Raw genomic sequence first — 72,089 nt, 5'->3', positions numbered from 1 at the left:
CCCGACACTCCAAGCTCGTACAACGCAATACAAAGTCAGCAGATGAAGAGAGGCAAGAGCCTTGCTTAACACAACATTTTGGTACAAACATCCCCCGCCACCCCAATGCCCCAACACCCCAGGCCCCACCCAACTCCCCCCCCCACCCACCCCACCCACTGTCCAGTGCGCCATGAGCAGACAGTCCCACTCTCAAAGCCACAGGTAAGTGCGGAGGAAGGTCTTGTCTCTCTCACTGATCGGGCACTAGCGGGCTCGTAAGCCTCAGGAGGCGAAGGTACCTCGGACAGGTGAGCTCCCTGAACTCTGTGAGCAGCAGAGAGTGGAAAGGTTGCCACAATTCGTCAAATTGCATTACATCCCCAGCCGCCACCAAAGACAACTTCTCCATACCCAGCACATGCCAAAGACGGTGGAGCCAGCCTATCAACGTGGGTACCGTGTCCGTACGCCAATATATCAAGATGTTCTGCACTGCAGATCCAAGTGCAATAGCGATCTGCCTGCCCCGTCTGGACTTGAGGGGATACATGAGGTCATTTGGGAGTCCTAGCAAGGTATATGCCGGGAAGCGAGGGAGCTCTATGCCGAAATGGGAATCAATTTCCTCCAGCACTTCCTTCCAATAGCCAGTTAATAAAGGACAGTCCCAGAGAATGTGCGTGAGCGTGCCCCGTTGTCCGCACCCTCGCCAGCAAGTGTCCGGCTTACTATGGTCAAACTCATGAATCCGCTCAGGCGTATAATACCAGTAGGTGGACACCTTAGTAAAGGTGTCAGTGAGGCCCATATGATACGCTGAGTGGCGCGCCCTATAGGATATGCGTTCCCAGTCTTTGGGGCTCAAGGCCCTCCCAAGCTCCCGTTCCCATCGTAACCTCCCAGGATTGTGGAAGTGTGTCGGAGGCAATTGCAAAAACTTATACAGGTCAGAGATGAGTTTCGAGTCTGATGTACGGGACAACAGCCATCTCTCACACGGCGAGAGCCGCCTGTCCGCCATATCCCTGACCTGTGGCTGAAGGGCCCAATGCCGGACCTGCATATAGCGGTGTCTCTCCGTTTCGGGAAGGGAGAATTCCAACCGGAATTGTGTGAACGGGATGACACCCTCGGGGCCATACAGGTGACATAAGGCTCTGCACCCTGCCCGTCGCCAATGTGTGAAGGCTCCCTTCTCCATCCCAGGGGTGAAGGCGGGATTGTCCACCAGCGGCGAAAGCGGCGACGGAAAAGTGGTAAGTTCATATCTAAGATAGGTCGCATCCCAGACCCTCAGAGGTACTCTAGTGACGAAAGAGGCGTAAAGATTCTTAGGCCGGTGGGACCGGTGCAGGAACGGTATCTCCTGCAGAGGCCGCCCTGCCACCGCCTGGTCCTGGAAAAGCCAGTGCTTATCCGACTCCCACCTGCACCATTCAACCAAATATCTCAATTGCGTCGCCTGAAAGTATTTACGGAAATCAGGAATACCTAGACCTCCAGCTTCAGGAGACAAGAGGGAGAGGGCCCTGCGCAACCTAGGCTTTTTCCCTTGCCAGACAAAACGGGCCACGTCCGACTGCAGTTGCTGTATCCACCCCTTAGGCGGCGGCAGCGGCAGAGCCCGAAATAAGTAGAGCACTTGTGGCAAAATCGTCATCTTAACGGCGGCGATCCTACCCAACCAGGCCAGAGTGCCGCGGTTCCAGCGGCCCAGCTCACTCTTGATCTTGGCCCCCAAAGCCGAGTAATTGGCTAAGACCATGGCCGGCAGCGTGGGGGCAATTTGAATCCCCAAGTACGGTATCGCTTCCGAGGACCAGAGCAACGGGAACCTGTTCTGCAAATACACCTTGGTAGCAGGCGCCAGGGAGATATCCAAAGCCACCGATTTCCCCATATTTACTTTAAAGCCCGAGACCGCGCCGAACGCTGCCAATTCCTCCATACAGGCCGGAAGTGATGTCCGGGGGGCAGCCAACGTGAAGATGACATCGTCCGCGTAGAGACTGACCGCATGGGTAAATCCTCCCATCCGTATCCCCTCCACCGCCGGTCGCGTCCGCACTCTTTGTGCAAACAGCTCCATGTAAAGAGCAAAGAGCAAGGGCGAAAGTGGACAGCCCTGCCTGGTGCCTCTCTTGATGGGAAAGGCTGCGGAGGTGTAGCCATTCACCCGGACCACTGCCGAGGGTCCCTTATAGCAATTGAGGACCATAGTGCGAAACCGTTCCCCAATACCCGCCTTCATCAGCACTTGCTCCAAGAAGGGCCAATGCACGCGATCAAACGCCTTTCCGCGTCAACCGTGAGCATCATCCTCTCACCCGGGATCCTGGAAGCCTTTTCCAGCAGGTGGACCACCCGCTTTGTATTATCCACCGTCTGCCGCCCCGGAACAAAACCCGCCTGGTCCGGATCAACAAGGCCAGGTAGATGGAGCGCCAGGCGGCTCGCCAAAATCCCAGTATAGAGTTTCAAATCTACATTTAGGAGAGAGATTGGGCGATAAGAGCCACAGTGTTTAGGATCTTTCCCCGCTTTAGGTATGACCGTGACGGAGGCCCTCAGGAGGTCGGGCGGGATGGCGCCCGGTTCCGAAAACGAGTTGAAAAGGCGGGTGAGGATAGGAGCTAGTGACCCACAGAACGTCTTATAAAAGAGGGCCGAGTAGCCATCCGGGCCCGGTGCTTTACCATGCTTGAGTCTGGCAATAGCTGTCACCACCTCCTCTACAGTGATGGCCCTATCCAGCCGGTCCACCTGCAGGGGGTCCAAAGAGGGCAGAGTAACCGAGTCCAGGTAGGAGGACATGGCCGGTACATCCGGCGGGTCACCCGCATAGAGGTTTCCATAGAACCCTCGGAACGCGGCCGAGATGCAGGCATCGTCCGTCACCGCACCGCCCCTGGGGTCAGAAAGCTCTTTCACCAACAGGCTTTGTCGAGTGGCCCGGAGCCTGTTGGCCAACAATTTGCCACAGCGATCCCCCCGTATAAAATGCGTGGCGCAACCGTAAGGCCGCATATTCCGCCCGATCCATGTCTAAGGCGGCAAGCAGTTTCCTCGCTGCCTTAAGCTGTCGCCAAATCCTCGGCGCCCCAGTTCTGCGGTGGATCAACTCCAATTCCCAGACCCTATCGGTAAGCTCATCCCTCTTGATCTGGCGCTCTCTATTTTCGGCCGCGGAGATCGACAGAAATTCCCCCCGGAGGACTGCCTTCAAAGCCGCCCACTGGGTGGCCCTGGTGGTATCGGAGTTATAATTGTGTGCCAAATATTCACGAAGGACCCGTGTAATACGGTCCGTTACCGTTTTCCTGTGGAGCAAAGTATCTCGGAGGCGCCAGACCCTCGCCGGGGCGACAGACGGCGGCAGGCAAAAAGTAGCCTCAACAGGAGCATGATCCGACAAGGAAATAACCCCCATGTCCACGGCAGACGCTAGGGCCTGCACCGGGGAGGTGACCAAGAGATGGTCAAGCCTCGCATAGGTCTTGTGTGCATGGGAGTAGTAGGAGTAATCCCTGTCCACAGGGTGTTTATGACGCCAGAGGTCCTGGAGGTCCACCTCCGCAAGTCTAGCCTTACAACCAGCCGAGAGCTCCCCAACTTGCGGGGAGCGCTGCGCCGACCGGTCGATAACTGAATCAAAGACCATGTTAAGGTCTCCCCCGAGAATAATATGTCTATCCAACGAGGCCGAGATCTCCTCCACCGCAGACTGCAGGAACCGCTCCTGCCTATCATTGGGACTATAGAGGGAGCCGATCGTGATTGTAATGCCTCCCACCCGAAACCTATGCGCCAACATCCTCCCCTTGATTTCTGCAAATTTATGGACGTGCTCCCCCCTAAAATGTCGAGCCACTAGGATCGCCACCCCAGCAGTCTTGTTGGGGCCGGGGGAGAAGAACTGCATCGGAAACTTACAAGAGCGTAGCCGGTGTGTGTCCTGCGGTAGCAGGTGGGTTTCCTGAAGGAGGCATATGTCCTCGCGAGTGTGTTCCAACAGGGAGAGCACCGCGCGCCGCTTCACAGGGTTGTTCAGACCCCGGACATTCAGGGTCACAATCTTAAAGGTATGAGGAGGCATAGTGGGAAATATGTGTTAAGTCGCGAGCGCCCGTCGAGGTGGCCCACGCGGGCGGACCCACTCCCCCCAGCTCAAACCTCGAAGCATTCTCCCAAAGGCAATATACCAGGCCTCCCCCCCTAGCGCAGCGCCACCTCTTACCAGCCCTCAGCCTCAAAGTGTCCCAGTCACCCACCACCCCTCTGCCAACTCCCCAATCCTCCACCCCATGCATCTCTCCCTCAACACAGAGCAAGACATGGTGGAGATACACAGACCAGACAACAAATCCTAGCACAGCGCACTGGACAATTCTTTCCCCCACACCCAACTCCCACAACCCCTCCTGGAACCCCAACACCCCAAACCCCCCCTCCCTCCAAACCCAAAACACCGTCCTCGTCCCCCGGAACAGGGAGGCAAGGAAACCATTGTCCAAGACCGGCCCAAAAGGCAAGTCTGTGGAAAAGTCCCAAAAGTGGACGTCCAGCCACCACACCACCTCTGCTCCCCCCCCACCCACCAGGCCCCCGAACCTGTAGAAGAAGCGAAGTCGATCTCCCCCCGGAGAAATCCTAGGCAGTCAAAGCGGCCAGTCCTGATGCTGTGTCCCTAGCGACCTCACGCACCGCATTATCCCTTTCCGCCCGGCTAGTAGGCGAGTCTGGCCGCACCGAAGAAGCCGGAGACCCCCGACCCGGGATCGACTGCCAGCCATCCCTGGTGATCCGGCGGCGACGTGGAGCGGGGGCATCGTCGTCAGTCGCTGTGATGCCCAATATGGAGCAGGTGTCGTGAAGAGAACGCAGCTGATGCAATATTCCGTTCCAGCGGAAAATAATCCGGAAAGGGTGGCCCCAGGAGTATTGGGTGTCGTGCTCCCGCAGGAAATCAGTCACAATTTTAAAGGATTTGCGTTTCTGTAGGGTGACCACCGAGAGGTCCTGAAAGAGGGCCACCCTATGGCCCCTGAATTCCATAGCCTGCTTAGTGCGAGCCACCCGTAGAATCCGTTCCTTCAGAGGGTAGTCCGGCAGGTAGGCCAGAAGATCGGGGGGAGGCGCCGGGGCCCTTCGCCGCTGGCCCACTCTATGTGTCCTATCAATCCGGAGAGGAAAGTCCGTCGGCTCCCCCAGTACCTCCCGGAATAAATCCTGCAGGTAAGTGGCTGCATCTTCTCCCTCTTCTCCGAGCGGAACGCCCCGGACTCTGATGTTGTTTCTCCGGGAACGGTTCTCGAGGTCCTCCACGTGGGACTGTAGATCAATTTGCTGGTCCCGGAGCCTGATCCCTTCCCGCTGGAGCTGTGCAATTTCCTCGTCCCGGGCATGTCCCGCCTCTTCCACAGAAGAGACCCTTTCCCCCAGGCCCTCAACCGCTCGCCGGACCTCGCGCATCTCCCCTGCCACCTCCTGCTTGAGAGTCTGGAAGTCCTCGCGTAGGGAGCTGAAGAGAGACTCCAGGAACGATCTGGTGACCGGCGGCTCCCCTCCACTCGCCCCCTGCGAACTGCTAGCCGGTCCCGGGGAGGGCTGTCCGTGGTCCTGCCTTGCGCTGCCCGGGTGCAACAGTTCCGGTAGGGTGTGTTCACCCTTCTTGCTCCCCTTAGTGCCAGCCATCCTGGGCGCCAAATGAAAAAGTTCAAACCGCACCCAACAGCGGCAGTGATCCTTACACCACCCAGCCACCCGTCAGGCCCGGCCTCCGCCCGCTCCTGCAATACAGTCCAACACTCAGTCCCCACCTCCTCGGGCTCCCCGGGCGTCGCTCCTGCCGAGGTGTCGTCCACGAGCCGTAGCACTCCTCCACACAATGTTCACCCCGGGCGGCTTCCAACCCATGCACCAGACGGGGGCCAACGGGACACCAGAGTCAGATGTTGCAACGAGTTCTGAGGCCGACAGGGCCCGAGGCGCACCTCCAAGCCCGCACCACCTCCCAGGCAGCTTCCGTGGGGGGTACGTCCCGGTGCCCCGAGCCAGTCCAGGCAGGGCCCTCGAGGACCACGGCTCCGCTCCTAACCCGCCCACGGCCAAAGATCCGCCGGTCCACCCAGCGGGGCACCGACCGCTCGCCGCCTCGTCAGCCGTCGCACATCAGCACACTCAGCGGCTCCACTCCAGGCCTCACCGCCGGCCTCCGCGCGGCGCCCCAGGCTCGCGTAGGTACGGCGGCGGATCCAGCAGCACTTCCGGTCGGCCGCAGCCTCCGATGTCGTGGCGCGTCAGCCCCAAGCCGCCGGCTAGACCATCCGGTGCACAACTCGACCTCTCAGCTAGGTCCGCGAATTCCCCACTGCACCCGCCGTCGCAGGCTAGTGCCGATGGGGGGAGATCAGCGGTACAGAAGGCGCTCAGGGGCCCGGGCCGGAGGAGCTCGCAGAGGTCGCGTCCACCTACTCCGCCATCTTGGCCACGCCCCAGGAATTAGCATTTAAAACACCTTGCAAATTCACTTAAAAGACCATAGGTTTCACACATGTTATAGTTAGGTGGATATTTCACTCGTAAAAAACCAATAAAATTACCCCGTTATAGTTAGTTCAGATAACTATAACTCATGCGACCGCCACTCTATCACAAGGATGATGTCATCAGTCATGAGTGATGCCACTGACCATGTCATGAGTGATGTAATATGTGACGTCATGAGCAGTGGATTGCGGGCGCGCGAGTTATAGTTATCTGAACTAACTATAATGGGGGAATTTCATTGGTTTTTTACGAGTGAAATATCCACCTAACTATAACATGTGTGAAGCCTATGGTTTTTTAAGTGAATATATATATATATATATATATATATATATATATATATATATATATATATATATATATATATATATATATTACCTACTGGCGGTCGCCAGTAGGTAGTTATAGTTAGGACTGTGTTTCCATAGGAAATCTCAAAATTCTATTTTCAATAACTTTGACGCCGGTTGACGAATCTTCGCGAAATTTTCAAAACTAATGGGGCGCTCCTACCCTGAAAGTTTCGGGGTGATTCGTCAAGCGGGGGCCGAGAAAAAAGGGGGGTCACAAAACGCGTTTTCCCCATGCATTTTTCCATAGGGACTTTAGTCGCAGCTACAGCCCGAACGGCTGAACAGAATTATGTGAAATTTGGCAGAGAGGTAGCCATAAGGTCCATGAAGTGCCTTTTGCAGGTTTGGTGTAAATCTGCTCAGTATTTCCTGAGAAATTATCATTTAAATCAAAATATATATCTGTACGCGCGTACCGTGCGCGCACTGAGCAAGTCCTGTGCGCGCACCTTGCCGATCGCGAGCGCACTTCTGATTGGTTGTTAGATGTCAGTAAACAATCGAATCGGTGGAAATCAGGAAGCGGCGGCCGCCATTTTGTCTCTCGCATAAAGAGGGGGTGATAAACAAAGGGGGAGAACTTGAAAAGGGGGCAGAGTGGGGAGATATTGACCCACTAGGCATTGTAAGGGGGTCACAGTAGGACCTTGTAGGGAAAAAAAAAAGATTTCTATTTTTGAAAAAAATATCGCCGAGTGCACGCACCCAGCGCGCACCCGGAAAAAATCTTTTTTTAAAAAATAATAAAAAATCGCATTTAAGTGTTTAGATATAAGGTGGCTCTAAAAAGAGCCCTTGTGTTTATTGTGTGTTTTTTGGTACCTACAAGTAAGTACCGATGCAGAGTCTAAAGTTCAAGAGGAAGACTCTGTTGCCTTCATCAGTGAAGTGTACACCATCTCCTCTATAAATGTCTTGCATGTTGTAACGCAAGTTGTTGTGGTATATAGAACCCATACCATAGTCTCTGAGGAAAGCAGAAATAGATTTGTTGACGTGCTTCCTTTTGCCTTTGGCATATGTTAGAATATACGAAGGCAGTTTGTGGAAAAAGTGACATCAATTGCACAAAGGTGTCCTTAATTAGCATTTCCAGACCTACCCCAGTTAAAGTGCCTAGGTCATTTCCACCACAGTGCACAATAATAAGGCTAGGTTGTGGGAGATGTAGAAAGGTTTTCACCAAAGGCATTAATTGGTGCCACTTTAACCCTCTCTGACCAATCCATTTAATGTCTACATTTGGCAAAGCAAGGTCTCTCACCATACCTCTTTTTTCTGCAAATTTTTCACTCCAGAAGACATAGCTTTGACCTACAATCCACACTATGAACATCTTCAAAGGAGATCTGGATGCACTCAGGAGGTGTCTTTCAGTAGAAAGGCAAAAAGAAATGAAAGACAGTTGAAAAATGGGGGCACACATACTTTTTTTTATAAAAAGAACTCATTGGCTGTTTTAAACCATTCTACACTAAAAACTAGGCTGTATGTTTAAATTTTAAAAAGCATGTATTGTATTGGTTCAGAAAAATGTGTGAACAAAGAACATTAGTTTGGATTTGCTGTTAGGTTTGAAAAGTCAAGCACTCTTGCTCTTTGGAAATGAAACATTGTCTGCTGAACTTCTGACCTCTCTGCTCACACCTGTGTTCCATGACCTGTTGCAATGGTAGCAGGCAGAAGTCAAGTTGGGGGAAGGGTACATTTGGAAAGGGGTTGAAGTTTTCAACCAATAGAAATGTGTGATTTCATTTGAAAAAATGTGGGAAGCACTGAGATTTGAAATTAACATGTATATGTGTGAAAAAAGAGAGGGAAACTGTGCCATTAACTGGTTTTGCTGAGAGGAGAGAGGTTTTTAGCTCAGAGATTCTGGTCTGATAAACTGCTGTGTGACTGCCACATTTCTTTCACAACTAACTAATTTTAAAGGTGAGTTATGAGTTTGAGAGGGGGTGTTTGTGGTTAAATTAGATATAAAAAAAAGAATTGTGATTATTTGTTTAAAGTTGTGATTTACATTTTCTGTTTTGGGAGATATTTAACTGTTTTGAATATGTAAAATATTATGGAGTATGTTTCACCATAAGTTAATGTGTACTGGTAACAATGAGGAATACTGTTTTGTGCCTACCATCAAACCATGAGTCTGTGTGCAGAGAAGAATTGTTGACAGTGTTGCTGTTGAAAAGTAAGACTTGCAGTTGAAAGAAAAGGACAGCTTCTTTTTAATTGTGATGGTTAGCATTTAGCAGAAATCACTTTGAAAGAAAAGAGAGGAAAATGGCAGCACATTTGAAAAAAGCATTAGTTCTGTTAGAATTGATAACCCAGGAAAGGGGCAGCCTGTGTTTTGTGCCTACCAACACAGCATGAGTGTGTGTATATAGGAATTGTTGTCTGAGATTTAATTTGTGAAGTTGTTGTTCAGTAAGAAATGCAGTCCCAGGAAAGGGGCAGCCTGTGTTATGTGCTTAAAATGATGGCATGAGTCTGTGTGCGCACAGGAATTGTGGGCAGAGATTTAATTTGTGAAGATGTTGTTCAGTAAGAAATGCAGTCCCAGGAAAGGGGCAGCCTGTGTTATGTGCCTAAAATGATGGCATGACTCTGTGTGCACACAGGAAATGTGGGCAGAGATTTAATATATGAAGTTGTTGTTCAGTAAGAAATGCAGTCCCAGGAAAGGGGCAGCTTGTGTTATGTGTGTAAAATGATGGCATGAGTCTGTGTGCGCACAGGAATTGTGGGCAGAGATTTAATTTGTGAAGATGTTGTTCAGTAAGAAATGCAGTCCAAGGAAAGGGGCAGCCTGTTGTGTTTACACAAATTATCCCTTAGCACACATGCACTGTAACATACATCCCTGCAGTCTTCATGCAGTTCTGGAAGTCTCTTTGCTCATCTGTCTTGCACCAGACAATACACAGTCTTCAGAAACACACTCTTGGCACACACGCAGCAGCTTCTCCAACACTCTCATGTGTAGTACTCAGCTCTGTGTGCTGTTTCAGATAGCAATGTGTAATGCAAACACATTCAACGTCACCAAGGCCTCATTTAAATTGATCTAGTCTAATCACTCACCCTGTAACACATGGTCATGGTCTTAAGGAGCTGTTAGGACATGTGCTGTTTTCTGCTTCTGTAAATGATATGGGAAATGTGTCAGGCAGTAACAGTAATTTGGTACTATTCAGGGACACTGTTTTTTTCCAAAAAACATAGCATGAGTCTGTGTGCGCACAGGAATTGTGGGCAGAGATTTAATTTGTGAAGATGTTGTTCAGTAAGAAATGCAGTCCCAGGAAAGGGGCAGCCTGTGTTATGTGCCTAAAATGGTGGCATGACTCTGTGTGCACACAGGAATTGTGGGCAGAGATTTAATTTGTGAAGATGTTGTTCAGTAAGAAATGCAGTCCCAGGAAAGGGGCAGCCTGTGTTATGTGCGTAAAATGATGGCATGAGTCTGTGTGCACACAGGAATTGTGGGCACAGATTTAATTTATGAATTTGTTGTTCAGTAAGAAATGCAGTCCCAGGAAAGGGGCAGCCTGTGTTATGTGCTTAAAATGATGGCATGAGTCTGTGTGCGCACAGGAATTGTGGGCAGAGATTAAATTTGTGAAGATGTTGTTCAGTAAGAAATGCAATCCCAGGAAAGGGGCAGCCTGTGTTATGTGCCTAAAATGATGGCATGACTCTGTGTGCACACAGGAAATGTGGGCAGAGATTTAATTTATGAATTTGTTGTTCAGTAAGAAATGCAGTCCCAGGAAAGGGGCAGCCTGTGTTATGTGTGTAAAATGATGGCATGAGTCTGTGTGCGCACAGGAATTGTGGGCAGAGATTAAATTTGTGAAGATGTTGTTCAGTAAGAAATGCAGTCCAAGGAAAGGGGCAGCCTGTTGTGTTTACACAAATTATGCCTTAGCAAACATGCACTGTTACATATATCCCTGCAGTCTTCATGCAGTTCTGGAAGTCTCTTTGCTCATCTGTCTTGCACCAGACAATACACAGTCTTCAGAAACACACTCTTGGCACACACGCAGCAGCTTCTCCAACACTCTCATGTGTAGTACTCAGCTCTGTGTGCTGTTTCAGATAGCACTGTGTAATGCAAACACATTCAACGTCACCAAGGCCTCATTTAAATTGATCTAGTCTAATCACTCACCCTGTAACACATGGTCATGGTCTTAAGGAGCTGTTAGGACATGTGCTGTTTTTTGCTTCTGTAAATGATAAGGGAAATGTGGCAGGCTGTAACAGTAATTTGGTACTATTCAGGGACACTGTTTTGTTCCAAAAAACATAGCATGAGTCTGTGTGCGCACAGGAATTGTGGGCGGAGATTTAGTTTGTGAAGTTGTTGTTCAGTAAGAAATGCAGTCCCAGGAAAGGGGCAGCCTGTTGTGTTTACACAAATTATCCCTTAGCACACATGCACTGTTACGTACATCCCTGCAGTCTTCATGCAGTTGTGGAAATCTCCTTGCTCATGTCTCTTGCAGCTGACAATACATAGTCTGCAGAAACACACTCTTGGGACACACGCAGCAGCTTCTCCAACACTCCCATGCGCACTACTCAGGACTGTGTGTAATGCAAACACATTCAACGTCACCAAGGCCTCATTTTCTGTGCTTTGAATTTGCAAATCAAATTCTGTTTTTTACTTAGAAGCACACCATGAGGCTGTGTGCGCACAGGAATTGAGGCCACAGATATAATTTTTGTTGCAGTTGTTCTGTTAAAAAATGCACTTGCAGGAAAGGGGCAGCTTGTTTTTTTTCAACTGTGGTAGTTAGCACTGTGCACAAATTAGTAAATCACAAATGAGAGACAAATGGAAAAACATTTGAAATAAATGAAAAGTAAAAAAAAATATTTTAATGAATTATAATTACAAAAAGGAATTTTGTTTAGTTCCTTGCAGGTATTGCTGAGCAACAGTGAAAAAAAAATGCCTTTAAGGACAAGAAAGAGGAAAGAAAAGCAACAACAAGTAAATCTGGACAAAACTGGGAAAAAAAAATAGCAGGAGAAGCTGGTGATGGTAAAAAGAAAAAGTCTACTGGTAAGCAGAGCAGAGATTTCTTAAAAAAGATTTTCAAAAAACAAAAAAATGACAAAAATAACTGTAAAACAAACAGAGTTTTATGTACAAAGCAACAACACAGTCAACAGCAAAAAAAAAAGCTAATGTACAATCAGAAGTATGTCAAACTGATTTAACACGAAAATTAGATTTTAAAAAACATTCGTCGAAAAATGTTTCATAGAAGAGTGATGTTAAATTTGCTAAAGGATGTGAAAAAATATAAGAAAAAAACAAAATTTATTAAGAAAAAAAAATTTATAGAAAATATTGTAAGTAAGGCTTTGGAAATAAAAAGAAAACTTTTTATTCTAATTTTGAATAGGATGCGTAGATTAGATAAATTAGTGAATGCAATGAAGTCACAAAGCAAAAGGAAAAGAGAAGTGAAAAAAAGTAACTTTTGTAAAGTGTTCTTGGGAGAATGGAAACACAGTTCAAGTACTGAACCATTTTTTAATGAAGAGAGTTATCTTCAAAGTAATAGTTTGTTGCATGCAGTTGACACCAAAGGTAGAGCATATGAAGTTAAGGATGGTTGTGTGATGCAAAAAGAGAAAATGGTCCCAAGAAATGAGGAAGAAGTAATGGCTGCTGAGGCTATGGGGAGACGTCCAAAAGCCCCAGTGTACACTTGGAACTGTAGTAGTATTTGTACTGTGCGTCAGGAATCTATTGATAAATTACGTGACTTTCTAAGAGAATATAGTAAAAAGAGTGTAAAACAGAAGATGAAGGTGCTACAAACACTAGATCCATGCAGAGTGAGAGAAAATACTGGTTTGCAGGGACATTCTCTGGCTTGTCTATCTAGAAAAGTGTGTAAAAGTGTTTTTCATCATTTTAGGATGCTGGCTGTTCATCATACTGAAATGAGAAAGTTTGTGAGAACATTGTATTTTGCTAAAAGTCCAGCAGTAAAGTTGAATGAGTTGAATAATGCTCTGTTCCGTGGATCTGTATCAGATGTAGTGAAGGTTACTGATGAGATTCAGTTTTGTTACTTTGGTCCAGAACAAGAAAGTGCAGAAAAGGACACAGTAAATGAGGAAAATGAGGAACAGAATGTAGAACTCATTATTACTAAAACTTTTGAGGATGAAATGACAAAATTTACTATCACCTCTAATGAAAGACCAAATATTACTTGTATTTGTTGCCGCAGAAGTCATTATAAAATTCAAACAAGGAATGTTGATCTGTATAAAAAAAGTGAAAATGAAGATAATTATAAGTGGAAGGATTTTGCAACATATATATTTCTTGAAAATTGTTTTGAATTGGGTGAAGATCAGCGTATTTGTAAATACTGTTATAATAAGTTAGAAGAAAATAGAATGCCGACCAGAGCTGTACATAATAATTTAGAATTGGATGCTATTCCTGCTGAACTTTCTGAATTAAATACATATGAGTCTATACTCATTCAATGTGTTCATCCGTTCCAGACCATAGTACGTATGGAGCCCAAAACTAGTAAATTACCTCCTTCTGATTTACTGAGAGGTTTAAAAGGAAGAGTGGTGTATTTGCCCTTGGATTTGAAAAACAATATGGAAACTATTGATGCAGATATTTTGGAAACTGAACCATTAGTAATTCTGGTTAATGGTGTACCTACAAAGAATAAGAAGATTTGGCAGGAGCTGGTGGATGTACGAAAAGTACAAAGAGCAAATTTGTATTTGAAAAAAAATAATAAATGGTATGAATTAATTTATATAGAAGAAGAAGAAGAAGATTTACAAGAAGACACAGAAACACCAACTGGTCAAATTGAAAAAGTGGACAAGTCAAAGGAAGAAGAAATTTATTAACATTTTAGCATACATCCTCTTCATTCAAAAGAAGTTATGGGAGACACTATTGATCTGTTTCAGATGAATAAAGCAAAAGGAACTCCCGTGAGTGTATGGGAGGAGAGCTTGGAAGCTCGATGTTTTCCCCAGCTGTTTCCTACAGGAAAAGGAGGACGATACGATGAACGTCCAGAACAGATTCCAGCTTCTGAGTATCGGACTACAAGACTATATGCAGAAGATCCAAGATTTCGTCAAAGTATTCCTTATTTGTTCCATCTTTTATTTGAAAGCGACTTGTCTGCATTATCTTATGCAGTAAATCACATTTTAAAAAGTGGAGTACATTTACAAAATGTGTCTGCTAAGGATTTTATGGAGAAAGTGCAGCACCGAGATGATCATTTGGAAACACAACTGATCAATCTGATGGCTTGTCAGCGTGGGACAAATGAATATTGGTACCGACGACATGGTGCATTAAAATGCATGTTACGGAATTTAGGAACTCCTACATGGTTTCTAACCCTAAGCTATGCCGAGTACGCTTGGGATGATTTACTGGATTTTCTACGAGAGGCAAATTCAAATATTAAAAACATTGAATACAAGACAGCTGGAGAACTGTGCTCATTGGATCCAGTTAATGTTTGCAGATATTTCAATCATAGATTTGAGGCTATGATGTCCTTCATCTGCAATAAAAAAAATCCACCTCTTGGAGAAGTAGTGGATTTCTTTTGGAGAAAAGAGTACCAGGCAAGAGGTGCTCCTCATATTCATATGCTGTTGTGGATCAAGGATGCCCCAAAGTTTGGAACAGATACTGATGAAGCAGTGTTATCTTTCATTGAAGAATATGCAACATGTGCTATACCTAAAAGCACAGAAGAGAAAAAGTTAAAAGAACAAGTTTTACGTTTCCAAAGTCATCGGTGTGGAAAATACTGTCGACGGAAGTACAAGACGAAAGATAAATTCTACACAAAGTGTCGATTTGGATTTCCTAGACCTGTTCTTTCAAAAGGAAGAGTCAACAGTTTTATGTCAGCTGTGCGACATACTATAACCAGAAAATCTCCCAAAAATACCTACAACCTAAAAAGAAATGAAGAGTCAAAATTTATAAATGACTTCAACCCAGTCATTTTATCCATGTGGAATGCTAACATGGATATTCAGTATGTGGCAGATAATTCTATTGCTGTTGCTCGGTATGTGACATCTTACATCACTAAATCTGAGAAAACAGAATTGAAGGAAATGTGGGAAGAGATTTATCACGAGAAGACTGTCAGTAAGAAGCTGTACAGTTTCAGTTTAAAGATGTTATTGCATCGAGAAATTGGATCCTACGAATGCTCAGATAGGTTATCATCTGCAATTCTTTACTCGAAATCCAGAAGAATAATTTGGGTAAGCTTAGGCCTTGCAGGAGTGAGAAATCGGGTACTGAAATCTGTTGGAGAAATTGAATATTTGGCCGAGAATGACCCAGAAAGTACAGATATTTTGAAATCAAACATGTTGGACACATATTACCCAAAGAGAAGTCATCATCTTGAGAACATGTGTCTCTATGAAGTGCTGCAGAACTACATTTTTTCACGGAAAGCCACAGAAGACATCAACAATGGAAAATATAAAGTCATTGGTGAGGAAGGATGTTTGGTGAAGCAAACAAAAGGAAGTTTGATAAATCACAGGAAGCTGAGTTGCGACACTCCTGACAAAAAGGAATTTTACTATTTGGCTCTTTTACAGCTGTTTAAACCATGGCGTTCAGAGGACGAACTACTGGGAGAATTTCAAAGCTATGAAGATTCTTTTAATGCTAGCAAAGACAGTATAGAATGCAGTACTTTCACAACTTATGTCCAAATGTTAAATGAAGAAAATGAACAGGAAGCAAAAATTGCAGCTGAAGTAGCTAGAGACAGTTCTCAAGACAGCCAAAGTTCAGGAACACTTAGTCAAGATCCCCTAGGACAACCAATCATAGAAAATGAAGCTGCAGTAGCCATGACTGATGTAGAAACGGCTATGAATCAAGCACAGGAAGATTCAATCGACTTACTAAATCTGGAACAACAACTGAATGAAGAACAAAAAGAAATTTATGAAGAAGTCATCAAAAAAATCGATCATGGATTACTACATGAAAAGAAAGAGTGCTCATGCACATCATTTGAACCAATCAGGATGTATGTGAGTGGACAAGCTGGAACTGGTAAAAGTTTCTTAATAAAAGTCATCAGAAGCTACCTACAGCAAAAAACAGCTTCAAATTTGTCTTGTGTGGTAACTGCTCCAACTGGGTTAGCAGCCTATAACATAAAAGGAATTACCTTACATCGCTTGCTAAAGTTACCAGTGGAGCATGAGAACAAAATAGAATACCACAAGCTAACTGGCGAAGCATGCCTCGAAGTTTCAAGAGTGTTGAAGAAGATGCAAGTTCTCATTATTGATGAGGTGAGCATGGTTTCAAATTTAATGCTTGCCTTTGTGCATTTAAGAATGCAACAAATTCTTAAGAGAGACTATGACGTGTTATTTGGAGGTAAACACGTCATAGATTTTGGAGATCTTTTACAGCTCACTCCAGTTAAAGGACAACCAGTGTTTAATACTGTGACACATGAAGACACGAAGAAGTCATTAGGAAGCATTGGTAATGCGAATATTTGGTCATTCTTTGAGTACAAAGAACTCACTACCAATATGAGACAAGCAAACGACGAAGATTATGCAAGTATTCTGAAAGATATCAGAATTGGACTACTCACAGAAGTTGGCAAAAAAGCATTACAGAGTCGGTTGCTACATAATTTATTTCCAAATGAAGAAATAGTTGCAGAGAAAATATACCAGAACATTGCAGAAAAAAATACTGTAATCTGCTTAATGCCAACACTACGTGAGTGCTCAATATTCAATGAGGAACTTTTGAAATTGGAAAAGGAAGAGATTAAGAAAATGGAAGCAGAGGACAAAATTCAGCATGAAAGAATTACTTTTACATTAACAGGCAAACTGAAAAATAAATTGGATTCACTAGAGAACATTTCCAAAACAGCTGGATTAGAAAAAAATCTATATGTTTGCATGAATTGTCGAGTGATTTTAAGGAGAAATTTGGATGTAGAAAAAGGTTTAGTGAATGGAGCTATGGGAAGAGTTGTGGGTTTTATTAATTATCAGAAAAAAGAAGGAATTGAATGTTTAAAAATAAAATTTGATCAGATAGAAGTTAAAGACATTTGTCGTTGTTCAGTTCGTTTCATGCTTGTGAAAGACTTATATGTACGTAGGAAGCAGTTTCCGTTTTCTCTAGAATATGCTGTAACTATTCACAAGTCTCAAGGATTGACTGTAGATAGTGCTTTTGTAAACATTGGTTCTACTGTGTTCAAAGAAGGTATGGCATATGTTGCTTTGTCACGAGTGAAAACATTATCTGGTTTATTTATGATAGACTTTGATGACTCAAAAGTTAGTGCTGATACAAACTGTGTAAAGGAGTATAATAGATTAAGAAGAACCTATGCTCCTCATTTAGGTCAGTATCCTGTGATTGAAAAACATGTTGTTTGTCGGAAAAGGAGATTTGAGAATATCTGTAATGTGGATGAACAGAACAAAAAAAAAAGGACAGTGATGTGATAGCAAGGAAAAAGAAAAAGGACAGTGTTGAAGAGGTTGTTGGTTGCCATTTTGAAAATAGCTCTGGTGTCAACTGCTTTGCAAATGTAGTGCTGAATGTTGTATTTTATCTTGAAAAGTTGCTAGAACAGATAATAGTAAATCATGGAAAAAGATTGTGTTCTCTGCTGAGTCTCCTTTATGAGAAGCTGAGTAATGATAAAACTGAAATAGAAAGTGCTACTGATGTTAGAAATCTTTTAGATGTATGTTCTGGTTCTACACAGTTTAAAGAAAATGTCCAGCAAGATGCTCAGGAATTCTTAATATATATTTTGAGTGTACTAGAAGATGAAGGAGTAGAAGTAGAAAACTTATTTGGTGTCTCTTACAAATGGGAACATTGCTGTGAAAACTGTATGAACACATGTAGTAGTAATGTTGATTCAGAAAGTTCATATTTTTACCATTACCAGAAAGTAAATCAGTGACTTTTAGTAAATTAGTTAAAGATGCCAATCACAACATGGAATGTTCTGGATGTAAATCAGACATGTTTTCCACATTATTTTTACAGAAATATGGTCAGTATGTAATTTTAATGATGCAACGATGTAGAGCTGATGGTTCAAAATTGGACACTTTAATAAAGAAGTTTACAGGACAGCAATTATCAATTTCTGGAAAAACTTTTGTTACAGTTGCAATAATTTTTCATGAAGGACCTACTGTAACTTCTGGGCATTACACAGTTTATCTTAAATGTGAAAAAGGCTGGACACTGTGTAATGATTCCCAATTGATTTTCAAGCAACGTTTGCCTTATGATTTACCCAATTCTTACTTAATTTTTCTGAAACCTAAATTTTGAAAACTAAAAACTGCATCTGAAGAAAGCATTTTTTGTAATTTTAAAGGATTATAATTGAAGATATCACTTAAAAAGGATTTTGAAATTACTATTTCGCCTAAAGGAAAAGTAATAAAAACAATTGTGGACTCCTTTGACAGAAATTATTTTGGCATGTGTGCTTTTGCGACAAGGTTTAAAGACGGTTTGTCTAGAAAAATTTTATTCATCTAGAGAAGTACTTGTAATATATATGTAATATTTCTAACAAGGTATATTTTAGTGAGGAAAGTTTTAGGGCTTTTTTTTAAACAATCTTTCAGATTGTTTTTTTTTTTGCCCGCTGTTAAATGATGAATACAATTGTTTTCACTATTTTAAGTGAAAAATAAAAAATTCTGAAAACAGCAAAAAAAGGGCAAAAAATTGCTTTGTAAAATATGTAAAAACATGTAATGCTTTTTGTAATGTATGATTGAATATTAATACTTTTTTTCTTTTTTTGCAGAACTGCAAAGAAAAAATAAAAATAAAATTCTGTTCCCTTGCAAAATACTTTTAAAAAAAAAAAATTCGAATTTTTTTTTTTTTTTAAAAATAAGTGGAAAATGTTAGTATTATTCAATCCTCCCTTTTCATGCTTCCATTTCTTCACCTGTTTTTGTACATTAAATTTAAAAAAAAAAAAAAAAAATTAAAAAAAAAACCTTGGGGGCGTGCAGGGTGCGCGCACCTCAAAAAAAATTTTTAAAAAAATTCCCCCCAAAAAATTTTTGGGGGTTTAGTTTAGAAGTGGCTCTTAAAAGAGCCCTTGAGTTAATGAAGGGAAACAGGAAGAGAAAAACGAAAAAAAAGAAAAAACATCTATGGCCTACTGCACTCATGGGCATCAAATTTTCTCTGAATGAGATCAAGACTGGTCTCACACACAGAAATAAGTTTACCGCAATCAGTGCAGCGTGTGGACAACCTAGCAAAACAAGGTGGTCCAAAACGAGGTGTGGAAGAAGGCAAAGGCACCACTGCAGAAGAAGTGCTCGGCTGAGCTGCCGAAGATGTGCTCGGCTGAGCTGCTGCAGATGTCGTCGGTAGAGCAGGTGGAGGGTTTGCTCCAGAAGCTCGACGAAAAGTCACTGGATGCATTTTGTCAACATGCCTCAACATAGTGTGAATGCTAAAAGAATATTTCTTGTTAGGATTCCCACGTGACAAGACTTTTTGACAAAGTACACATGTAACTTTAGGTGCATTTACCTTTTTTTGTCCCTCTGGAAAAGTGAAAAACTGCCATATAAAGCTGTCTTTCTGCTTCCTGCTCTTCTGCCTCTCAAGAGTGTCCTGGTCACTGTCTGAAGATGGTTGCTGTTCAGCCATTGTCTCTCAACAACAGAATAGCTCCTTCTCCAAAGGAATCAGAACTAATAATGAGGGGAGTAGGTGTGGTTTGGGAAGAATCTGGAACTGAAAGTACTTCAAACCAATCAAAAGTGATGATTCTTGATCACATGACTTGCCATGAGGGGATTGGGTGTGGTGTCGAAACAATTAGAAACTGAAAGTAATGATAACCAATAAGAAGTGCTGTTTTATTATGCATAAACCCGAGGTGCGCACACTGCGCAAGGTCCGAGCGCGCACCTCGTGATTACGTATGCGCGAACACGTAGGAGCGCATGTGCATATGTCATATGCGCGTACGTAGCGCGCATACGTTGAACACGCGTATACGCGTCTGTACTGGGTGCGCGCTCCCAGCGCGCACTATGACGTATATTTGCGTACGTAAATAACGTACGATGGTATTCATAAAAAACGTACGAAATTGTACTAGGAGCGCGCTCAGAGAATTTATATATAAAAAAAAAAAAGTGGAGAAAAATTAATTGCAAAAATTAAAAAAACTGTTCAACTTTATCCTAATTGAAATTTTTTTTAAAAAGCAAAAACAAATAAAAAGATACTGATAATATATAAAAGAATACATAGGAATTTTATTTTTAATAAAAAAAATGTTTTAATAATTAAATAATACAAAAATTAGCATTTAAAAAACCGTACAAATTCACTGAAAAAACCAAAGGTTTCACACGTTATAGTTAGGAACTAGCATTTAAAAAACCTTGCAAATTCACTGAAAAAACCATAGGTTTCACACATGTTATAGTTAGCTGGACATTTCACTCGTGAAAAACCAATGAAATTCCCCCGTTATAGTTAGTTCAGCTAACTATAACTCGCGCCCCCGCAATGCACTGCTGATGACGTCACATATTACATCACTCATGACATGGTCAGTGACATCACTCATGACATCACTGATGACATCTCAAATGACATCACTGATTACATCATTCAGTGGCACATCCCTGACCTGAGGGCTACCTCTCTGTCAAATTTCAAGTAATTCTGTTCAGCCGTTCGGGCTGTAGCTCGGACTAAAAGTCCTATGGAAAAATGCATGGGGAAAACGCGTTTTGGGACCCCCCTTTTTCTCAGCCCCCGCTTGACGAATCCCCCCGAGACTTTCAGGGAAGGAGCGGAGCGGAGCGCCCCACCTATTTTGAGAATTTCGCGAGGATTCATCAATCGGCGCCAAAGTTATTCCAAATAGAATGTTGCGGATTTCCTATGGAAACACGGTCCTAACTATAACTATCTACTGGCGACCGCCAGTAGATAATATAGATATATATATATATATATATATTCAAACAACAAGGTTATTCCTTTAATGGGAGCCCCAGACCCTGGCAAGGTGTCTCAGTGTCACAGGAAGGAAGCCTTCCATAGATACATCACAGCACTCACTTCTCTCCTGAAAAGAATTACATTGACTCCCAGTTGCAAAGTTTTCAAGTGCTTTATACCACATAGAGATATGCTGACGGATAGCTCACTATGCCAACACGATTCTGGTCTAACTGAGCGTTGGTCACATGTGAGTCTCTCTGTATTTAAAAATGACCATCTGTTTGCGCACTTGGAAACAGGAGTAAAACAATTTTACACTTGCAACTGGAAGTCGGTGTTCAGAGGAGGAGAAGTGAGTGCCATATGATGTATAACTATTTAGATAGATAGATAGATAGATAGATAGATAGATAGATAGATAGATAGATAGATAGATAGATAGATAGATAGATAGATAGATAGATAGATGGATAGATAGATAGATAGATAGATAGATAGATAGATAGATAGATAGATAGATAGATAGATAGATAGATAGATAGATAGACTCTGAACGATCCGCTAAGAGAATAACAAGCCAGTCCTGATGAGATGCAAATTCAATGTTTATTTGGCAGAAAACAAGCTAGACACGTTTCAACCTCTCATGGGGTCTTGGTCACATGGTTATTGCTCATTTTTTAGTGTTTAAAACCAACACTTCTCACAGGACGCGACAATGAAGGAACGAGGGGAAAGACTATGTGTTCGTAGTTCACTCATTGTTCAACATTTGTAGTCATTCTATTCATTTTCACATAATTTAAATATATGAGTAAAAGAACATTGCTGATTCGTGTATTTGATAATGGACGAGAAAAGTACATTAAATACAATTCTACATTTTAAATCGATTAAATGTGTTGTTTATTTCTAGATTTGCTTATAACTGGTCGACAAGAAACAAGTAGCTCTATATATGTTGTCATTGTTATGTCATATAATACATTCATTACGGATACAGAGTGAATGAAAAATAATCCCTTTTAATATAGTACTGTACCTGGAGACTGCAGTTGTAACAGACGTTTGCGTTCGACATTCTGACCAGAATAATGTGTGTTGTTGTCCCGACCAAGATATTACTTAAAATTAGTTAATTATATGCAATTCATTCTAACACTCTAGTGGCAATTGTGCGTTTTTGCTATTTCAAATAGAAGAGACAAACTACCGCTGTTTAGGTAGAGTTCCTAGAGACTACAGTTCATTACAGATCTTTACATCTAACATTTAATCCACACTGATGTGTGTTGGTGATGCAACAACGGTATTAATAACAAATATTCATAGATCATTTGAAATTCATTATAACGCTGTAGTGGCAATTGTATGGTTTTACTATCTTGAGTATGAGAGACAAACACTCACAGCCTCCTTTGAGGTGACAACATTCCTACCGCTAGTTGCTGATCTGAAAAAAGAAGAAGAGATTGTTTTACAGAACATCCTTGTTTTTCGGTGTTGTTAACTGTGTATGAGTGGCTACTCTGGACTTTTCTTTCTGCTCCGCCTCTATGATACTGTAATGAAATAGACACAATAATCAAGTAGAACTCTGTTTCATTCGGTAGCCGTTTCTATTGTTCACATGTTCATTGAACATCTATTTTCCATCTGGATATGTTACCAATACTTCCTTAAGTCACAGACAATATTAACCACAAGAGTATTTTCCCACACTTAAAATCAATCCCTAAACTACAATAAAATCACTTGTGAAATGGGGGTTTGGAGCAATCTACAGCTGATCTATAGATGTGAATTCAATTCTTCGTCAGTATTCATTCTCTGTGGGAAGATGGAACCAGCCTGTAAAATGATCCTAGATTGTATTCTGCATAATGTGGATACTAGGTTGCCACCTCTTGGATGTCTGGAGACTGAGTCCAAGCCAAAGTAGTTTGCCAGGGTCCAGTCCCCATTGTGTACATCCTGGAAGTGCTTTGCTGTACTATAATTGTGATCATTGTTAGTGATGACTCTCCAGTGTTCCAGAATTATTATCTTTACTGCAAAGGTGGGACAGCCTATGCACCATTTTCCACAAGGGCAAACTATGGCATATACAACAATTTCGGTCCCACAGTTTATTCGTTTTGGAATACTCCATTTTTTTGTTTACTCTCTGCAATGTGACCTCTTGAGTATTGTGGCTGTGTCTGCATGCCTTCCATGGACAACAACAGCCAAAGCCTCTGCCCTTTTCTAGCCAATTGGTACTTTGTGATGTGAGGTGACTATGCACTAGCATGTCCTTCAGGTAAAAGTTCTTTTGATAGGTGATTGAGGGGACCCTCCCTATTTTCTCTTTCAAGATTGCATTCTGTGTTAGAATGTCCCATCTTTTCTTGAGAATGCTCTTCAATTCAACTGCCTCACTGCAAAATTTGCATATAAATATTATGGGGCCTCCCTCCCCTTTTATGTCTCTTTTTGGGTTGGGGGCTGAAACAGGGCATCCTCCCTATTAATAGTCTCAACTTTATGGTTGGCCTGCTTTAGGGATTTGTGTGGATACCTTCTCGCCTTGAGTCTCTCAATCATTTCACCTTTGAGCTACAGTTTCTTTTGGCCCTGGGGAACTTGCTGTACGGAATGCTCCACCTCAAGCTAGTAGGATGGCAACTAGCAGCATGCAAAATTGAGTTTTCTGCCATAGTTTTTATAAACATTTCAGAAGTTAATATTCCATCTACTATTGTTAGTTTCATATCCAGAAACTCAATGCAATCCTGACTGTTTGCATAGTGAATTTCAGGTTCATATCATTCTTATTCAATTCCACCAGAAAAGTTTTCAAATCCAGCTCACTGCCCTCCCGAACAAAAAACACATTGTCAATATACCTGAGCCATATGTTTACTTTGTTAGTCCACTGTTCCATCTCTTTACTCCAGAGCACCAGCTTCTCTCACCAGCCTACCACCAAATTGGTGTAGCTTGGGGAAAATCAAGTGCCCATGGAGGTCCCTCGTATTTGTTTGAACCACTCATTTTCATTCATAAACACAATTTCGGTTAGGCAGATTGCAATCATTTTTAAAACATATGCGTATGTTCTAACATATGTATACTTCTTGTTTTTAAGAAATACTTGCATGCCTTCAAACTGGCTGTGTGTCTGATGCTAGTGTACAAACTCTCTACATCCAAGCATCCCATCCAGTGTTCTTTATTCCAATACAGATTTTTTATCTTTTGTAGAAAACCTTTGTGTCCCTGAAATGCAAATACATTCTGTTTGATGACTCTATGGGACACCTGGGAGGGTCTGTCAGATTTTGTGCACTTTGGGGAGCAGATAGAATGTGGGGTCATGGGTGTCTCATTCTTTAGAAACTGTCTTTCATCCAAATTCACTAACCGCTAATCATTCCATCCCTGTATTAGTTAAAAATACTTTTGTTGTAAATCTTTCAGATACATATATATATATTACCCAGTGCCGGGCGCCACTGGGTAGGACCACGTTTCCATTGGAAAATTATTTTTTGTTTTGCTTATAACTTTGGCGTAGTTTGGACGAATCTTTACAAAACTTTCCAAAATAAAGTCAACCCGCCGCAGCTCTTTCCTGGAAAGTTTTGTGCTGACCCATCAAGGGGGGGCTAAGAAAAAAGGGAGGTTCCCAAAATGTATTTTCCCCTTGCAACTTTCCATAGGGAAATTGAACAGCGATACCGCAAAAATGACTGAATGGAATTGAACAAAATTTGGCAGAAAGGTAGATGATGGTGCAGAAAGCACAATACACCTCATCAGTGACATAGAGCACTATATAAATACAAGTGCACTAGAGGAACTGTAATGAGTTAGACTAAGACTCATAATGATCATTATTAGGAAGCAAACAAGTGAATTCACATTAAAATAACAAGTGTGTGTGCTGACAATCATACTCTCAGAATCAGAGCCAGCCTTTGCTAAGATAGCTCCCTGGGCATGGGCGGAGAGAAATTTAAGGGGCATATTATCAAGCCAGGCGATAAAATTATTGCCGCTAAAACGGCGATAATGGGCTTGATAATATGCTCTATGGAATTCCAATTGAAGCCCATGTTAGATGTCCTTCACATCTAACATGAGCTTCAATTCGAATTCCATGGAGCATATTATCAATCCCATTATCGCCATTTTAGCGGCAGTTTTCTGCCGCTAAGGCGGCGATAATTTTATCGCCTGGCTTGATAATATGCCCCTTAGTACCCTTGCGGATGGTAGTGGATTAAATGAGGCAGCGGGGTGGTCCCTTTTGTGTTCAATGGTCAGGCCCTGGCTGAGCTGTGACTGGCCCCTGCACACAACCATTCCTGAACCTCCCCAAGCTCACCTAATTCACCGATAGCATAGTTGTCTCATGCAGAGGATGGTTTTGTTGAGGTGTGCCAGCAGGGGTCAGCGGGTGAAGGGAAGGCAAGGAAGGGGGCTAAATGGGTGTGAAAAACATCGCCAGCTGCATGATAATGAAGGACTTACCCCCCTTTAAACTGGCAAATCAGAGCGAAAAGAAAAGAGGGGCAAGGGCAATGCTGGAGCAAGATGAGAATGGCGCTGCTGTTGGCATAACCTCAATTCACACAGCTCCATGTACACCTCAGAAAATGGGTGCACTGGGCCTTGGCCCAGCTCGCCCGTGCTAAAGGCCGGTAAAGCTGATAGATGTGTCATGTGTGCATTGCCGACAGCAGCTCGGCTCGGTGCGCTGCTGCTTCTGCCTGATAAAGCCGAGGCTGCCTTTCCTGGGGTGGGCGGGGCTGATCGTGGGCCCGTCCGAGGTGTCCAATAGGCAGGACGTCCGGAGTCTCCCGAAGCCAGGTTCCCGAGGAGATACCTGATATTACACAACAGCGGCCCTGCAGAATCGAGGTGTGCAGGTTGAAGTGCATTTCACCATCCTTGGTGCTTCTTTGCTGCACGGCTCATTTACATTTAGCTTGGAGTGCAGGACGAGTGAGAACCAGGTCAAAGAGGAAAAAAACGCATCTATTGTAAATGGTTGGTTTCAGACGCTCCTGTTCTCCTTAGTTCCTTCAGAATGGCGTTCTCTACTCTTTCCTGTTTGAGCCTGTGGCTGTAGTGTGGAGTACTCGGAACTTCCTGGTGCCCCACCTCATGTGTAGCCCCCTTCATCTAGAAGCAAGTATTTGAGTTTTAAGCAGTATCATGTTATATTTTGGGGACTTTTAGTTTCACTTTTACCTTTTCAATGTTAGCTCAAAGAGCAGCAGCACATAAAGTGCACGTGAAGTGCTGCTGATTAATATGGAACACATAGTGAAGATGCCACGCAAGACATGACGTCACTTGGAAGCTGTGCATACAGTATGTCGGTGAGGCTGGGTGGGGCACTAATGCTGATGTCACCAATACTACGCAAGCTCCTCGGTGGTGGAACTTGGTGATTAGCTTTTTGAATGAACTGCTCTTTATGAGGTCTTTACCTAACAAAATATTACAGCATTATGGACAACTGCTTAGAAAATGATCAATTCACGTTGACATATAGAGCAGATGTTTCTACATTGGTTTATAAATGTAATTTCTCACAGAGTAGTGTTTTTTTCAGTAAATACTGTAGACTCAATTGGCCGGGAGAAGACATGTGAGGCGTGGGAGTAATGGACAGATAATCTTCAGGCACCACTGCCCTCTAGGCACCCGTCCTCTTCCTCGCCAAGGAGTCACCTCTATTCCTCCGATTTAATTTGTATAGGTGTCGTTTGCAGTGGTTTAATGAGTCTTCGTTCTGCATTCATTTACCGTACAATAACCTAATTTCCCACACCACAATAACCAGTTCAGAAATCCACTCCATTCCGACTCATGAATTTTACATTGACTTTTTTCCTCCGGAAGGTAGCGTGGCCGAGCGGTCTAAGGCGCTGGATTAAGGCTCCAGTCTCTCCGGAGGCGTGGGTTCGAATCCCACCGCTGCCATCAAAGTTCTTTTTTTTTTTTAATCTATTCGCTCCTGTGCTAAAATGTCCCTCTTTTAAGTGATACAACTCTTCAAATTAACTTTTCTAGACGTACATTGCCATACTGCTGTCAATGTGGAATCCAGGAAGTAGTCCGATTTCCCCATCGGATGTTTTTTACTGTAAACATTCCAAATAAATATTGTAGGACAGCCGCTCCTTATGTTAGTAAATACTGTTGTTATATGTGGTTATTTTTAACAAATGCTAGTAAAAAAAAAAAACTGCTCGTAGTCGGCAGGATTCGAACCTGCGCGGGGAGACCCCAATGGATTTCAAGTCCATCGCCTTAACCGCTCGGCCACGACTACTTCCTGTAAAGATTCGGAAGTAAAACGCTTTATATACGCAAGTTCAGCAAAAGCGATGCATAGTATTAGTGTAGAACTGTTTTAAGTCGAATTTCTAACAGTATTAAAGGGGCGTGTCTCTATGCATTTCTGTGCAACAACCAAAATAACTTCTCCAAACCTACGTTTAGGCTGCACATGAAATGGATACTGTTTCATGCCGGTGACCACGTGATAATCACCACTGTCCCTTAGCCTGTCAAAGATCCTTGTGGAACAGGAACAGTAGGACAGCGGACAGGCATAGGCCAGCAGCATATGCGAAACAAGAATTTATAAAGGCTCATCCAACAAACATTGGCAAGCCAATTGGTCTAGCCTACGTGGGATCTATTGATTTTGGTTGAGCAGAGTGTAATAGAGTGGAGGGGCATTGTGTAGAGTGGCAATGAGTAGAACGGCACTGTGTGGCAAAGAGTAACATTGTATGGCATGGAGTAGAGGTATTATGTGGAGTAGAGTGGAATTCTGTGAGCCGAGTGACACTGTGTGTAGTGGAGTAAAGTGATATTGTGTGGAGTGGGGTGGCATTGTGGGGAGTTGAAAGATGTGGAATTATATGGCATTGCCTGGGCTGTAGTGTAGTGGCGCTGTGTGGCATGAAATGGCATTGTGTCATGGGGAGTGGCACTGAGTGGAGTGAGGTGAAGTGGCATTTAGTGGCATTGTGTGGAGTGAAATTGTGTGGTGTAGCCTGGAGTCAAGTGGAAATGTGTGACATGGTGTGGAGTAGATTTGTGTGGTGTAGAATGGAGTGGACCTGTTTGACATTGTGTGGCATGTATTGGAATTGTGCGGAGTGGATGTGGGTGACATTGTGTGGGGCTGAATTGTGTGGAATGACGACATTATATGGCATTGTGTGGAAGTGAGTTTTGTGAAATTGTGTGGCATGAAGTGGAATTGTGCAGAGTGGAAATGTGTGTCATTGTGTGGAAGTATACAGCATTGTATAGTGTGAAGTGGCATTGTGTGGAGATCAGTGAATTTGTGTGGAGCTAAATTGTGTGGCGTATGCCCTAACGGACTAGGGCTGTGGATCTCAAATCTGGAGATCCCAGTTCGAGTCTTGGCAATGATGCTCAACTTCCTGTGATTCTGGGCAAATCATGTAATCTCCTGTGTCTAACAAAAATTAATGTGTAGTTGTGTAACGTAACTGGTGCTCATGTAAAGCGCTCAGATACCTGATACCTTCGGGTCAAGTTTGTGCTATAAAAAACTCTGTAAAAAAAAGCTGGAATGGAGTGGCACTGAGTAGAATGGAGTGGCACTTTGTGGAATGGAATTGAGTTGAATAGAATTGTGTGGCAAGGAATGACTGGAGCAGAATGTCATGGAGAAACATTATGTGGAGTGGAATTGAAATGTGTTTTATGGAGTAGAATAGTGTGGAGTTGTAAGGAATGGAACTGTGTGGATTGGAGTGGAACTCTGCCATTTAGTAGCGTTTACTGGCATTGTGTGGAATGCAATTGTGTGGCATGGATTGGAGTGCAGACGAGTGGCACTGTGTGGAATGGACTTGCTTGGAATTGTGTGTTGTGGAGTGAAGCTGAATTGTTTGCCATTGTGTGGTGTGGAATTGGGTGGAGTGAAATGCTTTTGTGTGATGCAGAGTGTAATTATGTGCCATTATGTGGCGTGGAGTGGAATATTGTGGTTTTGAGGGGGTTTGTTTGGCATGGAGTGGATTTGTGTGGAGTGGAATTGTGAGGCATGCAATGAAATTGTGGAAGTGAAATGCAATTGTGTGGCATGGAGCATAATTACGTGGCATTGTGAAGTGTGGAACCATATGGTGTGAAGTGGATTTGTGTGGCATGGAATTGAATTGTGTTGCTCTGTGTGGTGTGGAGTGGAATTGTGTGGCACAGTGTGGTGTGGAGTTGAGTTGTATGGCACTGTGTGGAGTGGAAGAGGGTGATGTGGAACATAGTGGACTGGTTTGTAGCAAATTGGAGTGGCATTGTATGCAGTGGAATAGTATGGCATTGTGTGGATTGGGGTTGGATTGTGCGCCATAAAAGACAAAAATGGGCAGCAAAGGAACTGCTTTGCACATATACCAACTATATTTCTATACAAGCATATAACACATGCACGACTCCCACGGCAAAAGGCAGCTATGTAGATGTGCCTTGGAAGCCTGCAAGTCTATCTTCAGTACCTGTAGCTGGAGCTCAGATGAAAGCAGCTCCAAATCGGTCCATTTACCCCCACTACCCCATGTAGGCGGCTATGCCCATAGGAGACAGCGGACTGAGTGTCGCGGCAGATTGGGTTCTCCTAAAATATCTGAACCAACTACATAGAGTTCCCTGTTAGCACCGCAAAGAGGACCACGAAAAACTATGACAAACAAAGTACGTGAATGAGTGCATATGATCGAGGAAACGTGTGTAGTACAAAGAAGGTCCCCGTAGTGCTTAATATTTGTAGATTGTGAGTAACTGCATTTATTTTTGTAACCTGGAACTTTTGTATCATCACAATTTAACCTACAGCAAGCAAGAGGTAGAAAAGTAGACCTAGGCAGTGAACTCCGTTCCGTTTGTGGTGTTTGCGGAGTTTTTCATACTCCGCGTCGCTCGCAGAGTTCCAAAAAACTCATTGAAGCGGAGTTTTTTCCTCGCTCGTGTTTTCCAACGGTAATCTGGTGAACACGAGTGAGGAAACTCCAAAGCGAGACTGCTTCTGAGCAAAATTTCTCAATGCGGGTGGTTGCAGATGGTTGCTGCCGCTTGCGTTGAGAAACCTTCAGTTTGCGGTGAGAAAGCTGCCGCTCAAGTAGAACTTCTAATCGAGCAGCAGAAAGAAGCAGCACCCTCCTGCGCTGCCGTGATGCCATTCACACTGATTTTACAGTATAGAACTTATACCCGGCAGTAAAAATTAGCATGAACTGCGCCAGGTAACACACTCCACCACTCGAGGAACACCTCATAGCTTGGCAGGGTATTTTTGTCACTTCACGGAGTTCCTTCCACCCAGGCCTACAGAAAATGGAGAGTGACGAAGCAAGAGAAAGATAGTTTAGCAGTTGCAAAAGCATTAAGAAGGATTGAAGGTCGTGGAGTCAGCAGCTGGCAGCAGCCTTGTTGTTCGACAACCCCGACATTGGGCACAGCCAGTGGGGGCTCCAAGAAAATCTTCTGAATATAGCATTCCTCCTTTATTTCTAGGCAAGATGGAGAAGAGGTGGGTGGGAGGTGGACAAGGGATGTGGCGTTGTGGCCAGGGCTGCTGACTTGCGACTTGGGGAACCAAGTTCAAGTTTCTGTGTCGGCGCAACATCTTGTGACTCTTGGTAAATCACTCAATACCTGAGTTTGATCTTGGGGGACAGGTTACTCCATCACAAAGGTGACGGATATCCTGTCCACTGAAATATAAATCCCATTACATACTATGGGATTTATATTTCGTCGGACGGGATATTCATCACCGTTGTGACGGAGTAACCCATCCGCCGAGATCTAAATCAGGCCCTTAATCTCCCAAGGGTCTAAAAATATGAATGTGCACTTATTTAGTAACTGGTGACCATGTAAAGTACACCACTACTCTGGAGCTGGGTCGAGTGTGTGCGATGATAAAAATACAAAAGAAAAGAAAAGAAATAGTTCCGAAAAGCGAGAAGTGAATGGACACTAGTTAAAGTTAATCAATCTGCGGTTGGTCCATGTGCAAGAGACAGAAAAGGAAGTGATGTAGGGCACACTCTACCAATTTGGAGGCAGCAGAGAAGAGTGGCAATGATACCAACATGTTAAGTGATGGGCATGCTGTAAGACCTTTATTGTAAACAATAGTCCACCTCCTACCCAGGACAGCACATGTGCTATCCGCGGTGAGACCTTAAAACGCAAGTGCAGTACAAAACGAACCTCGATATGCAGTATATTACCCCACAGGTGCAGAAAGTTTTACGCTTCGAAATGTACTATAAAGGTGTGAATGCTGTTTGAGCAGATCCCAAAATGTGGACAATCTACTTCAAAATGGATGGGGTAAGAGGGGACTAAGGAGAAGCAAAGGAAAGGCCGTGCAGACCCACAGCACACCTACAGAAGTGCGAGCCAAGCCCAATTCACAAAGGTTACACCCAAAACTACTCATGACGTGCTACAGGAAAATAACACCTTAAATTACATCAGAATAGACTTAAAGTAAGTCACACAACAGGAACCAAATGGATTAATGCAGAAACCAATGGAGGCCGATATTAATATTACCACGAAGAAGGTAGAAACACTGAACTATAAATGATACCACAGTTCAGTGCCATCCTAAGGATTTTTAGGGACCCAGGCCAGACGAAACTTGGGGTCCTCAGTTCGGAACATCTTTACAATTGTTACACATTATGAACGAAGTCAAGCCCTCTTAAAGCCAAACAATATTTATTATAGGTTAAACTTTCAGCAGGTGTATGTTACCCATATCACGGCGGAAATACTGGCCTGCAGTAAATTTCCGTCCCAAAAAGGAGCACTGTGTCAGGAAGATAAATGGAAGTGGGGTAAGAATTATAAATCTATAATTCCCTTTATATTCTTAACTTGACAATACATCAAAGTAAGTAAATCAATCAATCACTCAATCAGGGTTGGTAAAGCGCAGTTACTCATCCGCGAGGGTCTCAAGGCGCTAGGGGGTAGGAGGGACAGCTCCTCTGAGTGCTGTGGTCCTCCAAAGAGCCTGGTCTTGAGGTCCTTCCTGAACTGTATCAGTGTAGGGACTTGCCGGAGGTGGAGGCGGAGGTCGTTCCAGGCTTTGGCTGCGTAGTAAGAGAAGGACTTCCTTCCAGTTCTGGTCTTGTAGATGCGTGGAATGGTGGCCAGAGAGAGGTCCGCTGATCGGAGGAGTCTCATGGGTGCATGGAAGGAGAGGCGGTTCTTCAGGTATGCTGGTCCGATGTTGTACAGGACCTTGTATGCGTGAGAGAGGAGCTTGAAGGTTATTCTTTCGATGGGGAGCCCGTGGAGATCACTGAGGTGTTGGGTGATGTGGTTGTGACAGGGATGTCTAGGATCTGTCTGGCTGCAGCATTCTGGACTGTCTGGAGTTTGCAAAGTTGTTTCTTGTTGTGGGAGAGAGGTAGCCGGAAATTTTGACACTCATGAGGCCGGCATAGGTAGAGAAAAAGTGAGTTAAAGGTAGAGGTAGGCAGAAATGTTGAGGCAGAGAAAGAGACAGAGTGAGGAGAGAGAGAGACGTCTGACTGTCCTGATTACTTTTCCACGGGGACCTTGGGAAATTGTTACTTTGTCCAGGCCTTGAATTGACTCTGCAAAAGTTCACTACCCACAGTTTTTACCATAACAATACCCACAGAGTTTGCACCATAACAACATCCACAAACTCACAAGAGAATTGGAAAAAAAAAGAAAAGAAATGGAAAATCCCACAAATGGACAATACTTTTAATGGAAGCAAATTGCACGTATCTTGGGCCACAAATATGTACATGTAGCTAGCCACATGAACAAACAAAAAATCACACGCATATTGGCACACTGCCAATGTATGCACACTATACATACAATTATCAGAAAAAACACCTATCCAAAAACGCACACTTTCCTATCCGTGAGCGAGCCTCACAATATCTATGCCACACCTACACCTCAGGTGAGCATCATTAAACCACCAACCAGCTGTAAACAAGTCAGCACCATAAGTAACACAGCCACAGGCAGAACAACTTTTCCATAATGTCAGTGACATTTTTTGTGGCACTGTGCCTTATCCCGAGAAGCAACACAGCAACCTGAGGAGGAGAGAGAGGATGTATCAACAAAGGATCAGTTTGTTCGGTCTGTCTTAGGAAGACCCAGCTGAGCCAGGGCGCATACCCAAAGATCTGCAGGTTTCACCCGGAAATGAAGAGCGGTCGGAGTTATCACTTCAAGAGCATGAACAAGATGTCCTTAAGCTCTTAGAGGATCTCAGTCAGTGGCCACTTCACAACCCAAGACAACTTGCAGCCTATCCAGCTGCAGAGGATGGTCATTGTGAAGGCCTGTGCAAGGGATGCTTCCACATACCTACACTTGCTAACACCTTTTTTAGACGATGAGGGGCATATCAGCAACGAGGCGAAAAAAAATAATCGCTGCTTTTGCGTCCGTTTTCGGGCGAAAAGCGGCGATAATTTTATCGCCTAATCAGCAAGGTCATGCTATCGCGTGAAACCTTGCATTAGCGCCTGAATTCTGAACGCCCAGCTTTGCATCTCTAAAGAGATGCAAAGTGGGCGTTCCTGCCCTGCCCTGACTGAAGAAATGTCGCTAAGCGACATTTCTCCTATCATCTCCTATCATGACCCCTGTTATCGCTACTTTCCGTACGCCTGCTTCAAGACTGACTTAGCCATGATATCCTATGTAAGGTGGATATCATGGCTAAGTTTGCCTTGCCCTATCATCAAGCTAACGCCAAACTTCGTGAGATTATCGCTGGGTTTCCAGTGATAATCTCACGTTTGGCAGTTAGCGCTAGGATTCGTATCACTTTTGAGCTAAGCGTTGCTAATAGCACGCTATCTCAGCGATAAAAATCCACATTAGCCGGCGATAATTATCCTAGCGCTAAGTGCGCTTAGCGATAATTATGGCCAGTCCTTGATGATATGCCCCTATATCCCTACGATCCCTACGATCCCTACGATCTGTACTTCCTTTACTCATTCTGCTTCCTGGCTCCACCGTACTTACTGTACCTTTTCTCAATCTGTACACGTACATTATTTGAGCCTCATCATTGGCAAAGCCAGTAGGTCTGCCATAGGTAAAAAAAGCAAGCTAGAGGTATTATTTTGCCGATGATTGTTTAGATCGAGCCTAGGCAGCTCATGCGTTGTCTCCGGACATGCTGTATTCACTCGGCCTTGTCACAAAATGTGCTGCTGCCTGGCAAAACACTTACAAGGTTCCAAAGGCGAGGCCTATTGGCTATGCCAATGCTGTTTTTTGGGGGGTTACATGAGATCTACTAAACATCGAAAGCTGTCACGCTAGACTTAAAATTGGGCGTTAAACATTCCCACCCTGTGTACTCCTCTGTATTTTCCGCCTGAGTCGTGGCAGACTAGAGGTGCTCCTGGAGAACCATGAATTCCACAGATGTCTGTGCTGCCTCTTATAGGGTTTTGTAAATCGTCAATCAACAAGACGAACAAATCCTGATGTTTATTAAGCCTCAGAGTGGGAGGGTCATAAGTGTCACCTCAAGAAGGCAGAGGAAACAGAGGCAAAGGATGGGAAATAGCGAGATTGGGAGGAAGAAAGACAGAGAGGTAAAAAAGCGAGAAAGAAAGAAGAAACTACATGGAGAGCAAGAGAAATATGGACACAGAGGGGCAGATTTACAAGCCCCTTGCGCCACTTCTGCGTCACTTTTCCCATGTTAAAAGTGACGCAAAAGTGGCGCAAGGGGCTTGTAAATCTGCCCCAGAGAGTGAAAGAGAACGACGGCGAGAGAGAGAGAAAGGGTAGGTAAGAGGTGACGAGCAGGCGCGGTGCGTCCATTGGGGCGTGGGGGCGTAGCCCCCCCCCCCACCCGTCCACGCACCTGCACGTAGCTCTCTCGCGACGCCGAGGGTGGGGAGAACTCAACTGACAATGCATGTCAGTCAGCATGACGTCGGACCGTGGGCGGTCGGGCGTCATGTTGACTGACAAGCATTGTCAGACCAGGCAGCACTGCAGCACAAGTGCGCATGAGTGGGCATGGTGAGCTAGTTTTTAGCCCGTGCCCAGTCATGCGCACTTGTGTTTTCACGGATTTGCGCATGCCCATTAGGAGCCCCTCGGTCTCCTAATGGGCAGGCGGCGGGCGAGGAGTAGGCTGTGCCCTCAGCCAATCCTGGCGCTTCAGCAGCGCCAGGATTGGCTGAGGGGTTGCCACTGCAGTGCTGACGTGACGACGTGCTGTTCAACTTCCATCCAGTTTGAAGAGGCGCCAACGCGGACCAGGAGCAGAGGCGGTCAGGTAAGAGGGGCTGTAGGCGCCAACGGACGGAGCCGAGGTGGCGCGGACGTGCTGAGGACCTAAGGTAGGATTTAAAAAAAATGTATTTTAACACTCCCCACCCCCCGCGACTCCCCCCCCCCACCCCCCCCCTGCGAGCCGCGACTGCTAGAGAGAGAGGGCGATAAAAGTTACTGTGGATACCTAGGAAGAGAGCTGACTCCGAGTCTCCGACCTTACATTATCCAACTAGAGAGGACAGAAAGAGGCAGCGCTGGCGACCCGATTTGAGGGCCTACCCCCACCGAATTCCACAGACCTAGACAGTGGACACTGCAGTTATATCTCGGAGCCGTTCCCATTTCAATGCTTATGTATGTGGGTCATTTTCCATGATAGGCCAGAGCGTCTTTGTTTTGCTTTTGTTTGAACCATGTCATTAATTCATTCGTACTAACGGAGATTCCCCTGTAACACCGGTAGCCGGTCACAGGGAGCGAGCTGGAGAGACAGCGGCCTCGCCGCAGAAGGGAGGATCGTCTGTTTAAAGAGCTGTAACTGAAGGCTGAGATAGAGATAAGAAGCTCTCGGTACTTCAGACGGGTGCGTGTCAAGTGTAGGGTGTCAGTGGCAGTGCACAGTGGGGGTGTACATTAACGCATTCATGACGGACAGGTGTATGCAGAGTGCAGGGGCATTCCCCGAGGTCGCTTGGTTTCCTCTCAGTGCACAGTGCGTGTGTGTACATTAACGGATTCATGACGGACAGCTGCATGCACATTTCAGGGGTCGTTTCCCCGGGTCGCGTGGTTTCCGGTCCGGGCCCTGTTTGTGTACAGTGACGAGTGCATGCGGAGTGCAGCGGCTTTCCCTCAGGTGGCTTGGTTTCCCGTCAGTGCACAGAGTGTATACAGTGACGGATGCATGCACAGTGCGTGGCTCGCTCCCCTGGGTGCTTCCGTCCCTGCTGCTGATGCAAGGCCGCGCGCTGAAGGCTGCTCACGCTGGGGTGATTGGTGGGCTCCCCAGGTTGCAGTCTGCATGCCCAAGTTCTCTTCTGCAGATGCTGAGCATCTCCATCAGCGGGAGGAGGGGAGGGCGAGGGCATGGATTACAGGGCGTGTAGTGCGAGGTGGTAGCAATAACTGCGGGGCACATATTAAAGTAAGAATTTGGAGACTGGGGTGAGGCACGGAATGGCTGAAATTAAAAAGTACGGTGTTTTTGGATGGACACTGGCTGACCTGGACTAGAGGGTTTCAGACGTAGGGGATTTTGCGCTCCACCACACATTTTACGCCCCACCACTTTCAAATGTCACCAGCCGCCCCTGGTGACGAGAAGCAGGGAGAGCCAGGATGAACGAGAGATAGAGATGTTGCCAAAGAGACTGAGAAAAAGACGGGCAGAGAGTTAGAGGGAGAGATCGAGAAACGGGGCAGGGGTAGATGGACAGATAGAAAACAGATAGACAGAGAGTAAAATACACAGACAGACATCTAAATAGATGGGTTTTATTCAGTGATCATGAGTGGGGTGGGATAGGGCGGTGTGGCCCAAGATGATCCACGTACGACGAGGTGATCTCTCGGTAGCTCAGTGCCTTGGGTCCTCTGTAAAGTGTCTGAGCACTGTTGCTGAAATGTCACTTAATTACATAAAGCCTTAGGAGTTGGTTACAAAAGCGGGTACAGTCGTGTTAGAGAAGGGGCGTAGGCAGTTAAAAAATCAGCAAGTTTACTGCAGAGTGCTTTAAAAACTCACATTAAAAACTCCAGGACGTGGCATGAAGTGTGGCCTTTCGAAAATGGCTCCGAAAACGACTTTAATGGAATTATGGAATGCAAGTAGTAAATCTTTCTAAGAAACAGCAAGTCTAAATATATAGTTCGCATTAATATTAAAATTGTAAGGCAATTCATAATGCTCGCTAATTAAAAATAAATATTCATACAAAAATGTTTGAAAATAAATATCTGCATTGGCCGGGAATCGAACCCGGGCCTCCCGCGTGGCAGGCGAGAATTCTACCACTGAACCACCAATGCTTTGATAGAATCTACGGCTGAGGATAAGTAAATTTGGGTACAATACACGATTACTGCATACATTTAGAGATTGGTATATATTTTCTGTGCTCAGACCTGGACCAAGCATGAAGCTAAAAACAGCAGAGCCCACATATATAATGCTGCACCATGCTTTATATGAAGAGAGCAGACAGGAAACTCACAGTATTATATGAAGTTTTACATGTGAACCAGCAATTCTTCATGCCACATGTGCACATCAGAGTGCACAGTCAGATGATGCTCGCCTGTTGCACTCGCTGACACATTATATGTAAAGCATTAAAGCTGTACACAATCCCAACAGAAAGAAAGATCCTAAGCTGCATAACACAACAATGGTTCAGAGGGGACCTGTGGTGAATGATGTCACGATAATTTCAAGCCCTATCCGAAGTCATCAAACGTTGCACCATTCTAGAATGCCGATTGCTGATGGCTGGTAGAGATGCAGGGCAGGGAATAGAGAACTGTTTTGGTACCCCACACTGGATGGCACATTCACTGCTTACGAATGACAACGGTGACACTCAGCAGGTAAAGTGTTCTTATATTTCGACTGTGCAACGCTTGAGATGTGCTTGGGAAATTTCTTGTGTTAAAAAAAAAAACTTAAAAGAGCTTAGAGCCTGCCCATTACTTTTATTTGCTTACCATCAGCTGGCTCCCACGGCACTCTCATTTCCTTGCTTCCTATTGGTCAGCTCCTACACCTCACATCCGTTTTCCTCCTTGGCTTCGAGGCTTCATCCTGCCATGGAGCCAAGACCAAGTACTGCTTTCGGTGACCAGTATCCCTCCACTGCAAGCTCCTGCAGCTCCTCTTCTTCACCCCCACCTTCTACCCGTGTCAGTGCTGGCCACGTCATGTAGCTTTCATTTTTTTTCTTCAAGCCATGTTGTGGAACATGTAAAAAAACTTTGACAAACTCAATAGATATTGCAGAGGCGAAAACAATTGGCTTTGCCATTGCTTGTTATGTGCTTTGAACAGACAAGAGTTAACACACACGAGCCAATTATCCATCCATGAGAGGAGGCAGAGATCACATGCAGCAGACTGGGGTATATTCATATCTAAAATGGCCCTTACTATGATGACTGCAGGTATAATATACAGGTTTACGTTTAACAAGTTCCCCTGACTCACCAGATTACTTAACCTCAAGGCAATAAACCTAGTGCCTATGCCAGAATTAGATCTGGCTTCAGCTGGGACTCAGCCAGCATCTGTAGCGGCTGGCATTTAAGGGGAGTGGTGGGTGGGCAAATGGGTGGTGGGTAGTGCACTATCGCGCAAATAATAAAAAATAAAATCCACTTACCTTACACGGACGACACAGCATCCTCCTCGCAGCATGTCCTACTCCTGCTGCAGTCCGATGTCCAGACTGGCCCCAGCCAACTGCATTAACCAACCGTGGTACTCTCTCACCAGCGTGAGAGAGGTGCTAGGATAGGGGGGAGCAGCCTCTCTCACTGCTCCCGAGGACACGGGAGCCCTGCGCTTGCTCTAACTCAGCAGTCTTAAGACAGCTGTGTTAGAGCTTTCAAAGTGCGCATGTCTGGCTGGCCTTCCCAAGGCGACCGGCCAAAGGGACATGCGCACTTTGAAAAGTGCTCAAGCAGTCCCCCCTCCTCCCTGCTGCCGTCACTGTGCAAGCCCCGCTCCGTCCTGACCCTCGGTTCGGGACGGGGGCATGAAAAATAGAATGGTAATAAATGAACATGATTACCATTTTATTTTTCATATAGTATGGGCTTTTAGGGTCATTTTACTTGGCGGGTGACATTTCTCCGCTCTAACGGAGGAGCGCCCCTGCTCAGCATCCATCCACCGCCTCAAAATATATACTTATGATAATACATTATTTGATCATTTTTATTCTTGTTTACACTGTCTGGGCGTTGGTTGCACCTCATTAGTACCAGCTTAAATCACAAATATAGCAATAGGGAACAGAAAGTCAATCTTTGCAATGGGCCTTCCACGGCAGGGCAACAAGCCTTGTTGGATTTTTAGTAACTTTGGAACCTGTTGAGCAGGAAACAATTTGTGGGGGTTAAAATCTGCAAGTTAAGCAGCAGAATGCGGAATTATGTGCAAAATGTATAATTATTAAAAAAATAGCCTCTGCCTGCACAATCGCATACAATTCCTGTAATCCTTATTATACGTTCAGCTTTGGCCGAGCTCATCGGAAACCAATAATAAAGCAACATTGCAGAAAACGTACTTTAAAGCAACCGAATTTTCCTGCGTCCGATAAAAAAAATCGAAAAACGTTTTTTTTTCTGTTTTGCACAAGAATAAACGATGGTATATAACAGTGTATAAAAAGCTAAGTATTATGAACGACTTCTATTTGTAAAACGTGATCGTTCACCGGTTGGAGATTGCGAGACTAGGTGATAAAGACTATTAAAATCAGCAATTTATTGCCATATTCCAAATGTATAAATAAAAACATCGCCCAACTGCCGTGACATTGCCACCCGCAATGCCGTGACTCGGAGTCGAACCGAGGTTGCTGCGGCCACAACGCAGAGTACTAACCACTATACGATCACGGCGAGCTACTTGGGCTCTGACGTTAACTTGTATTGACGCTCCAATAGCCTCAATATTGCCCCCTGCTCTCTGTGGTTCATATACGTTGAAGCGCTGGTATTTCGCCTTCTCTTCCATTAGCCTGTTCCCACGTCCGTACACAATCATATCAGACACAACTCTGCCACCATTTTTGGGAAGTCCTGACACACCATGATTGCACCTGTTCAGTGTGTCGGATGCGGTTCTAAAATGAGAGACCATTGCATGTTGCTGCTGTTCAAAGGGCAATAAACACGAACTCCCGCAGCACATCACGGGCAGAGGAAGGAAGGAAGCGGACTATATAGAAAGAGAAACTTCAGGACTAGAAGACCACAAACCTATCACTGTTCGAGTTTTAGATAACAGGTTTACATCCTCTGTCACGGGAGAGTTGGGTCACACAGTCAGAGGCGTCGCGTACGATTCGACACTGAGGAAGAACGGGAAGAACACGAGTCCAATGTCATGAACCAACATAACATACAACGCTGGAACCGGGAGATGCGAATTACAGCGCCTGAGCTGTGCTTAGTTTGTTCAAAAAACATAAGTGCAAATCCCCAAACTTGTTCTTAGGAGGCAGCTACACACTTCCCCGAAAGCCTGGGCCCACGTGGACAATATAGCAGTAGCTTGGATGCCAGGGGCCCCGGGGCAAGCAGGGGAAAGGGCCCCTTTGGCTGTCATTGGGACAGCAAATTACAGAAATGATCAAGGTTCGGTGGGCCCCTCAGGGGCCTGGGCCCCGGTGCCAGGCACCTGTTACAGCAATGGTAGCTGCTCCCGTGGGCTTCAGCCTATTGTGGGGGGGGGGGCAAAGGGGCCCTCCTTCCTCAAGAGGTGTTTGGAGAGTGCTCTGCTCAAGAAAGTTTAGAAAAAATCGGTAAAACGCGCATTTTCCAGCCCAGTTTTTTCTTACATTTGCTAAAAAGGCCTAGGCTGTGAAAGGGCACTTACGAAGAACACAGCCAAGCACTTTCATGGTCCAGGTTGGGCGGGTGGGAAATGGGGACAGGATCTGAGGCTATGTGAAGAGTGTTTCTTGCCACTAGTTAAACAAAAATGAAACATATACAATATGCCGACAACTAGGGTCTCTGATCAGTTTTTATATTTAGCATATCATATTTAGCAAAGCTCATATTGGCAAAAATTATATTTAGCAAAGTCCCGCAACTATGAGGAGTCCGCTGAATATGTTATATAAAGACCAGAATATACACCTAAGGTCTGCTCTATTTGACTATCCCATTTACTTTTAGCATGTGTCAATGTATAAATAAAATAGTCACCAGATGGTTTCACTCTACACAATCCTGTAATCTGTTAATTTTATCCAATTGAGGAAATATTGGACTCCAACTCCCACAATGCAATGAGTTGTTCAATGAAGACGTAGAACAGGAAAACAATGTCACTGATTTCATATCGACATCCAATAACCGCATTATTGGTACTGTTATTTCGTTTCATAGGGTAGTTGTATACCAGATGTTGGTGATATAACTTGACCAAGAAATTATGACTGCACTGTGATGAGTAAATATTCCAGAAATGTGATAGGTTTGTGCCAGAGGTAAGTACGTAATATCTTAGGGTAAGAGAATCCCAAATTCTGGGTAGGCGTTGTTGGTACAGGAAGTAGAATACTGTGTTTTATAGTATTTTCTTCTTTATTCAGATGCAAGTGAACACAGAAACAGTGACACGTGTTTCACCCAAATGGCCAGTGGGCCAAGGGCTCTTTCAAGGCAAGATATGACAGCTTCTGAATGCAAAGGTCTAGAATTGTAACGGTGTCATTGCTGTGATATCTGGAGCATCCCGGCAAGGAATGTGTATGATGGTCTCTGCGGTCCGATCGCGATGGGTAGTTGTTTTCATCCCGCTGGAACTGGAAATGTACCTTTACTTGCTTTAGAAGAGAAAAAATATATAACAAGCATTGGCAGGTGGCAATGATTTTGGGTCAGAGTGAGAAAGAAAGGTGCGTACCAGCAGGCGCTGCAGCATGAATCATTTAATCTCTGGCGAAATAGGCAGCTCAAAAGTACAGCCATGTAAGGTTGGGGAGCAGAAGTTTTGGTGTGACCAAGTGCATTAAGTTGCAAACAAAAGTAGTGCAGTCCTCCAACATTTCTCTTAGGAGGCAGCCACCCACTTCTACTAGCACCAGCCGCGGCACGCACAGGTAAGAGCGGTGGGGCCGGGTGGGTGGGGGGATTTTGACGAGTGGAAATTAAATAAATAATTAATTTTGGGGGGCGTGGCCAACTGCCGACGGGAATGCTGCTGATCGCGGCCCCCACAGGGGGCCAATTGGCAGTTGGCGCCTTAGTGCCCCCGGGGCACCCCTCCACACCCCCTCCCACTGGGGGCGGGCGGGGACGCAGACCGGAGCCCCCCTCCTCGGGCTGGCCGGAAGTGACGCGCAATGCGTGTCACTTTCTGGCCCTGGGGTGAGGGGGAGGCTATTTAGCCTTCCCCCACCCTCCTGGTGACCTCTTTGTCGCCCACCTGTTAAGAAGATAAAGGCTGAATGAAGTAGAAAGATTCCTTTATTCACAAATACCAACACATGCTCCGACAGGGGAGGAGCGAATAACGACTTGCTGGATCGGCGATCAGCTGTCAACTCTGGCGAACAGTTGGACAGCTGATGACCTCACAGGTATGGTGTCCGCGCAGGGACACAGGGGAGGCAAACTAGAACGGTGTCCCAAGAGGGACATAAAAGGAACGTAACACATCTTCCCCCTTTGCAATCAACGTAGAAAGTCTGAAAGCTGTGGAGGGGTTAACAGGTGTCCGATAAGGTGAGGTTCATTCACAAACAAAGTCCTTGAGCTTCATCGGTGCTCCCAACAACCTTCCTGCACGTGTTCTGCGGACTTGTGGTGAACTTCCTTCAAGCGGTGTGGGTGGCAACTTGCGCCGGTTTCCCTTAACAGCCTGAGTGTCGTTTATTGTCATTGATGGATCTATGGTGGTTCTAGTGTCACTTCTTCCCACGTTCATGGGTGTAGTAGGGAACTCATAGTCAGACTCGTAGTCCGAAAAGTCTATGGATGTCTTGTTGTCTTTGGCAGCTGTCTCTTGATCATCCCCGTAGCTTTTTGGACCGGTATCCTTCTTGGATTCAGCTTCAGGGTTTGCTGGATACTTGTATGCCGACAGTGCTGAGAAATGCCACACTCTTCCGTCGCTCAAACGTGCTGAGTTACCATAAACGTTCTTTACCGTCAAAGGAGGGGTATATCTATTCTGCGTTTTCCCCACGTGACCACTCCTTTTCACCTTGACAAGATCTCCCACTTTGATTTCTACCTCCTTGCATCCGTGTTTTTTGTCATAGTAATCTTTTGTTTTGTGCTGGGCTTGCCTAAGTCTCTCTTGGATTGCACTGGCTGACCACTCCACTCTTTTGGCTGCATTTATCCACCCCACATTGTCTTTTGATAACGGAGTTCTACCGCGCATAAGTTCAAATGGGCTATGACCCGTGGTGTCACTAGGTGTAATGCGGTAAGCCCACACAGTTTTCAACACTTCTTGTTTCCAGTCGAGATTATTGTTCGCTGCCAATTTGATAGTGCCCTTCAACACTCTATTAAATCTTTCGACTGCACCATTGGTAGCGGGGTGATACACAGATGTGGTTTTATGTTTTATATTGTGTTTTTGTATATAATTTTGAAAAATGTGAGACATGAATTGTGCCCCATTGTCACTAATAATTTGCTTGGGTAGACCTTCCCTGGAAAATGTCTCATCCATAAATTTCACAATGTTGTGTGTGTCTGGCTTGCTGGTTATTTTTACTTCAGGCCATTTGCTGAAGTGATCTTTAATTACTATCACATACCATTGTTCCTGCGCTTCAGTGATGGGTCCCATCACATCAATCCCTATTTTTTCCCACGGCATAGTGGGTGAGGCAATGGGTTGTAATGGTGGTCTGAATGTGACTTGAGATTTGTCTGCATCCATGCATAATTTGCATTCTCTGATTGCTCTTTCAACGTCTCTGCTCACGCCCGGCCACCAGTACATGTTTTTCACCCTGCTCTTAGTCTTGGCAATACCTAGATGCCCTTCATGGCATATGTTAAGAATTTTGGTGCGTAATGACTCAGGTGGTATGAATCTTCCACTTCTGATCAAAAATCCATCCTCCTGGCACAATTCATTCTTGACTTCCCAAAAATGTTTAAGTTTTTCTTGTAGCCTATTCTTTGCTGGCCATCCCTTATTAATTTTTTCCATCACTTGAACGATGGTGTCATCTTTTTCTTGTTCGGCGAACCATTCCTCTTTCTCTAACCTGCTGTCCTCATCAAAAATTTTAGCAATGCACATTTCATCATTTTCCTCATCAGTCTGCTCCCTGTTCTTCAAAGGCATTCTGCTGAGATAGTCAGCCACGACATTCTTCACACCTGGTATGTAATGTACCTTGTATACAAAGTCAAACAAGCGTACAGACATCCTCGCCAACCTTGAGGATGCAGTGTATAATCCTTTGGTTGTTAGCACTTTGACTAGTGGTTTGTGGTCAGTGCAGAGGTGGACCATCCTTCCCCAGATGTACTGCCGGAAATGCTCCAATGCCCATACACACGCAAGTGCTTCGCGTTCTATCACGGAATACTTTTCCTCCGCTGGAGTTAGTGATCGCGAAGCGAAAGCCACAGTGTTCTCATTGCCCTTGGAGTCTTTTTGGGTTAGGACCGCACCAATACCTTTGTTACTGGCATCAGTTGTCAAATAGTTTTGCAAGGTTGAATCATATCCTTGCAATGGTAACGCCGTGCACATGTCGTTTTTAAGGTTTTGAAAAGCTGTTTCACAGTCCTTGTTCCATTCGAATTTGTTCTTTGTTTTGAGCTGTTGTCTAAGATCGTAAGTTTTCAATGCAAAATTTTTGATAAATTTGGAGTAAAACTCCACCAGTCCTAAGAACGATCTTACTTCATCCTTGTTGGATGGAACAGGGGAATCCTTAATTGCTTGTAACAATTCCAGTTTTGGGCTAATACCTTCACCTGTTATCTTGTGGCCCAGGTAATTTACAGATTTACATGCAAATTTGCACTTGGCATGTTCTGCGGTAAGGCCTTTACTTTCCAGGATTCCGAGGACTTGCTCAACTCTTACATCGTGTTCTTCCTTGGTCTTCCCCATAATCAGGATATCATCCTGAAATAGTAAAATACCTGTAACTCCCTTGAAGACATGGTTCATAAGTCTTTGAAACATAGCTGCAGCTGAGGCCAAGCCAAATGGTACTCGGGTGAACCTGAAACAACCATGTGGAGTTATGAAAGTTGTCAGTGACCTGCTGTCACGATGTAGAGGCACTTGGTGGTATGCGGACTTCAAGTCCACAGTTGAAAACCATTTTATACCCTTGGTTGCAGCTAACATTTCGTTTATTTTTGGAAGTGGGTATTGTTCTACGACAATGTTCTGATTGAGGTCTCTTAGATCGACGCAAAGCCTCAATTTTCCGTTGGCTCGTTTGGCAATAATCAAAGGTGCGACCCATTCAGAGGCATCGATTCTTTCAATAATTCCTTCATTTAGAAGTTGATTCAATTGAGATTCCACCTCCTCTCTGATTGCAAAAGGGATATTTCTTGCTTTATGTATTACGGGTGTGTTAACTGGTTTAAGTTGTATTTTATGTTGGTATCCCTTAAGCTCTCCAACAGTCCCACTAAATACTTTTGGGTATTTTTTGAGCAAGGAGTCTGCGTAGTTCTCATCATCAAAAAGACTTAGAACGGGATCCTCTCTGCTTGGATCAAGGATGATTCCCAAACTTCCCTGATCCATCCACCCCAATACAGATGGACCAACTTCAGAAACATACAGTTTACTGTCAGAGTCGCGACTTTTATATTTGAAATTGAGTCTCTTGTAGCCACATACCTCAATAGGCTCTCCAGTAAATGACCTTATTTTTATATCTGGTTTCTCTAGGTCATTCCCTAGTTTGGATTCGAACTTATCCTTCCATACTTGCTTGTTGACTATGGTGTACGGTGACCCAGAATCTGCCACAATGTCAATATTTATTCCTCCACTCGTCATGTGACAAATTGGTTTCCTTGTTCTGGTTATTTTTTCTGTGGTATTTATTACATTGACGTTCTCGCCCTTTTCTTCATCAATGTTTAGTACGTACATGTTAACGTCATCATAGTCATCTTCATTTTCACTTGAGTTCTCACTGTACTCAATCATTTTAATTTTCTGCGGTTTTCTTTTGTTGCAAGCTTTAACATAATGCCCTTTAACCCCGCAATGCATGCATTTAATTTCTTTGGCTGGACATTTGGGATCATTAGCCAAGTGAGATGGGCTCAAACATCGATAACAATGAAATTCTGTTTTGGTTTCATTTTTCTTGTACACTTTTCTATAGTTTTTTTGATTTACATGGGTTTTGTTATAGTTCTTTTTCTCAATCACTTTTCCCACGACATCACCTTTATTTTTCTCTTTCGTTTCCGCCAGAACCGCCTTGGCGCAACGCCCTGTAAGTTCTGCCTTTCTGGCTATATCAATTATGTTCTGCAATGGATACTCTCCTTTAGCCCACAGATTATCTTGTATGTTGGAATTAGATCCTTGCATTACTATCTGATCACGTATAAGTTCATCATGCAGATCTCCGAAACGACAATTCAATGCCAGGTTTTTCAATGCAGACACGTAGTCGTCAATAGATTCATTGTCACCTTGTTTTCTGTGGAAAAATTTGTAGCGGTCCACACCAACGCATACTCTGGGTTTATAGTACGTATTGAGGTCGTCAATGGCATTGCTGAAAACGTCGCCCTCATTTTCGGCCCTAATCTTTTTGTTTATAGCATTATACACTTTTATGCCACCGGCCCCCAATGAATGCATGAGTAACTTATACTTCCTTTCAGGTTTAACTTCGTCATCTTCTTCCAGTGTGGAAATGTAGTTTAAAAAATAATCTCTCCACTCTTCCCATCTGAGAACTGGCTCATCCCCTGCTCTTAAAAATGTCTCGGGAGGTGCGAGATTCCACACGTATCCAGATGCCATGGCACTGAATTATGGTAAACAGGTCAGTCAAAGTACGACAGAAATGTGAGGCAAGTACACGTGGAGAAATAGTGAGTGTGATTCTAATAGGAGACGAAGAAAACTGCTTAAGTGTGCAGGGAATCACAGTATCTGCCAAACCATGAGGAGCAAAAAGGGTTATACTGTCCACAAAATGCCAGTATTTATAGTCAATTTGAGGAATTTTATGAAATTCTTACTAGTAGTGATGTCCCAAAGGAAAGTCCTGGTACACCGTGTAGATTTCCCTCGAGCGCGCGCTGCACCGGTGAAGGTTTAATTGCTAAATCCGGTGCGTGCGTTGAAATTGACTGAAGATTGCAGGATCATAGCGTAGTGCGACGTGCGTCATCAAGGAACACTAGACCGCTAGGAAGGAAGGTTATCCAAAATGGCGGCACGTATCACGTAGGAGCGTGATGACGTTTGGAGCAGCTGAGATGCAAGTTCATTACAGATGACAGTTGACGGATGACAGTTCGGATGACAGTTGCAGCGGTTAAGAGAACCGTTGAATTTCAGTCAGTGAGGCGAAGGTTATCCTCACAGTCACTTAGCTACTGCACGATAGTGGATCAGAGCGTATGAAATTGCCACAACAGTTTATTTCCTTTTTTATTAACAACTTGGCGACGAGAGTGGGATGAGCGAATAACGACTTGCTGGATCGGCGATCAGCTGTCAACTCTGGCGAACAGTTGGACAGCTGATGACCTCACAGGTATGGTGTCCGCGCAGGGACACAGGGGAGGCAAACTAGAACGGTGTCCCAAGAGGGACATAAAAGGAACGTAACACCACCTCGCCATTTGATCGGTCGTCTCGCCACATGATCGGTCGTCGTCGTTCCCAGATGCAGTGAGTCTTGCTGCACCCACTCCGCCCCGGCCCGGTCCCTGGGCAGTACCAGGTCGACAGGGCCCTGTGGCATGGATGGCCACGGGCGGAGGGGGCGCAAGATTAGGGCGAGGGTGGCGACCTTAGAGGGCGGTGACGCGGTCCACCGCGGGCGCTGTTCAGCGAGCAGGGGACATAGCCCCGATTTGTAGAGCACCTGATCAGCTTTTATTTCTTGCCCGAGAACACGCAGTAGTGTGTCTCTTTGCCGCACCATTGTTCCTCCATTGCGCGGCAGGAGCCGCGAGGGATTTCTGTGCTGCCGATCCCTGTTTGCAGTCGCGGCACACGTTTTCCGCTACAAGGGATTAATCCTCCAGGGCGGAGCAGGAGAGGAATTCGTAAAATGCCTTAATTTATGGCGGAGCAGGAGAGGAATTCGTAATATGACTTAATTTATTAGTTTACCCAATGCACACGCGGTTCTCCATTTTGATTGTGTTTGCCAAATTCCACTGCAGGAGCCATTCGCACCAGCATTGTTTGTGGTACCGCGGAGGCGGTTCCTAGGTTCTGACTCCCCTGGGCAATTGATCGTCCTTTCCCGGCCTCGAGTTAGGTCGGGGTGGGCTTTCTGTCGCGGGGGTAGCTCTATACTATGTAATGGCATACGAACTATCAATCCGGGAAGGCCGAAAGGCTGTGACAGCCCCACCAGTCACATGCTAAATGGTCTGTGCTGGGGGTGGTCTCCGGTGCGCCACTGCCCCCGACCCCACTCCAATCCAAGATAACACGATAACCTCTATGATTCACAGGGAGACCGAGAGCGGTGGGCCAGTCACCGGTATGTGCTTTGGAAAGCAGCGTATTCCCCCCTACCCTTCCTCGGCACGGAAGACCCGTCAGACTGTCGCAGTTGCGCTGCGGGGCTCGGCGTTTTTTACGTTTCCAGGCTGCGCCTCAAAACGACTCGCTCCTTCCCCATAAAAAAAGCACAATTCCTTCTTGCATTCTCTACCGAACAGGACCGCATCTCGGAAAATTTCCGCCGTACTTCTACTCGTCAGGAACAGGGACTGCTCTAGTAGACGGCATCCCTCGCAGGCCACCGCATCATCTGCTAGCAACTTGGCTTGCCGCTGCAGTAGCACGGTAGGCACAGCTCGGTCTCCAGAACTCGGGGCTTCAGGGGTGTATGTATCGGGGGTATTTGCCGCTGACCGCGGCCCCCGCAGGGGGCCACTCGGCGGTCGGCGCCTTAGTGGCCCCGGGGCCCCGGTCACCCCTCCCCACTCCCTCCCTTCGGGGGGGGGGCAGGGACACAGACTGGTGCCCCCCTCCGTGTCAGGGCCGGAAGTGACGCGCAATGCGCGTCACTTCCGGGCCCAGGTGTGAGGGGGAGGCTATTTAGCCTTCCCCCACCCTCACTGGCGACCTCTTTTGTCGCCCACCTCGCCTTTTAACAGCAGCATCGGTTCGTCGTCCGCGCCGTCCTCGCTGCGATTCCGGCCCCACGCGGCTTTGATCGTCGTCGCTCCGTCAACTAGATTACGGTGAGTCTTGCAGCACCCGCTCCGCCCCGGCCCTGTCCCTGGGCAGTACCAGGTCGACGGGGCCCTGTGGCTAGGATGGCCACGGGCGGAATGGGCGCAAGATAGGGGCAAATAAAGATAAGTCATTGTGGCCTAAATGTTACGGTCGGGGACGCTGGCTGGCAGGCTCAAATTGCCCCCGCAGCAGTGGCGCCGGTAGAGCGCTGTGAGGTCTCTGGCAAGCCAGGTGAGCGCTGTGAAGTCACTGCGCGCAATCTCTGGGGCTCATGGTACTCCACACAGACGGAGACACCTACAAGCATATTTGCAGTTTAAATGTACTGTCTATTTGGTGCGGGTATGGCGATCGTCAACTGTGGGGCAGAGCACACATTTTCTAATAGTGTAGCTGTCGGCTTAGTTCGTCCCTCTTGGCAGCATTCGCATTCCTTACCGCGCCGGAAATAGTTTCATAGACGGCATGTGGGTAAACATGTTGAGCCTTAGGGGGGTCCGTCGAAGGCGCTGTGCTAGGGCCGCGCTCATTATTGGAGGCATGGGTCTTATCCCTGAATCGGGGGAACCGGGTTTGCTTCTCGGCAATGACGCTGAACTAGCCTGTGATTCTGGGCATTTCACTTAATCTCCCCGCGCCTAACAATGTTGCGAGAACTGCGAGGGGCGCGGTGATGCATGGTTGCGAGACCGGGGCGGGGGCTCATCATTCCTGGGCTAGTCATTAATTTAAACCTGCACATATGTGGTTTATTATTATCATTTAACCCGTGGTCCGGCTGCTCACGTAATCTCCTCGATCAGGATGTGGGCCGTGGGCTGCGCTGCCGTCTCTGTTACGGGACAGCAGGGTTCGAGCTCTAGGTCACTGTCTCATCCAGTGATCCTGGGCAAATCAATTAGTCGCCTCGAGTCTAGCCCGGGTGGAGCCTCGACGCATTATTTTAATTAAAGATTAAAACGGGTCTCCTTATAGGAAGCAATGCAACTATTACCCAGTTAATGTAAATACGAGCCCAACAGCTGGTAAATACTTTTTCGGAACTCATTGCTATCTGAGAGGTCAAGCAAAGAATGTATCATAAGGAACACTGCTTTGTAGATCCTCTAAACCCTAAACTCTAAAAACGGTGTCCTTTCCACCAATATCAGCGAGAGAAAAGTGGTTGTGGCGTAACGGCCAGAGCTGCCGACATTTGAAATAGGAAACCAGGTTCGAGCCTCGGCAAAACATCCCGTGATTCTGGGCAATTCACTGAATCTCCCCGTGCCCAACAAGAAACAAGCATTTACGCGAGTTTAAACTATTCACGGCCCTGATGTGTAAATTTGGACGGTGATTAGGACATTCGGTTTGAATTATGCGCCTAGTGCCTGGTTGTGTAATGTAATTAGGGCACTCATGTAAAGCGCTCAAATACCTTCGGGCCGATTGCACGCTGCATAAATATGCAACAGGTTGCTCCTGACACTCGCTCACGCAAGATTGTACTTGGGAGCGAAGCGCCCAGTGCCTAGATTTGGAAGGGTACATACGGCACTCATGTGAAGCGCAGCGCCACCTTCGGTCGAGCTCGCGCAATTATATTTATGCATCGAGATTGGTGACGGGGCGGCCGGGGTTCAACAGGAATTGGGGGCTGCCTAGAGTGCATAATCACGGAGTATTGTACTTGTCATGCAAGCGCTCCAATACAGTTTGTGCTAGGCAACCGGCGCTCATGCAAAGCGCTTCAATGCGTTCGGATAGAGTTCCCGCTATTTCAAACCTGGAAAACACAAGCATCAGACTCGTGTATAATTTTACATAAATAGGCAAGGTGCATGCGGGGGCTTCCAGGATCAGAAGGGGTTAGCGCGCATTACGGTGTGGACCCGGGGGACCTGGGTCGAATCCCTGTGGCGTCACGGGGGAGGCGGCGATGCGGGGGCAACTTACTCTAGCTGGCCCACCCTTCAAGAGGAATATATATATAATCGGAGGGACGCACTCGCGCATCCATATCTGTTTGGTCCTCGGTCCAGTTATGCGGAAGGATGGGGGAGGTTGCGTGCGTGCTCACGCGAGCCAGGCACACCGATCGCATGTAAATACATGTAACCAGGGGCCTGCGCTAGAGCCGTGGTAGGGCGCCACCACCCCTCCTCCCACAGCGAGGCTACAACGTCACACGGGAGTGAATGATGTAATAAAGTTGGTCTAACGCTCGGTAGAAAGGCGGCTTTTGGTGGCTTGCGGCCTAGAAGGCCGGTGCTAGTGGGTCCAATACCTTCGCGCACGTCAGTTGGTTTGGGAGCCGCCGGCCAATAAGCCGGGTGCACGGTGGCATCGGGCATGAGCGTGCGTGGGTCCTCAGCCCTGGGACGCTGCCTCGCAAGGCCGCAGGTTCAAGTTACATTGATTCTGTTTCCGTTGGCGTACCTTTCGTGGTGTACCTTTCACCCCCCCGCGCATCTTAGGTTTCGGGGGTCTCGTAGGCATGGTTTAAGTCACCCCTGCTCACGCGTCGCACGCGGGAGCTATAGTTCGGTGTAAAGGATCGATTACCGTCCGACAGAGCACACATTTTAGTGATCGCGCGTCCGTCGGCCGTTCGCCCGCGGGGCATACTTCGCAATGGCGGTCGGCCTCGCGAGCAAAGTAAATTAAGGGGGGTGCGGCCGGCTAAGAAGCCGCATACCCTGTGCCGTGGGAGCCGGTAGGAGACTAGCGTGGGTTCACGGCCCCAATACACCAGCATTGCAAGGCTGGGAGCTGCCGGGGTCCCCGCTGATCGCGGGCGGTGCAACACCTGTGGCGCTCCCTGGTTAAGGTTATCGCCCCCCCTCCCGTTGGCTACGCTGTCGTTGAGGGTGGGGGGGGCATGCAGTGGGCTGCGTGCGGCAGGCACAATGGACCTGGCACGGGGATCGTTAGTATGGTACGAATCTTGTAAGCTCCCCGTGCTTGAATGTGTAATGTAAATAAGGTGCTCAGGTAAAGCGCTCCAACACCTTCAGCTTGCGCTATATAATTATGCAACATGTATTGCTGGCTTCCTATAAGGCAGATAAATGATACAAGTGCATGCAATTTTCACATACGCGATTACGGGCATTAATAAACCCCCCCGCACCTCAATGGAGAATCTGGTGCGGTACTCGCGCGATTCGGTCGGGGAGCGGGTAATATGGTATGAATGTCGTAAACACCCCCTGCCTGAAGAGGTAATATAAATACGGTGCTCATGTTAAAGTGCTCCAATGCCTTCCGGTCAAGTTCGCGCGATATAACTATTCATCATGTAATTGCAGGCTTCCTATAAGGCGGATACATGATACCAAGACATGCACTGTCCACATCACGCGATTACGGGTATTACTAATCCCCCCCGCACCTCAAGGGTTAATCTGGTGCGGTGCTCGTGTGGCCGGGCACGGCGATCGTGTTATATGGTACGAATCCCCTATTCTCCCCGTGCCGGCTTGTGTAAATACGGTGCTCATATACAGCGCTTCAATACCTTTGGCGTCGAGTTCGCGCGACACAAATATGCAACACGTATGTGCTGGCTTCCTATAAGGCAGATACTTGATACAAGTGCAGGCATTGTTCACAAAATTTGCACCAATACCTTCCGGTCGAGTGCGCGCTAGATAAATAGGCAACATGTGGTGGCTAGGCTTCCTATGATGCAGACACATGATACAGGTACATGTATTACTCACAAGAATTTGCTCGTGCCCACATTCGCGCACATTAGGCGATTCCGGGCATTACGACTCCTCCTGCACCTGAATGGGTTATTTGGTCGGTGCTTGTGTCCGGCGCTCTAATAATTTGGTGCGCAGTACGGTTTGAGCTAATCACTAATCGACCGTGCCCGAATAAGGTATGTAAATACGGGGCTCATGTACTGCACTCCCAACACCTTCGGGCGGGTCACGCGGTGACTCTGGCCAGATAATTATTATCCACGTGCCTGATGATGTATGTATATAGGGTGCTCATGAACGGCGCGCCATTACCTTCGGGTCGAGTTCGCGCGACATAAAAGTGCTAATTACAGCAAGGGTCGCGCAGTCCGATCCTGACCACGTGTCGCTCGTCTCCAACCTTTTTGCTGAAAGGGGGCTTGGGTCGCTTGTCATTGTTGTTGTCTCGATACCCACCCCCATTGCTTACGGCCTCGCCCTCCCAGGTGCATCAGTCCTTGGGCAGGGCGGACCAGTGTGGGGATAGTCCTATCGTAGAACTGTCATTGCCATGTTAGTAACAGTTAAACACGGGTCGCTGCCGACAGTCTAAAAGAGGTATGCTTAAGCCCGCAACTTGGCCCCGCCAACATGCTTATGTGGGCCGCCTTCAACGGTCACTGATATGGGGAACTCACACATATCTAACTGTAACCTAGACACCCGGGTGGGTGCCTAGTCGGGCAGGGCAACGCAACCGAGATAGAATGGTAGTTATTATCTAATGCTAAAGGAAGTCTGGATTGAGCCACTAGAGGGGTTAGATATGGGTGCAGCTCAGTGCCCCAATCGCATTGAATACGGGGACGCACTGACATAGCGGCAAAAGAATAAGTGGTCACCACATAGCGCATCACTAGGGCCTAAATCACGGCACAAGGTTACCGGCGTGATTGTCCAAGTGGTTGCGGGTGCGCTGCTCGCGAGCGGATTGCAACCCGTGGTTTACCTTTGTCTCAAATCGACCGATAGTTCATGGTTAAGCCGATTGGCCTGCAGAACACTGAGCTGGGCACCATAACCAAGAGTTAGGCCTGCAGGAGGAGTAGCTGAAGGAACCATATAGGAATAGGTCCAGATGTACTTTGGGGGGCATTCCCCTGCAACCAAAGACAGATTTCGGGTTGCTTCAATGAAGACCTTCCACCCGGCTTGCGGGTGGTATGGTTGTTATATAGCAAGTGTGCGGTCGTTCAAAGTTTGGTAAAGACCACGTAAAGAGGCCGAGTAGCAAAACAAGTAGGCCTTACAGCTGGGTGAAACCACCATCATTTGGAGATAGGCCCAGGTAAAATAGGGCCTTTTCTGGATGTCTTGGGGACCATTGCGGTTGCGGGTAGCCCCCACCGGGTTCACTGGTCGAGTACTGCAGCGGCGGGAGTCTGGGTGGGGTCCGGGTTTACGGACACGTTTACTGCGCTAGGGGCGCTGCCTGCCACCATAGGGTGCTGCTGTCCCAATAACTGGGGTGTCTGCGGGGCAAACGCAAGGGGACATTATGTCAATAGTACATTTGTCACGCCCAGGGTGCACTAAATCTCTACTCCAATGGAGCAGGAATTTGGCACCGCTGGGGATGCTCTGGGTTGGTGGGGGGGGCACCCCCCCGCCACCCTCCTACTGGGAAGCATGTTGGGAGGGGCGTAGTAGGACTTACTCAATCCTCAAGGCTTGAACTTTACCGACAGCGCGCAATGCTTAAAGCCAGACAGATTCCCGTAGCTGGTATACCTAGGGGGTTTCATCACTGAGGGATCTGTAGAGGCATAATTCCCATAAGGAATAAGGGATGGTGGGCAAGGGCAAGAGTCGCCCCTTGCTCATGGTCACGCGCTGGCAGCCAGGAGCACTCCAGTGCTCCAGGTTGAGCAATCAGAGGGGACTGGCCAAAGGTTAAGCAAAACCCTTCTCGCCATAATAGCCTAAGCGGGCAGGCCCAGAATTATGAAGGGGGTAACCTTCCCGCATGGGGGGCGAATAGTTCTTGGCACATCTTATCAGGCCCTACGGGTCCTTTATTTCAGCAGACCCTAGGATAGCGTCTCGGGCCTTGGGGACATAGGATGTTGAAGCACGACGAGGAGACGGCGTTGACTTGTCTGGTCATGGAGAGGGTGGAGTCCAGAATGAAGCCCAGGTTGCGTGCGTGGTCTGTTGGTTTGGGTGCGCTGCCTAGGGTGGGGGGCCACCAGGAGTCGTCCCAGGCGGAGGGTGAGGAACCCAGGATGAGGACTTCCGTCTTGTCCGAGTTCAGTTTCAGGCAGCTGTTCTTCATCCATTCAGCTACCTCTTTCATCCCTTCGTGGAGGTTGGCTCTGGCGGTGGCGGGGTCATTGGTGAGGGAGAGAATCAACTGGGTGTCGTCGGCGTAGGAGATGATGTTGAGGTTGTGCTGGCGTGCGATGTCAGCGAGGGGGCTCATGTACACGTTGAAGAGGGTTGGACTGAGCGAGGAGCCTTGAGGAACGCCGCAGATGACTTCGGTGGCTTCAGATCTGAACGGGGGAGGCGGACTCTCTGTGTCCTTCCGGCGAGGAAGGAGGTGATCCACTCCAGTGCCTTCTCCTGGATTCCGACGTTGCTGAGTCGCTGCACTAGTGTACGGTGGCAGACAGTGTCGAAGGCCGCGGAGAGGTCTAGGAGGATGAGGGCCGCTGTTTCTCCGTTGTCAAGCAGAGCTCGGATGTCATCGGTGGCTGCGATCAGGGCAGTCTCAGTGCTGTGGTTGGCCCGGAAGCCAGACTGCGAGAGGTCGAGGGATCCGTTCATCTCGAGGAAGGCGGCCAGCTGCTTGTTGACGGTCTTCTCGATGACTTTTGCAGGAAACGGGAGCAGCGAGATGGGGCGGTAGTTCTTGAGGTCGGTGGGGTCGGCTGATGGCTTCTTTAGTAGAGCGCTGAGTTCGGCATGCTTCCAGCTCTCCGGGAAGGTAGCGGTGTCGAAGGAGGTGTTGATGATGTCCCGCAGGTGGGGTGCGATGACAGCGTCGGCCTTGTTGAAGACGTGGTGAGGCCAGGGGTCGGTAGGAGATCCGGAGTGGATGGAGTTCATCGTGCGGACGGTGTCTTCGGTGCTGATCGGGGTCCAGGCGCGGAGGGTGGTGGTGGGGGGCGGTGGTTCGGTCGTGGCGTGCGTCGGTTGAGTGCTGAAGCTGTTGTGTATGTCCGCGATCTTGTTGTGGAAGTAGGAGGCGAGGGAGTTGCAGAGGTCTTGTGAAGGGGTGATGTCGTTGTTACCGGCGTTGGGGTTGGAGAGCTCTTTGACGATGTTGAAGAGTTCCTTGCTGTTGTGTGCATTGTTGTCCAGTCGTTCCTTGAATGCGGTTTTCTTGGTGGCGTGGATGAGTTGGTGGTGTTTTCGGGTGGCGAGCTTGAGGGCAGTCATGTTGTCCGGTGTTGGGTCTCTGCGCCAGGTTCTCTCGAGGGCTCGGCAGTTCTTCTTGGAGCTCTTGAGTTCGTCGGTGAACCATGGGGCTTTCTTGCTGCCGGGTCTGCTAGTCGGGGTCTTCAGAGGGGCGAGGTCGTCAGCGCAGTCGCTGATCCACTTCGTGAGGTTGGTGGCCGCTTGGCTGGGGTTCGTTGCGCTGGTGGGTGGGTTCTTGCTCAGGGCGGTCGCGAGCTGGTCGGCTGTGATCTTGTTCCAGCTTCTTCGTGCAACCTGTGGCTGGTGGTGGTGGATCGTGGTCCTTCTGAAGCTGAAGTGGACGCAGCTGTGGTCCGTCCAGTGGAATCCGGTGGCGTGGCTGAAGGCGATGTCCTTGCTGGATGAGAAGACGGGTTCGAGTGTGTGTCCGGCGTAGTGGGTGGGGGTGGTGACCAGCTGCTTGAGTCCGAGGTTGGCGAGGTTGTCCAGCAGGGTGGTGGTGTTGCGGTCGTTGTTGTTCTCCAGGTGGAAGTTGAGGTCCCTGAGGAGGATGTAGTCAGCGGAGGGGAGGGCGTGCGGGCTGATGAAGTTGGCGATTTCTTCGCTGAATTGTGTGCGAGGTCCCGGGGGTCTGTAGATGAGGGTGCCTCTGAGGGTGGTCTTGGGGTTGATGTGGACCTGGAAGTGCAGGTGTTCGGCGGGTGCAAGGGTGTCGTTGGTGTTGGTTGTGATGCGGATGGTGATCCTGTGGATGATGGCGATGCCAATGTCGGGCGTTGAGGAAGCGTTCATCCAGGTTTCCGTGAGGAAGGCGACGTCTGGGGCTGTGGTGTCGAGCAGGTTCCAGAGCTCGACGGCGTGTCTGTGGACGGAGCGGGTGTTGAGCAGGATGCATTTCAGGTGGCTGCTGCTGTTGCACGTCTTGGTCGGTGCTGGAGTTGTGCTGGTCTGGATGCAGGTGAACTTGCAGGCATTGCAGCAGAAGGGTCCGTGGGTGCGTCTCGGGGTGGCTCGGTAGCATCCTGGGATTCGGCCGGCGTTGAGAGCGTTGAGGGTGGCGGCGTCGTACGTCCGGCGGATGGGCTGGGGTCTGCGGGGGCCAGGGGTCCTGGCGCTGGGCGCGGTCCAGGCGCGGACGGGCGCAGACGGGCTTACCTTTGCCACACCTTCGGCGCTCAATCGGTGCTCCCGCTGCGCGCGTCCGCTGCGCGGTCGCTCAGGGGGCGTCATAAGAGAGGAGCCGGGAGGGCGGGTCAGCTCGGTGGCGGGAGCGGGGCGGCCAATGGGCAGGGGGGGCAGAGTCGGCGGTGGACTGTGGCGGGAAGGGGCTCAGAGTGCGGCTCTGCGGCGGCTGGGACGTCCGGTGGACGGCAGGGGACCCAAGGGCAGCAACGAGGCAGCGGAGCAAGGTAAGGCAGGCAGCGGGCAGGAGCGGGGCTTCCAGGCAGCAGGCAGGAGCAAGGCTGGCAGGCAGCAGGTAAGAGCAGAGGAGTGGGGGCGACCTCGCCTTGGGGGAGGCTCAGCTTTAACATTTTCTAGGATGTCTAAAATGTGTTGGGTAATGTTCTTCTCCATATTAAATATCCTGACTACACACTGGTCTCCTACTACAGTGCACACACCACCACTCTTAGCTACAACATATCTAGTCTGCTCTGAATATATCCACATAGTTCCCAATTGGGTGGTGATATCACGCAGAGCTGCTACTGTAGAATTAGACACTATCTGCAGCTTACATCCAAAATATTCTCTGTCTCTTTCACCCCTGGCCAAAGTTAATGATGGAAGAAAGAATATACCCAAAGGTAAAACCATTGCTGTAATTACTGACTTCCAAATCTGTCACTCCGTCGCAAAATTCTGCTGTCAATGTTATTTTCACCCATCTTATACTAGGCTTACTGTAATTACAGGGTACGCCTAGGGAGAGCACCATTCCTAAAGCAACATCATCTGTACCATTATGAACATTTGAGTAGGTACCATTAGACAAGAAATAAAATCCTAGATGCACATATAGTGGGTCTTGATAATCTACAGGGGCATGTCTAGTATTCATTCCAGAGGTATTCCTATCCTTCTTTTTCGCTAAAGACATTGTATTCTTAAACAGTAGTACTCTAGAACAGTTAACGTACAAAAATGCATCAGTACTATTAATTATCGGGCAACATGCAGGGTAATATCTACCTTTTCGAGTAACTGTTAAGTCTTGGTTGTGCCAACCAACTAGGGTAATGTTCTGCTCTTTCCTATACAGGTTATCACAATATGTGGTATTATCACACCCTGGGTACCCCTTTTGTTCTTGGCTTTCTCTAATACAGATAAGGGCCAGGATATCCCATACCAAACTCACCCCTTACCTCTATGATGTGGGCTGGGCGAATATACGTGTAATTAGCATGTGTCAATGGGTATGCAGTCCATTACCTTGTAACGGATTTAGTAGGATAGCAAGCTGTACCTGCCCCCAAAAATCTTTTATGGGTGTCCAGAAATACATTACTCGGGGCTGTCCTTTTTGTGCGGATTTGAGAAATAGCCTTGTTCTCAACATTTAACAGGGCAGTCTGATCTCGTTCAAGAACCCAGGCCACCCCACCTAGAATCAATAGCAGTAAAATCACAAAAATAATACACAGAATTTTTATCTTGGTTGACCAGAATACATGTGTATGAACAGGGGAAATAACTGGCTGCTCTTCATCAGCAACCATTCTGCCAAAGCGATGCATAGCAAATGATAAACAAAGGGGTGAAAAGCAAGCTAGAGGAATATACTAGTACCCAGTGTCCATCAGAGCCTTAGTGGTACAGGCTCCTATTGCCATCAAAACGTTGGCGCGATTGAGCACCAGTGGTGGAGCTTGCTCTGTCCTAAGCTCGGGTTCCCCCCATCGATCAGGATAATGTACCCCCAAAGGGATACCATCAACATATCCTGTCCAATGTTCAAACAGTGCACAAGTCTCACTTCACCCTAGACTAGTTCCGTTGGTACTATAGCAAAGTACATTCTACCTTACACAGTCCATCCCTACCTAATCTGACTTCTCCTTTGGTGCACTGTTTTGTGGTAAATTTAAATTACCTAGACTTAATTTATGCGGTAAAATTCAATACGAATAACTCAGTAAAAATAAGAGGCAGAATCCGTGGTATTCGAGGGTATAATAGGGAATTTATTCCTTATAAAGGAATGATGGTTCGAACCAGGCAATCGAGTTCCGTCACCACGAAGGTTCAGGAAGGGATCAGCAATACATTATTGACAGGTTATAATATATATAGTAAATGCATTACAGTAAAGACAGATGCAGGAGGCGTAACAGCTGATAAGAATACACATACGTAATGAAAAAGGCGTTACAATAGGCGTGCATAAAGGCGTATACTAGAAACGTCATTATGATGATGACACAAGTGGGTGGATCCATAAGAGAATCCTGCAAAGTCAGCAGAAATACATGGCAGAGATGCGCGCGCAGCCGCATGACGTGTGATTGACGTGTAACTAGAGGGTGAAGGGAACTTGACATTTAGCCCTACATGAGGAGACAGAAGTCTGGGATGTCAGGACAACCTAATCCCAAATCATATCTAATATCTTGTGTTTGAGGAACTATATTATCTGGAAGGAAAGGTCTTTCCGGACAGAGTCTATTCTATACTGACGGCTAGTGCGTGTACAAGCGTCTAAGTGTCTACACGAGATGCGAGGGGGCATGGGCCTACCATGGTAACGAAAGTCATGAATTAATTGCACGGGGACAGTAAGGCCGGGCCCTTTGCTCTGCAGCTGGAGGGATGTTTACCTAAGCTACTAGACAGGAATGCATTTCTTGAGGAGCGGAGCAGATAACTTGAAGGCTGAATACAGTTTTGGCAGGCAACAGGCCGGGCTAGGCACCGTTAGCCGCGCAGGAAGTAAGACAAAGTTCATGGATACAGATGCAGGTCCAGGCTGGAGCATTCAGAGGCAGAAGCAGGAAAAGCTCGATGGCAGAATTCAGGGCCTACCTTGCCAGAGCTGGACAACGTGAAAAGTATACCATATAAAGACGGTGGCAAGGCATACTTAGGAACGGAATATCTGACCCATTCATAGCAGATCTGAAAGAGGACATATTAACGTTGGACACAATTGTATTTGCGTCTTCATAGCTTGAAGTGGAGGGAACATACATGTACTTGTAGCATGTACATGGAGCCGTTGGGGTCTAGATAGGGGACACAATTGATCATAAAAATTCATATTTCCTCAGTTTCTCTGCAAAGGTCGCAAATTGTACCTAGGGACTCCAGGCACACAAGGATCAACAAAAAGGGGCTACAGGATTGCCCGTATTTCCAGAGGAACTACTGCATTCAGCACTTCATCACTTTTCTCATCTGTTTTGGTCCAGGTCTCACACTTGGAGTCCCCTACGCCATCCTTCGTACATTGATCATAGGGCAGAGGCAGTGGCACCCTGCAACAATGAGTCACGTGGATCCAGTTCTTACGGCCGGCAACCTTGACTGCAGTACGTGTTGATAAGAAGACCTGTTCTGGTCCCTTCCATTGCGGCTCCAAATTCCTCTTTTGCTGAAAATTGCGTATCAAAACATTCCCCAGGCTGTATATCATGTCCGGGCCCCTCTGGGGTAGCGGGTGGGACTCTCGGACATGTTGGCGAATTAAACGCAAATTTTAATTTAAATGGCAATGGTAATCTATCAAAAATGGATGCTCAGTATCTGAAAACCATCGAGGGTGCGGTACGCCCCAGACATTTGCCGGGCGCCCAAACACAATGTCATACGGTGACAATCCTGTCCTAGAATGTGAATGTGCAATTGTTCTCATTGACAAAAGAGCTAATGGTAAAGCATCTGGCCACTGTAACCCTGTAGTCTCCTGAATTGTTGCCAGCTTCAGTTTGAGAGTATCATTGTACTTCTCAACCAAACCTGCTGACTGCGGATGATTGGCAGCATGAAACTTTTGCTTGATACTCAAGCTATCACAAATTAATTGGATTACTTTGGCATGGAAATGACTTCTGTTATCACTCCAGATGAAATGGGGGCAAGCCAAAACAATGAAAGAATTCTTTCAGGAGTACCTTTGCAGTTGTTACCGCTGTATTATCTTTAGTAGGATAAGCCTCAACCCATTTACTGACGGCGCAAACAACCACCAAAACGTACTTCAAATTATTGCACCTATCTAACTCAATATAGTCCATCTGGAGGACCTCAAACGGGAAAGTTGGTGGAGCAAAATTACCGGGTGGTGTAGGTATCCTTTCCAGGATTGTGCATCATGCACACTATGCAATATTTCACTGTCACTATCATGCTGCCATACAGAGTCTAATAACTTGCAAATACCCTTAGCACTAATTTGAACTGGACAATGGGCTATTGTGACTACAGGAAGAACATATGCATCTGGCAACATCCATCTCTGCTTCCCTGACTTATCAATCCAACACCCCTCATCGGTCAATTGTGCAGTACTTTCTTGCCAAATTGCTAATTCCTCCATTGTGTCCTCACGTTGTACCTTCTTCACATTCTCAAGTGTATCCTCAAACATGGTAACTTCAGGCACCCACCTAGCGGGACCTACTACAAACAATATTTTCATTTTAGATCTGGCTGTTTCCTTAGCTGTCTGATCAGCAAAAGCATTTCCCCTACCTACATCATCAGTGACTTTCTGATGAGCACTACACTTTACTATAGCCAATCTCTTAGGGAGCGTCAAAGCAGAAAAAGTCTCAATATGAGGTGCCCATGCTGTATCTTGGTGCCATGCAAAGTAAGGAACCCTCTCACTGCCCAGGGTCACCCAAAGTTATGTGCGACTCCAAAGGCGTACTGGCTGTCAGTATAGATATTGATAACCAGTCCCTCACTCAATTCCCTAGCTCGTATTAAGGCAACAAGCTCAGCAGCTTGGGCCAATTGATAGGGAACTTGTGATGTCTCAACTACTGTACACAGTGTAGTGATAGCATTTGCAGCTGTTGTGGTGCTATCTGGTGATTTAAAGCAAGAGCCATCGACATATAGTTCCCCTTGTGGGTCGGATAAGGGAACATCAGTCAGGTTTACCCATCCTTTCGTCTCTTCTTCTGTCAGAAAGATACAGTCATGTTTATCAAGCTCATCATTCTCAGAAGGGAGGGGCAGTAAGGAAGCTGGATTCAGAATGGCACATCTTTTGATTGTGATATGTTTAGCAAATAATGTAAATTTATAGCCAGTCAGACGTGGACTGGTGAGGTGCTGTGTCTTTGTTTTGTTCAAAAGTGTATCCACTGCATGGGGTACCATAACTTTGAGGTCACTAGACAACTCGGGAGGGCTCGGATGACAGGGTCAAGAACAGCAGAGAAATAAGCACACGGCTGTTGCTTATCTCCAAATATTTTGTGTTAAAACAGAAAGTGCGCAACCAGCCATCTTATGGACGTACAACACAAATGACTTGTTTATTAACCCTCGGTGCAGTGGACGTAGCGGGGCTACACGGAGGTCCACAGAGTTGCAAACAAACTCCGTGGAACTCCGCTCCACTGCGCCGCCCGCCTCCACCCCTATTAAGAAGTAAGTTAACATTAATTAAAAATAAATTTAAGACCACTTACCTTTGTACTCCGATAAATGCACGGGCTCTCGCGCATGTGCATTTTTTTCAAGCATTACCAGTACGGCGATGAAGAGGAGGAGGGCAGCCCGGGGACTCCGCAGTACAGAGGTAAGTGGTTTTAAGTTTATTTTTAATTAATGTGAACTTATTTCTTAATAGGGGGCTAGAGGGGGGCTGGCCAACTCCGCTCCACTGTGGAGTGTGCGGAGATTTGCCTTCTCCGTGCTCTCCGCAGAACGCAGAGAAGGCAAATCTCCGCACACTCCATGGGCGGAGCGAAGGTCTCTGCCCGGGGTTACTTGTTATAATCAGGAGTGCCAAGTACTGGAGCCGAACAAAGCGCAGTTTTCAATTGCTCAAAAGACTTCTGACATTCAGGCATCCAAGGCAGGGGCTCATGCAAGTCTTTAGTGGTTAGTGCAAGCAAGTTGATTAGTAAGGAGTGGTTAGGTATCCACCGCCGACAGTAGGAAGTGATACCTATGAAAGCACGCACATCTTTCTGAGTCTGTGGGGTGGGCATTTTAACAATAGTACTGATGCACTCCGAGGTCAATCTCCTGCCCTCCTTCGACAGCAGGTGACCTAAGTAGGTGACCTTCTGTCGACAATACTGAAATTTAGAAAGGGACACCTTATGTCCACATTGAGCCAAATGCAATACCAGTTTAACTGTACAATCTCTACAATCCTGCTCAGTATCAGAAGCGATAAGGAGGTCATCAACACACAGCACCAATACATTACCTGTGGGAAGTGAAAGGGAATCCAATTGACCTTTTAGGGTCTGACTATAAATGCTCGGACTTTCTGTATAGCCCTGAGGAGCTCGACAGAACCAAAAGCTCCTACCAGCTAGGGTGAACCCAAACAGATATCTGCTATCTGAATGAATAGGAATATTGAAGAATGCATTTTTCAAATCAGTGACAGAAAAGAATGAGTCAGAAGAAGAAATCATCTTCAAAAGAGTGGTAATGTCAGGGACCACTAAAAACTGGGGAACCACAATTTTATTAACTGCTCGCAAATCAATCACAAAATGATAAACATCTTCATGCTCATCAAGAGAACCTGAGGGCGTCAGTTTAAAATTGGAAGTATAGGGCTATTACAAATATTATCTGTTGTCTCCTCAGCCACTCCTTTCTTAATCCAGTCCTGTAAAATTTGCAATAAGGCTCGCTCACCTGCCTGCAGTATGTTATACTGAGGGATACGAGGCAAAATAGCACCGTCCTTAGCCTGTATTGAGACTGATGGTATCTGCAACAGTCCCACGTCTGTATCACCTGTCACCTGGGTGACACGTCTTTAAATTCAACAGGAAGGGGCGCATCTTTGGACAAACACTGTTTGCATGCACTACATCTGGACTCATTGTCATATAGACACCTACTGGAGAACAATAAATCATAGCATGCAATTTCTTCAACAAATCAAAGCCCATCAAATTTTCACCACAATTAGATGTCAGCAGGAATGGTGAATCCACCGTAAAAGGACCAATGGTCAACACAAGGGGTCGTGAAATGGGGCTTACAACCGGTATACCAGAAAAACCTATTGAAACAATATTATGGCCAGACAGAGCCGCCCCAGGGACCATGTTTTGAGAAGCAGAACTTTTTGTCGCACCTGTGTCCACCAAAAATTCTTTAGTTGAACCTTGCAGTTCTGCTGTTACATAAGAACCACGCTGGTCTACAAGTATCTGAACTGGTCCCCACTCTGTCCCTGGCTGTCCTAGCTATAAGACATTCCTGTCGCCTCTTCCACATAGTCATCATGGTAGTACTGTCCATCACGAGGGTCATCAAAAGTATTATTATCAGAATGACCCTGTGAGGCTGCAGCGTTCTGAGCCCTATTAGCCCCACCAGCTCCACAACCTCGTCCACTAGAACCCTGTCATCTAGGGACCTCTACCTTTTGCAAAAGCACAGTACACTTGCTACGCCTCCTTACATTACGCACACTGATTTGGCCCCAAGGGCGTAGTATTCGGCTGCCTACTAGTGCTTGGAAGCTGTCGAGCAGGACCACCACGTCCTCTACCATTTCCCCTAAAAGCCTGCTGTAGCAACACCTTTGTCTTTAAATCCTTGTGCCTTTTCTCTGTCCTCTCTTCTTTTTCCTCATTATCCCTACGTTCATAATAATGTGCCATATTCAAAATAATAAAAGGGGAAGATGTGGACCAAGTACTTTCAGAGGCCTGCAATCGAGTCACAATTTCAGGAAGCAAATTAGAAACAAATCTATTAACAAACAACTGAACACCTCCCTCAATAGACAAATCCAGCCCACTGTAATCCAAAAACGTACCTTCAAACAGAGTGAAAAAGTCAGACACACTCTCATCTTTCTTTTGTCAACAAGCCGATAATTTATCCCAATCTACCTTTCTTGGCGGAATAAGGGAATGTATATAAGTAATGATGCGGCCTGGCAATGTCAAAATTTCCGCCCAAGTCTTGTCACCTGGCTTTCTCTCCTGGTCTTATACTTTAATTTGATCCCATGTACCTTCCAATTCCACAACATGATCTTGCGCGTGCACCTGCCTCCAAATATCAACCGGAACCAGTAAACCAAAAAACATTTAAAAAACAGCGTCATTACAGTCGAAGAAGCAGCTTCAGTCAATTCTTTATAATATGCAGTAGGATTTTTTCTAGGGTCAGGTAAATGAGTCTTAAGAGACAATACTTCACTTCTTTTCCACGGAGTATGGATCTATTGCTCCTGAAACCTGGCCGCCACTTCTGCTCGAGTAACATTGCCGGACCATCAGTTAATTCTTTTAGATCAGGGTGATATATGGGATGAACCTCTCTCATAGGAAACTGAGACACTGACCAGTGACTTTTCTCGTGTAATCTTCCCCTATAAGCTATGATTGTCTCAACATTAGAAAAAACCTGTCCTGGCCCCCATTCACTGATATACACCCGATCTCTAATATCATATAAAATTTGAGGTGCTTCCGCTTCAAAAGACTGCTGCCAAAGACCAATTAAAAGGTTGCACACATATGTTTGAGCGCATGCTGTTCTATGAAAGGCTCAAAATCTCTCATAGTCACCCATATGTCCTCTACACTATAAATGAGATCACGGGCCCACTGGGCAGCCTGATTAGCTATTACTGGTTTCTCGTCATCTCCCAACTCATATTGCACTAACGGTCCCATACTCTCCCTAAATTTCATCCAGTCCCTATCCTCAAATTCACATACCGGTGTCCGGCTACTTATTAATGTCTGAGGATGTAAAACCATATTAGGAGACGCAACAGACGTCACAGGCACTAACGTTGCCCATGGTTGCATCGCAAGAGAAAGAGCTGGCGAAAAGGACGCTGAGACAATAGGTGTAACAGGGGTACTAATAGTCGCAGTTGCCACAGATGGCAAAGAAAAAGAAGGAAGAGGAGGAGGAGCCAAAGCCACAGCCATTGAAATAACAGCGGTGGATACAGGGACAGAGATAGTAGATGCGACTGTAACGGGCGGGTGTGAAGGCACCAGAACAGTGGGATATATTCTTTGTGGGGCTTAAAGAGGCTGGAGGTAATGTTAATGTTAAGCAAGGATTTATAGAGCGCACAGCTACTCGACAGAGTGTCCCGGCGCTAGGACAGAAGAGACGAGTGACCGAGATGGGCTAATTTATTAAGGTAATTGTTGGAACATCTAAGTTTTTAACTGTTTTCTAAAGGCCAATAGGGTCGTGGCCTGCCTGAGTGATAATGGTAGGCTGTTCCAAGCACGAGCAACCGGCACTTGAAATGAGCGACCACCACAGCGAGCTCTACAAAAGTTAGGCACCATAATTAAATGTTAGTGTTCTGATCTAAGCGATCTGCGTGGCGCATAGTAGAGAATTTTTTTCTGGATGTAATGGGCCCCCAGCCCATGAAGTGCTTTAAAAGTGAGAACTAGGGCTTTGAATAGAATTCTGGACCGAACCGGTAGCCGGTGAAGTTTCGTCAGATGGTGAGAAATCCGTTCTCTGGTCCCTAACTTGCGGACTGCTCTGGCAGCTGAATTCTGAACAATCTGAAGCCTGTTCAGTAGGAACTCCGGCAGGCCCAGATAGAGGACATTGACATAGTCCAATCTGGAGGTGACAAGAGCCTGCACCACCGTCTTTCTATGCAGGATCGGTAACAGGTAGAGAAATTTCCTAAGCATTTTCTGGAGTCCAAAGCACGTGCCAGCCACTGTCTGAACTTGAGTTTTCATTGATAGCATGTCATCCATTTTTACTCTCTAGTTTTTGACAGTGTTAACTGCCATCTGGCGGGTTGACATTTCGTCTGGCCACGATTGCTTCCAGACATCCAGAGGGGGGGTACCAAAGAAAATAATTTCTGACTTCTCAGGGTTGCATTTAAGTTGGTTAAATTGAAACCAAAGAAACACTGCTGTCAGACAATTTCTATTCTTCTGTACGTTAAAATCCTCCCCCTTCCTACATGTGAAAAACAGCTGAGTATCGTCCGCGTAGGATATAATCTTTGCCTCACCAGCTTCTGCCAAATTGGCCAGGGGGGACATGTAAAGATGAAATAATACTGGGCTCAAAATGGAGCCCTGAGGGACCCCCACATTCAAAGGAGGAATCCTGGCTGCGAAGGGAGGGGACCAGACCTCTTGCTTTCTATCCTTCAAAAAGGAAGCAAACGATTTCAACACCGCGTCCCCTAAGCCACACTCCTGCAATCTCTGCAGTAGGCGATTGTGGGGCACGGTGTCAAAAGCTGCCGAGAGGTCCAAGAGAATCAGTACAGCTTTCCCTCCCTTATCGAGAGTCTCTTTGATGATCTCAGAGACCTCAAGTAGAGCCGTCTCTGTACTAAAATTGGAACGGAAACCTGACTGGCTTGAATGGAGAAGGTTATTCACTTCAGCAAAGTTGGAAACCACCGAGTGTACATATGTTTCTATTGTTTTTGCAAAAAACGGGAGAAGAGAAATGGGTCTATAGTTGTAAAGTATTGTTTAGTCTGCAAAGGGTTTGTTCAACAGAGGAATCACTTTCGCACTTTTGCAATTCTCAGGAAACTGGCCAGTGCTTAAAGACGGATTCAGGATACTATTAACTGTAGGATTCAGTATCTCTGCCATAGAGGCCAAATATTTAGCGGGGCAAGAATTTGAGGGGGAGCCCGACTTCAGGCCCCTCATAATTGTTAATGAAGTTTCTAAGGAAATAGGGGGAAGCAAGAAAGGGAAGTATTTCCTATCTTGGTTTGACAATCGTGCAGGGGGAGTCTTTGAGTTCAGACCCCTCGTGCGTTCTAAAAGAAGATTGGATCTCTGTTATTTTCGTATAAAAAAAATTAGCTAGCAGTTTGATCTGATCCGCGGAGAAGGAAGGATGGTTAGACCCAGCATTAGGTGACGAGAAACTTTTCACAATACTGAAAAGGTCTCTACTGTTATTCCCTGTGGATTCAATTTTACGTGCAAAAAATGATTTATTTTCCTCCTGAATCCTCTTGTGATAGGCTCTTATAATTTTTTTATACTTTTCTTTATTTTCCATGTTGAAGTCTTTCCTCCATGCTCTTTCCAGATGTTTACAGTCCTGAATCAAAGAGGCATTGAACCACGGAGCAGAATGTCTAACGGGTTTGGACGGGCACGGGGTCAGAGGAGCAAGAGCCCACATGTCTTGCTTAACCCAGTTTCAAGGGATTCTACATCTCGCTCTATATTCCCACACAACACGATTGGATGCCTGGCTAGTTCACCTTTAAAGGGTTCTGCTGTAATTCTATGTAAAGGCCTATATAAAACGATGCCTGCCTCAACTGGGTCTGCCGAAATTTAAGTAATTTCTGGATCTTGAAACCAATTAAGAAATGGTCAGACCATGGTAAAGCCTGAGGTGCATCAGTTTGAATAGCAATATTCGCAAAAATTTGATCAAGGGTATGACCCTTGTTGTGTGTATGGGATAGAACATACAGGAAAAGATTCAGAGCTTCCATGGATTCCAATAGAGAGGTCGTATCAGTTTTCTCCTTATTGTCCATGTGGATATTAAAATTCCCAAGGACAAAAAAGTTTTTTTATCTGGGGCCCAGTGATGTAATAGTATCACCGATAGTTTTCAAAAAAGCCCTTGCATATCCTGGGGGTCTGTAAATTAGAACTCTGGCTAAGCATTGATGGGGGGAGAGTGTGCATTGGAATCTGAGGCATTCTGCCCCTTCTATATCCTCCATAAAAATGGGGGAAATAGGGAGGTCCATCTTGCTTATAATTGCAATTCCACCCCCTTTACTGCCCACACGGTCTTTCCTCAAAATAGGGTAGCCAGGGGGAATGGCCACGGCTATTGTAGGGTTGGAGTTTTCAGTAAGCCACGTTTTGGTCAAAAACAGCAAATCTGTCTCTTTCTCTAACAATAGGTCATGAATATATAAGTCGTGTTTATTCAAGGAATGGCAATTTAGCAATAGGGAACTAATATTATCTTGTTTGTTTGTGCCCTCAGTCGAATTATAAAGAAAACTAGTAGTTAAATTACTCTCAGTTAAATTACTCCCAGTTACAGTGGTTACACCTCTGAATAAACACATTTTTAGGTGGGACAATAGCGTACCTGCAGCTCATTGTGTTTCTAATATCCATTAGGGCCTCTCTGCTATAACATAAAAGTCTTCCCAAAGGGGCATGTAAAACGGCAGAGTGGCCTGCGCCTGGCGCCTCCGGTGCGCTGACGGGCGCAGACCGGCTTGCCTTTGGCGCGCCACCGGGGCGCCTACTGCGCGGATGCTGCATTCGGTGCTTTGTAGAAGCAAAGACAAAACAACTAGAATGCTGACCATAGAAGGCGGGTCCGCTTTAACTGGCGGGCACCGTGGCCATGTGTTGCAAATGCTAAAACTAAGTTAAAAACACCGTAAATGTATTCGCTTTCATTCACACTAATAAAAATCCTAAAAGAGCAGTTCCTCACTGGGGCTGAAAGTGCAAAATGCAAAACACATAGAAAATTAGCCGGTACACGCGCTCACGGCAGAGAGCCAAGTACTCGGGCTCAACTGTCACAGGCTGCGTGGAGTATGTAACAATTCTTCCACAAACGTGTCATCTTCTTCCTGAACCACATATGATTTATCAATTTGTAATCGAAACCTTCTATCTTGACATTCAAAACCCTTTTCTTTCTTTTTCCTATCATATGCAACAGCCTTCTGAGTCAATGTTTGCATTCTTCCTTTCCGAGCCTCTTTTTCTGCCTTCAATCGCCTCTGTCTAGCTGCTTTCTGCCACGTCCTGATAGAATCAAACATAGACTGTCTACTTCGTTTCTTAAACAACTGTTCTTGTAAATACTCAATCTTTTGTTCATTGAAAGTGCCTGTCAACGGCCACTGTAACTCAGCATTGCCCCTAATATATTTGTGCCATAATGTATTAAACATAATAGGGCCAAGACCATGCATCACATACATATCAAAATTCGGAGTGCCTTCTGGAGGTGCCGGCTGACTTTCTTCCAATCGAGCATCAGTAGAACAACAACGACAACACAAAGGAAATAGCTTACTTAGATTAGGCATTCTGAAAAGAAAACAAGTTCACAATTTTATGCCTAGCAATACAATTGCAACAGTTTTTTATTCCAAAGACGGTCCTTAGACAGTACCAAATACAAACCAAAATTGTACCATATCCACAAAGAACCAAAGCAACCCACCTGATATATGCAGGTCAAACAAAGTTATTCTCCACTGCCGACTCTTCAGAACAAACGGTCAGATCCAAGGGTTCCGCCTGTTCAGGGGAATCAGCATTTATAATGCTGTTCTTACACCACAGGTAGGTAAAAGTGTTGTTACCACGCGTGCCTTTACAACGCAAGTCATTTCTACGACTTGCGCTAGGTGGCGTGCAACAACAGGGAATGTGTTGGATTTTAAATCCAACACATTCCCTGCTGTTGCGCTAACTGGAGTAGGAATAGTAATGTATACTATTCCTAAGTCCAGCGCGCCATCAAGTGCAAGTCGTAGAAACGACTTGCGTTGTAAAGGGGCACGTGGTAACAACGCGGTCGTTGTAACAACCATGTTGTTACCTACCGCGATGTAATATGTGGCATTGTAACGTCACATATTCCTGTTCAGGACTCTAGTCGGGATGACCACTGGGTGAGGCATCGTCCGGTGGGACAGAAGGGGCAGCTGCGAGTGCCAGGAACTCTTATTGCAGGAATCCCTGATCGGTCAGTCGGACCCGACAATGGCATCGACCTCCCCCTGTTCGCAGAAGGGGATGGGTCACTCACCCGAAGTTCAGGCGCCAACTGAAGGAAGTGACCCCTTTAGGGTCACCCGGGTCACTCACAACCACCTCTCAGCCTTCCATACCAAATGAAGAGTCAGTCAGATAGTAGAGAATACAAATCAATAGTAGTTTATTCAAAGTCCACTCAGAGCAGAGCCCTGTCAGCCCAGTCACTAGGGGTGCTGTAGAGGGACTGACATCAGCAAGCATAACGATACATTATCTATCGAAACTAATGTAAGCACACTCACAATGGAATTTTCCTGAGAGAAGCAGCTGGACCATAAATTACAAAGGAGTAAGTTTTGGTTCTGGGGCCGAGCACACACTATCTACCAGTCCAGGTCATTCTGTCTGTGCCCATCACTAGACAAGTGGGAGCAGGCCTATATTTAAAACAAAATGCATGTGGTGATAAGAACAGTGCATTCATTAGTGTAGCAAAACTCAACTTCCGAAGAAATATAACTTCGAGAAGGCCGTTTCTCAGAAGTGGCAAAGAATTGTTTTTGATCAAATACAAAATGGCGCCTGTACACAAAATGGAGCCGC

General features: G+C 46.1%; 4 non-coding genes across 4 annotated transcripts; 1 reads left to right on the top strand and 3 right to left on the bottom strand.

Annotated features, from left to right (window-relative positions):
- Nucleotides 1-26,873: 26,873 nt before the first annotated feature.
- Nucleotides 26,874-26,955, top strand: TRNAL-AAG (transfer RNA leucine (anticodon AAG)). The gene has a single exon. It is a non-coding gene; the product is annotated as a tRNA-Leu (tRNA).
- Nucleotides 26,956-27,225: 270 nt separating this feature from the next.
- TRNAS-UGA (transfer RNA serine (anticodon UGA)) lies at nucleotides 27,226-27,307 on the bottom strand. Its single transcript has one exon. It is a non-coding gene; the product is annotated as a tRNA-Ser (tRNA).
- A 9,993-nt stretch (nucleotides 27,308-37,300) lies between these two features.
- On the bottom strand, nucleotides 37,301-37,371 carry TRNAG-GCC (transfer RNA glycine (anticodon GCC)). Its single transcript has one exon. It is a non-coding gene; the product is annotated as a tRNA-Gly (tRNA).
- A 2,523-nt stretch (nucleotides 37,372-39,894) lies between these two features.
- Nucleotides 39,895-39,966, bottom strand: TRNAH-GUG (transfer RNA histidin (anticodon GUG)). The gene has a single exon. It is a non-coding gene; the product is annotated as a tRNA-His (tRNA).
- Nucleotides 39,967-72,089: the final 32,123 nt, after the last annotated feature.

The sequence above is a fragment of the Triturus cristatus genome, chromosome 12 (genome assembly GCF_964204655.1).
Source record: "Triturus cristatus chromosome 12, aTriCri1.1, whole genome shotgun sequence".
Lineage (NCBI taxonomy): Eukaryota > Metazoa > Chordata > Amphibia > Caudata > Salamandridae > Triturus > Triturus cristatus.
This window is presented reverse-complemented; position numbering and strand designations above follow the sequence as displayed.